The sequence below is a fragment of the Cibotium barometz genome, chromosome 39 (assembly GCF_041138505.1).
Source record: "Cibotium barometz isolate CiBa-2024 chromosome 39, ASM4113850v1, whole genome shotgun sequence".
NCBI classification, from domain to species: Eukaryota; Viridiplantae; Streptophyta; class Polypodiopsida; order Cyatheales; family Cibotiaceae; genus Cibotium; species Cibotium barometz.
In genome coordinates, this window is record NC_141084.1 from 17,995,643 (window position 1) to 18,067,731 (window position 72,089).

Below are 72,089 nucleotides of genomic sequence, written 5' to 3' on the forward strand. Positions count from 1 at the left end.
CCTTTGAAGGGTCCTGGTTGAGTTCTCTGAAGAGCCTTGCGAACGTCGAGGTCAAGCTCTTCTTCATCAGTGAGAGGATCTGGCTGACGGCCATGGTTCCCTCGCCTCATGATTCTGCCAAAAATGATACATTAAATTTTTTAATTTTTAATTTTTTATTATTTTGTCCATGAGATCCTAAGACTTAAAAGATTCGAAAAATAATTTCTTAAACAAGATAAATGATCTTATTGGAGATCTATGACATATGCCCGTCGTAAGAGATTTTGCTTCATCGATTCGTCACTTAATAAAACAATCACTTATACAACAGGGAATTTTTCCATTCTTTATTTATATAAAGTTTGCAATGTGTACATAGAGCAGCTCGGCTCCAGAAGTCAGAATCTCAGTGATACTGGTGGGCTATAGACATGCCCTGATACAAATGTTTCCTTACTGCCAAGGGAGCTACTATCTTCTCCTTTTAGGAATAAAGCCACTTAGGAGTCCGTAGATATGGTAGGAAAGTCTAAAATTTTGAGGTGATGGGTGATATAAAATAACACCATGCATCACTTTCAGCGTCATCAGAATCGTGGTCAAAGAGATATTATGCCTCAGCATTGCGCGCTGGTCAAGAGGCAGGGACATACTACCTTGCAAACCACTTCTGCTGCCCTCTCTCCGCTGGGTCAGGGAAATATAAATCCTCAAAATGGCCCGCGAGTCTGCTGGCTCGGCTCGTTTGAGTTGTATAGTAGCGGAAGAGATGAGATGCTCGAAGAAGGCAAAAGCAGTCATATCTTCTTGTGATTGGGTGAGGTCGAGAACACCAAATAAGTGTGGAACTTCCATCTATAAAACCAAATTCTTTGATTAAAATTCTTCATTAATGAAGTTAAAGGAATGAAAATACAATACGTAAATGCTCTTTCTGAGTTTTTATTATCAATTCTTGATAAGAATTCATTTGTCCTTATTAGCTTTCAACTTGGCTCTTATACCAGCTATGAGACCCCTGCCCCCTCTGCGGTGCCCCCTCCGAGGGCGTTGGCGGCGGCAGAAGCAGCGTCAACCTCTCACGAATACCATGGTCCGTACAATAACTCTCAAACTCACGAGACACATATTCTCCACCATTATCGCTGCGAAGTTTCTTGAGGCGACGACCAGTTTGAAGTTTGGCAGCCTTGTGAAATTGCTTAAAAATAGATAACGCCTCAAATTTTTGTCGAAGCAAGAAAACAATTGTATACCGTGAGTAATCATCAATAAACGTAATGAAATAACGATGTTGTGTTGTCGATGGAGGCAAAGGTCCACAAATGTCGGTATGAACAAGATCCAACAAATCATGAGAATGAACTGAATTCGAGAGAGGAAAGGGTTTACGATTGTGTTTGCCAAGAGCACAAAACTCACAAATTCCCATATGAGGATGAGCTTTAAGATCCATGCCGCGTACAAGACCTTGACAATGAAGATCAAGAAGCTTTGAGAAATAAGCATGAACAAAGCGATGATGCCATATCTTGCAATCATGATCACCTGGAGCAGTGACAACATTTGCTACAGCATCATTAAGAGAGAGCTCAAACAAATTGCCATTACGAGAAGCAGTTGCAATAATCTGTCCATCTTTCTCAATGCGGCATTTGGTGTGGTCGAATCCAACAACAAACCAAGATCAACAAGTCTTGCAACTGAAAGAAGATTACGTTGAAGTTCTGGGACATGTAAAACCCCTCGTAAAACTCGAGTTGAAGAAGATAAGGTGCCAAGATATAAATCTCCAATGCCCTTGACTTGGCAAGTTGTATCATCAGCAAGATAAACAACACACTTAACAGGTAAAGAATGATAGTTATGTAGCCACTTAGATTCATATGTCATATTTCCTGTAGCACCAGAATCAATAATGAAAAGTGAACCATCACGTACATGAAGTATTCTGTCTGGGGGAACTGAACATAAAACACAACTTGTTTCAGGCAGAACATTATCATGATGCTCGGCTGCATATGCTCGATTTCGATCTACATCAAATCGACGCTTAAAGCACATGGAAGAGGGATGATCAGATTTTCCACAATAATCACAAGAAGAAGAATCTCTAGATAAACGTGGTTTTTTTGTGGTAATGTTGTGTTCTTCATCATATTGGCGTGCCCACCAACAGTCATCTTCAGTATGATCATTCCTATTGTTGCAGTAAGAACAATGCTTGTTAGGAAATTTGAGACGAGAGAAACTACCACCACGACGACCACCTCTACGGTTGCCTCGTTGAAAAGGACGCCTTCGCACATAAAAGGCCCGTTCCAACTGTTGTGACTCAGGCTCCTCTTGTTGTGAAAACATAACTGCATCATGACCAACGCTACGTCGTTGTTGACGTTGAGAATACTCAATCAAAGATATGCAAGTTTGGTCAAAATCAAGACCGTCCTTGTTAGAAAGAATGGTAACAATGTTGTCATAAGACGGATCCTTTATCGTATCAAGAAGAATTGTAATAAGTTGCTTTCGTGGAACAGGATCACCCGCAGCAAGTTGATTAATAATAGATTTGAAAGAATCAATATGCCCCGTCATAGTAGTACCAACTTCATACTGTAACTTTGAAAGCAAACCTCTCAAATAAAGTGTTTCTGTAACAGACTTTTTCTAAAAATTTGCTATAAGATACTCCCATACATCATGGGAAGTAGGAAAGTCATACACATCAAGCATGAGAGAATCACTAAGAGCAGAAAGAATGTACCGATGAGCTGCTTTATCACGCCTCTGCCAATCCATATAAGTAAGACGCCATGCATCAAAAACAGGGCCTTCTGTGATAAGAACGTTGTCAGAATCCGGAATAGTAGGCTGAGACGGACATAGAGAATCGCTAATAACAACATCTGAGAGCTCATCGCCTTCAAGAATTAACAGCATCTTTGCTTTCCAACCGAGAAATCCTTGGCCTTGAAAAGAAGGAATAGAACGTTGGCCAGAAGGAAAACCATTGACGAGAACAGTCATAGCCATATCTATCTGTGAGAAGACGTATAAGATAAAATCACAAAATTTGCACACCATAGACAAGGACGACCGCAAGAGATAAGAGACATCAATAAGAAAAGAGTTCTCAAAATAGAGAGACGTGGGACGCAAGATTCATTGATAGACGCTTGATGAAAAAGCAAGATTGGTCGTTTTGCTAAAAATAGCAAAATAATAAGAGACGCTTGACTAAAAAGCTAGATTTGGCGGTTTGCTAAAGACGCTTGACGAAGAAGCTAGATTTGGCGGTTTGCTAAAGACGCTTGACGAAGACGAAACCTGTGTGCTCACAAAGACGCTTGACGAAGAGGAAACCTGTGTGCTCACAAAGACGCTTGACGAAGACAAAACTTGTGTGCTCACACAAAGAACCTGTTTGCTTATTCAAAGAACCTGTTTTGCTGTTACAGATGCAGTTTGCCTGAACTGTCACCAGCACAATCCACTAATCTCATAGTGATTTACTGAGGTCATTAACATCATTGCAGTTAAGAACATCATCACAGGGACTCGTCCCATTCATCCTCATTGCGGTTTCGCTCAGCTTATTACATTTCAACCAAATTTCAGGGATCATTTTTTTTCAATCAGAATCCAAATCAACTCATCAGATCTCAACCAGAATTAAAATCATATCAACCACATTCGAATTCATCATCTGGATAGCATTAATGCTTATAATTTCAAGTCTTAGATTTACTCATATATACTGCTAGTAAAGAGCTGCAGTTATACCCTCGGTATATACAAGTAGTCATGGTTCTTGGAACTATAAGGTAAATACCATCATGTCTAGGCCTCAAGCAAGTCAGGGATTCCATACGATTGCGGTACTTCCATCTAAAGACCCAATTACCAATTTACGAATTTCAGTTTGAATATCAAATTGTATGAATTTTATCATACAATTACAACCTTTTAGTGCTTCTTGATAAATTTTTGACATATTTGGCTTCTCGGTTGATCCTCATTAGCCAAATAGCTCTGATACCAACTGTAAGATCCCCGTCCCCACCGCACAATGGATTCTAGGTGCTAGCAGCGGAAGTAGCACATCTTGTGCGGGGCAGGATCCTACACTCGGAGCCTCGCCCGGATATCCGGACAGGTAACTGAAACCTCGGTTCTTCCAAAACCGAACTTAGAAAAACTTTCCTTGCCCAAAAAGCACAGGAGATTCCTCCAGGATAAAGTTTTACTCTAACGTAGTCAGGGTCATTATATTGACCAAACTGATCCAACCGAACCTAAAAACACTTGGTCAGATCAAGGAAGAAACTTGCACTTGGATCATAGAGATCAACGCTTTTTTTCCCATCAAAAGGCATAGCCGTGGCCATTGAGATAGGTTTGGCATTCTTGACTAAAGTATCCAATGGCTCGTTCATTCCCTGAATGAACCTAACCATCAGCTGCTCTTCATCCAATTGAGGGGAATATTTAGGGAGAAGGGCAAAAGCCTAATGGTACTCTTCAATTGTCCGGTTTTCTTGCTTTAGTTCCAAGAACTCATTCATCTTAGTTTCAAGAAAGCTTGGGGGACAAAACCTCTTTCTGAGGTAAGCCTTGAGATCGATCGAGGTTAGGGTATTTCGGTCGAGACGGTTTGTCTCACAATGGTTTCTCCATGCCACTCTGCCTGTCTCCACTATCTTCAACCTTGCAAGAGCCATTTTGCTCTTCTCATTGTACCCGGTGACATCGAAGTATTCTTCCATTGATTCGATCCACTTCTCCACAGCCTCGCCCAAGTTTTCCCCTTCCCCCTTAAAAGGTCCAGGCTACAAACTATGAAGAGTTTTACGAACATCCAGGTCGAGCTCTTCTTCATCGAGTTGGGGGTTAACATTTCTACCACGACGACCTCGATCCATGTTCCTATCAATACAAAAATTCTTGTTAAGTCTCTTTATTTCAATCCGATTTTTGATTCATCTGATTTCGGGGTTCTCTAAATAGGTCGGCTCCCCACAGAATCAAGGGATAAAGATACTCATATAGAACGCATTATCAGTTAACAATTCATTCAAAATATCTCATTCATATCTTTCACACAATAATGGTCCATTGGACTGAATTTTTTCCATCTGATCAGCCCTCCATGGGGATTTCAAATTTTTTAAAATTTTAATTTATCAACCCTTAACTTGATCCACTGATCAAAAGTTAATAGTAGTAATCTGCCAGCACAATCCACTAATCTCATAGTGATTTGCTGAGGTCATTAACATCATTGCAGTTAAGAACATCATCACAGGGACTCGTCCCATTCATCCTCATTGCGCACTCCTAGTTTTTTACAATGCCGGGTAGCCATATGTGGAGTAAATGAAAGCTCAAAAAGGTGATGCAAATAAGCTCATACCGGTTAAAAATCGGCTCTAATTTGTAACTTACCTTAAGCTTTGAGTGGTCCCTATTTTCCCATATGGGCTTGTTGCCTAAAAAGCATCAAAACTAAAAAATTAAACTATTAATTTGTTAAATAATTGAAAGGCAATTTTTGACTAGCACCCTCATTTGATAATTTTGGGGAGACTTACCATTTTTTGGAAAAATATATATTATATTATATAAGGGCTATTACATCATGACCATCCTTTTATCTCTCATTTGAATACCTAGATGTTACCTTTCTATTTGAGAAGGGAAACTTTTTTCAAATGGAAGAAGGCTTCAAATCTGAGCGCGCGCGCTCTCTCTCAGTCTTAAAAGGCAAACCCTTTTCAAAGAGATTGGAAACCCTTTTCAAAGAGATGTCTTCTCATGTTTTTATTGCTGTGATGTGCGAGGTATCTTCCCCCTATATAACTTGCCGGAGGCGTCCTGTCCTTTCTAAGAGGTAGAGACGTTTTGAGATAGTGAGAGGACGATAGGATTAATGCATTACCTAGTCATGCTCGCTACTGTAAGTTATGGTTTTCCTCGTGACATATATATGTTGGAGAGTTCAAACTTCAAAGAGTTTGTTGCGTGCGGGTAGAGTTGGGCTCCATAATGGCCAGCTGTCAGCAGAAGATCAGCGATGGAGAGCCTAGACCTAGTCATTCAACTCGTTCCATGATCTGTATCTCTAGGTGGGTACTTTTACTCTATTGGGTGAGATCGATGGCGAGCCTGATGGGCGATTTTCTACTGCAAGGTTTTGATCTGCCTTTTGGACATTATGATTCTTATTACATGCGCGCTCGCGCACACATATATATATATATATATATATATTCACAGAGTGATGCATATATTCACTGAGTGATGGAGCTGATCAGGCCTTGCACTCTCTCTCATGATGTCTTCTTCGCGGATCCCAAAGTGACGCTCCTGCTCTGCTTGCCTTGCCTTCTTTTCCGCTCCCTTGTGTCACACTCCCTTTATTTAGCCCGCCGTTCGGAGCTTCGCAGTATCTTTTTGCGGCTTCGTAGTCCTTCATCTCGGGATCTACCATATAAGGTTTTTCATCAAGAAGGTAAAACTGGAAAAACAAAAATTTAGCCCGATGATCAATCCGGCAAAAAAATCAATAGTCTAAGTTCACTAGCTTAGGTTAATTTGCTTACATTTGCTCACGTTGGCGCTGCTTCTGTTTGGCAAACGCCACACGGAACTGCGCCGGACTTTAAGCCCAGCCAGGAAGATATCTTTTTACCATTGAAATGGAGATTTTTAGTGGTCGTGTGGTGTGGCGCAATTATATATATAAATATAACTATAATGTATTTGTGCAGGTGAGAGCTGCAAGCAGCAAGGGGGGCAAGTCCTCGTTTGCGTGTGCGCAGCTTGGCATGCAGTGGGAGTTTTTTGGACGCTACTGTGTAGCGTGGGGCGGGAGCTTTGTATGAAGGCTGCCGAGTGCCCATTGAGATTGCCGCTGGGTAAAAATTAAAACCCTCGTTTTTTTTGTCGCTTACGAGGCGATCGTGTGACCGCCCTTCAAATCTTAAAAGCCCATGATCTCAGTCCGCCCTGGCCACCCTAGCCTGTGATGTGGCGCGACGTGATTCGCTCGATGGCCTTGCCCTCTTTGCCACGGTGGCAAATGAGGTGGTGGGCTTGACGTGGACACATGCATCGCTCAGGCATGCGTCAGCCACGCGTGAGGAAAGAGCTTCGTGGACGATCCCATGATCAAGTTCCTCTAATTCGATGCGATTTTTTTGGATATTTTTTTTCTTCCACGAATATATATATTGCAGTTGTTCAAGGAGCTGTATTTTTTTGAAAATTTTAAAATTAAATAACGCTTAATAAGCTACAAGGCGTACCTAGTACTCTCCTTTTTGTTTCTCCTTTCTACCTCTCTTTCTTGCTCCATCTGTTTGGGGGGTTTCAAAACAGTGTATTTTTTTGTGGTTTTACAGATCGAGAGAGAAGCAGTAGGGGTCTCCCCGCTGTTCTTTCCGCACCTGTAGCGCAGACAGCTACCCTCTTTTGTTGCCATTATCCAAGGCTTTTTGGCCCGCCCTAGGTTTTCTACATGCGGTAACCACTACTCCAGTACTCTGTGTGTGTCTCTGAGACAATCCTTTAAATGTAGAGAGATAAAGAGAGAGAGAGAGAGAGATAGGGACAGCTTGATCGCTTGCAGAAGAAGAAGGTGGTGATGGTGATTATGCAGCAGAGAAGAAGACATAGCCTTTGCTTTGCCTTGAGTTTTACTTCGATCTTTCTCCTCTCAACGACAGCCTACCTAATTGTGTTTCCTAGTCTCTCTCACCTGCCATCGTTTTACGGCCCTAAACTTTCCTTGCACAGAGTATCTGAGAGATGAAGCAGCTCATGGATGTCCCCATTGCGAGGCTATGTTTTGAGCCCCTAACTGCCGCCTGCAACCGCCAATGAGTCCACACAGGTAGTGTCTTTCTTGGGCAGCTTGGAGCCCGCCCGCCCGCGCGCCCACATCAGATCGAGATCCAGCAGCCACTACCCACAACGTCATCGAAAAGCTCGGCTCACCTGCGACGACTGTCCCCCATTGCCACCACGACAAGTACCCAGACCTACTACTTCCCCGTTGAGCCCTCAATCAAATTGATACGATATGCTTTAGCAGTAAAATTTCATATCTCCCTTTTTTAACCATGATGCCCATCGTTGTTTTAACGCAGGTTCTTTTGATCCAGTCCAGAGCTGCCGCTGCAGTACCATTTTGGCATACCTTTCCTTAGTTTAAACTAAGGTCCATCAATTTAATTATTCCGGCCGCCGCATACCATATCTTCCCGATCGTACTATAGTAACAGCAGGGACCGTTGACTGCAATTGAGATCCGCGACTCACGAGTCACGGCACACTTTTGATCTCCCGTCCGACACTGTCACCACACGGTATAACGCTACCTGCTAAATTTTGATCTTCTCTCTATCGAAGACTAGGTGCCCTTCGTACGTCTGTTACAATCTAGCTGTATTTCGTAGCACAACTACGGCACATTAATTAAGCATTATCTCCGTATTATCGTGGAAGGATTTAGGTGTTTGTAGATTAGGACATATTAATGCTGCTTGTCTCCGTATAATCATACGGGAAAGAATTAGGGTTTGTGAGATGTGCTATGGGAACTTGGAAGATAGCACGTTGAGCAAGCGAGTGCAGTGTGCACGTACTGTTGTTTTACGTCGTTGGGAAACTTAAAGGAAGATTTTGATGAATGCACACGCGGAGTGCATTGCTTGTGCAAGGATTCTCCATGTGTGGGGGGCATGGGGCTGCGTGTGTGTGGGGAGAGATGACTGGGTCTGAGTACTGACGTCTGGTATGATATATCGGAATTTGAAGTTGAAGTCGTGCGAGACGTGCAAAAAAGTAAACCTTAATTTTAAGCTCATGTTTGACTCGTGGCCCTCTATTGCAAATATATATATATATATATATATATATATATATATATATATATATATACACTCATCTCTTCTTTCCATAGTCTGCGGTACCTAAACCATAGGTAGGATGAAGATGGTCTGTGAAGACGGTTGATGCTTGATAATAATTAGAAAATGGAAATCAAAGGTTTGGTTATGAGATCAGGATAATGATGTGTATACATTCACACATTGCTTTGGATTAATTGATGATTGATATGTGAACTTGGCTACATAGCAGGTCATGATGGCTTCTTCTTCCGGCTCTCCTTGTGCTGCCTGCAAGTTCCTGAGGAGAAAATGTACGGCTGAGTGTGTTTTTGCCCCTTACTTCCCTCCAGACCAGCCCCACAAGTTTGCCAATGTGCACAAGATCTTCGGTGCCAGCAACATCACCAAGCTTCTCAATGAATTGCCGCCTCACCAGCGCGAAGATGCGGTGAACTCCCTTGCCTATGAGGCGGATGCCCGAGTTAAGGACCCCGTGTACGGCTGTGTGGGAGCCATCTCAGTGCTCCAGAGACAGATTGCCCAATTACAGCAAGAGCTAGCCATTGCCCATTCCGACCTTGCCAGGATCGGCAGTGGTGGCACTGGAGCTGGATTGATTGCAGGGCCATCCACCATGCACCATCAAACACATGCAGGCTAGTTTTCCCTACAAACCTCCCCCCATTCAACATCACCAATTTTAAATACACATGGTCATCTTTACTTCTAATTAGTTAATTATATCTGATGCAGTCACATAGGTTGTATTTCTGTACTGATATCATATTGAATCTTCTGGTATAGGATGCACTTCAGGAAGTATTTTGAAGTAAAGACCTGAAATGCTTGTTATCTTTTAAAGTTTTTTGTAAAATAATTCTTTGACATTCGTTTATTTGTTGAGATCAATTCAAATTCCAACCAGGTATGGTTAGTATGATGGATCTCTCAAGAGAAAATATTTACCTCCTCAGATCCATTGCACTGATAAAAGAAACTAGAGAGACAACTTTCTATTTTCAAATTAAAAAGGCAGAAAGAGTCTCACTGTCAAAAAGAAGATATCTACTGTGTTTTTGGTTTTCAGAAGTACTAATATTGAAGCATGTCATTGATGGCATTGATGCAGGCCCATCTTCAGCATTAGGAATCGGAATGGGAATCACCCTACCACCTTCAATGCAGCCTTCTGGGAGGGGTCAGATGCTCTCCGCCAGGGAGCAGTTTTTCTCTGCAAGGGAACAGCAATCAAGGCTTGCAAGAGATACCCAGTTCTTGGAACTCCAGAGAGAGAGCCAGATGACTCGAGAGCAGTTGATAGAGCAACTCACAAGAGCGGGAGGGGGGTCTTTGGAAGCAGGACTCGCAGCATTTGGAATGGGCGGATTTAATATTCATCATGGTGCCCTTGGGCCTGGAAGTAATTACCCCAGATCCGCAAGCGAAGGTGGAAGCGGTAGTAGTGGAGGGGGTGCCACATGAGCCATGTATCTCAAACTTGAATGCCATTCCCTAGCCATTTCTGGTGATTAAAATCCCTCAAACCTACATTATTGGTCACCTAATAGTATAAGCTAAGGGTTGCCTATTGTTCCAGTGATGAGAGTTGTATTTCTCTTCCAAGTAATCAGGCTCCCATGTTCTCCGCTTGTCTTGAAATGGGTTGGTTTTGAATATTTCAGGGTTAAAAAAGCATTAGAATGCTCACATGAAACCCCAATGCAGAGTTTTGGGTTGCATCACCTCCAAGTATAGGTACATCACTCACCTGAGTTGTAATCTGCTTTCGGAGAACTCCGAAAAAAGCAAAGCAGCAGGAGTTTTGTAATCAGTACATTTTTGGGGTTGTTTTCAGGAGAAGGATCAGGCCCTCCTCTCTCAATGTTGACGGCCGTCATGCCCGTCAAATACCAGCAAAATTTGAGGACTGGCCGTCCTTATGATTAAAAAATTTGCAAACTACAATGTATTTCCATCAAAATGAAAGGCGATGGCGCACCCATCAAAAAAAGCAACCTTGCGAGTCCATGCCATCAACAAAACCTTTCATGAAGATTTTTTAGCCCATGCTTCTGAACTTTGAAACCCACGTAATTCATGACGGTCTTAACGTTTGGTAGAAAAGCTCACGTTAATCAATGCTAAAGTTGAGCCGGTGTAAAATGTGGAATCCATGAAGTGCACAGTGTCGGGAGGTTACATCTAGTTGGATTAACTTGCGGTTATGCAATGGATTGTACTGTATGTTTTACTACATATTTGTTAATTAATGATGCGTTCTACGTATTTGTTTAATGATATATCTGCTTACCTGCTACATTATCAGTTGAGGTTGATAATACAGAAGTAAATGAGAGGACGTGAAGGCTATGAGAAGTGAATAACAGCGGCAATCGTGAAGGTGGGTGAAGGGGTTGCTATGGTCTTTGATTCGGTTGCACCTAAACAAAGGGGCCTACGCAGGTGGTTGACTGGCTAATGCGCTGATGTCGCGAGGCTTAGAAAAAGTCTTTTTCTAACCACCCTTAATATTCTTCTAGCCTTCGTTCTCATCAACCCAAGGATCGGCATGGCTTAACTTTTTATGGCTTAACATTAAAAAGCACTCCTTTGTTTACAAGGCTATACGCATTGTTAACGAGACGTTGATTTAGAAAAGGAGTGCTTTTTAACGTTTACGTCATTGACTATGTCTAAGGAGTGCTTTTTAACGTTTACATCATTGACTATGTCTTGCCTAGGAAAAAGCAGTGCTTTGTGTAGGGAAAAAGAGGTTTCTTTGTTTACACATCGTTGACCATGTCTTGGCTAGAAAAAAGGATCCGTTTATGTACAATGTGTAGCAAAAAAGAGTGATCTATGTTTTGCATGCAATTTATATCATGTGGGAGATCACTTTATGTGTACCTAAGTTGAATGCACACACCATCTTGGTCGGATTGAGGTGTTTGTGCAAGGAAAAAGAGGTTTTTTGTTTACACCATGTCTTCGCTAGGAAAAAGGATCCGTTCGTGTACAATGTGTAGGAAAAACGAGTGATCTATGTTTTGCATGCAATTTATGTCATGTGAGAGATCACTTAATGTGTACCTAAAGTTTGAATGGACACACCATCTTGGTCCGATTGAGGTTGGAGAGAGATGTTCATACAATCATGGTTGATTGTGCTTATGCGTGTGGAGATGTGGGCTCTTCTTTTGGTGCATATGCTTTTTTTTTAGAGGCAAAGAATCCTCTTCTTCGAGCTTTTCTTGGGGGTTTTTAGTCTTGCATATTGAGATTTTCTTTGGGGTTTTATATGAAAGAAACTTTGTAAGGAAAGATTCCTAAGTCGACGTGTTTGCTTTGTGCCCACTTGGGTAAGGGCTCTCAAGCCAACTACCTTTACAGCATGTAGTAGCTTATGCAAGACTATGTAGACTATGTAAGAGGCAAAGAGTCCTTTTCTTCGAGCTTTTCTTGGGGGTTTTAGTCTTGCATATTGAGATTTTCTTTGGGGTTTTATATGAAAGAAACTTTGTAAGGAAAGATTCCTAAGTCGACATGTTTGCTTTGTGCCCACTTGGGTAAGGGCTCTCAAGCCAACTACCTTTACAGCATGGCATCCTTGTGTGTGTGTGTTGGTATGAGGTCCATGTAGTAGCTTATGCAAGACTATGTAAGATATACATAGAGCTATGCATAGCTTCATGTACAAGGACCATGCATTAGCTTATGCAAGACTCTATGTAAGCTATACATAGAGCTATGCATAGCTTCATGTACGAGGTAGGGGCTTATGCATGTAGCTCTATGTATAGATCTTCAAGCTTATGCATACAATCTATGTAAGTAGCTTTATGCATTATCTCAAAGCTTATGCATAGAGCTATGCATAATTTCTTGCAAGAGTTACAACTTTATGGAAAATCTTTTTTATATAAGAGCATAGCATTATGCTTGCAAGATGCATGGCTCCATGCATGCGTAAGAGACCACTTGTATATTTTATAATGTTGAGATTTTCCTTTCACTACAACATAATGGAGGTATAGCCACATCTATAGTAGTCGGGCAACATAGTGCATAAGAATGCAATGCATGCATAAGAGACCACTTTAATATTTTATAATGTTGAGATTTTCTTTCACTACAACATAATGGAGGTATAGCCACATCTATGGTAGTTGGGCAACATAGTGTTATTTTTATAGGGTTTGAAAATTGCCGCTCGACTATTGGCTTTCCTTTTGGTCCGCCTACAAATTGGGTTTGTAGTTGGGCTAGGAGCTGCGCTACGCTACAGTAGGCCTACAGTAGGCCTGTAACAAAAAATAGGGAGATCTCGTTGATTGCACTGCAGAAACTGTAGTGAAAGTATGGAGAGTGCCTTGTTTTTTAATCTTGTGCATGTGCAAGTGTGCAAGTGAAGGTGAAGACACAACAAATTTGCACAAAATTGAGGCCAATGAATAAAGATTTTAAAGATAACTATTTTGCACAAGGTTGAGGTGAAAATACAGATTTTATTACTTAATAGTTGGCAAAGTATATCTCAGATTGTAGCAAAAAAGAGTAATAAATCATAGGCAAAGTAAGAAGACAAGAACATAATGAGGTGCGTAAGCACCAAGTGTAGGGAGTCGGGATTGCATCAAGATCCTCATATGAACGAGCCGTTCTCTACTTCATCATCTTCGTCTTCCTCATCGTTGTCAGGAAGTATCTCATCCTTCCTAGAATTGCTAATTGCTTCATTGAGTTGCTCTTCAGTGATGACTCTGCCCTTAATATTTTTGTAGTCCTGGTTCTCAACCCAAGGAGGGGTTGGCCTAATTATTATGGCTTAACATTTAAAAGCACTCCTTTTTTTACAAGGCTATGCACATTGTTAAAGAGACGTTGATTTAGAAAAGAAGTGTTTTTTAGTGTTAACACATTATTGACTATGTCTTGGCTAGGAAAAAGAAGTGGTTTGTGTAGGAAAGAATATATTTTTTGTTTACATCATTGACCATGTCTTTTCGCTAGGAAAAAGGATTTGTTTGTGTGGGAAAAAAGAGTAATCTATGTTTTGCATGCAAGTTATATGTGGGAAATCACTTAATGTGTACCTAAAGTTGAATGCACACCATCATGGTTGCATTAAGGTTGGAGAGATATGCACATATAGTAATGCTTGATTGTGCTTGAGTGTGGAGATGTGGGCTCTTCTTTTGGTGCATATGCTTTTTAGAGGCAAGAGACTTCTTTTCTTGTTCAAACTTTTCTTGGGGGTTTTAGTCTTACTTATTGAGATTTTCTTGGGGGTTTAACGGGAAAGAAATTTTCTATGGAAAGATTCATAAGTCGACATGTGTTTGTTTCGTGCCAACATTCACCCTGGGTAAGGGCTCTCATGCTAATTGCCTTTACAACATGGCATCCTTGTGTGTGTTGGGATGAGGTCCATGCATTATCTTATGCAAGACTCTATGTATGCTATACATAGAGCTATGCATAGCTTCATGTAAGAGGTAAGAGCTCATGCATAGAGCTCTATGTATAGATCTTCGAGCTTATGCATAGAGCATATAGCATAGAGCTTATGCATACAATCTTCAAAATTATGCATAGAGCCATGCATAATTTCTTGCAAGAGCTACAAGCTTATGCATATCTGTATAAAAAATCCTTTTCATATCGGAGCGTAGCATTATACTTGCAAGATGCATATCTCTATGAAAAATCCTTTTCACATCTCTATGCATATCTCTATGAAAAATCCTTTTCATATAGGAGCGTAGCATTATACTTGCAAGATGCATAAGAACTCCATGCATGCATAAGAGACCACTTTTATATATTATAATGTTGATATTTTCCTTTCACTACAACATAACGGAGGTATAGCCACATCTATAGTAGTTGGGCAACATAGTGTTATTTTCATAGGGTTTGAAAATTGCCACCCGACTATACTGGCTTGTTTATTGGCTCGCTGGGTTTGTAGCTAGTCTAGGACCCCAGCCAATAGGCTATGGTATGCCTATAACAAAAAAATAGGGGGATCTCCTTGATTGCATTGTAGAAACTGTAGTGCAAGTAAGGAGAGTCTAGTGTTTTTTTTGCTTTTGCATGTGCAAGTGAAGGTGAAGACAACAAATTTGCACAAGATTGATGTCAAAGAATAGAGAAATTAAAGATATCTATTTTTCACAAGATTGAGGCCAAAATATAGATTTTATTACTAAATCGTTGGCAAAGTACATCTCGGATTATAGCACCCATAAGGTGGTGGGGAAATAGTCTTCTTTGCATTTACAATGTTCCTTGACTCCGTCGAATCCAAGATCTCTTATTTTGGAGGAAATTCATTATCTTCGTTCGAAGCTAATCCTCAGAGAACCTCTCATCAATAGAGTTGGGGAATCTCTTATTTAGGCATATGTGGACATAGTGAAAGACTTGAGTGGCGGATTGTTGTTCCCACCTCTTAAAGAAAGACTTATAGTTGGAATTCAAGAGAGTCTTGAAGTGCGTTATGAATGCATTCATGAAAACTCCACCATTACTCCTTAAAATGTATTACATGTGGTCCTCTGGATTTAGGTATGTGGAGGGAGGTGAATTGGCCCTCTCACTTCAAGATGTAAATCAAAATATTTAGGGGTTTGAACATGAGTAGTGCAGGTAGAGGTTTGAAGAGCTTAATACATATGCATAAGGTTTATAAAAATGGCTTTATGCATAGGTATTAAAGCCATAAACATAAAGCTTATGCATTAAGTCACATGTATAAATCTTTATGGCTTTATTATGCATAAAGCTTTATGTATTTAAAGAAAAACGTATATGCATTAAAAAAAATGTTTGTAAGCACCTAGGGTACACCAAAAAAAAGTAAACGAAAGACAAGTGCTCTTACCTTACGATTGAGAAGTGGAGTTCTCATTCAGAAGTTCAGGTTAAGGTTGAGTGTCAATCTATAAGTATAAGCCTTACGTTAAAAAAAACATATATTAGTAAACTTAATGCTTATCTTTTATGCAGATGCATAAGCATAAAGCTTGTGCATAAGCTTATGCATAAAGCCATATGGATAAAGCTTGATGCATAAGCATAAGCATAGAGAATCTCATAACACATATGCATAGAAAATAAAGTTTTGTGCATTAGAAAAGAGAGAGTGAGAGCATCGGACTTACAAGTAATAGCTTGTTGAGAGAGAATCTACATTAAATGAATAGTACAAGCACCAATTAGTAGAGTAGAACGCATTTGAATAGTATAAGAACCCATTAGTATAGTAGAAAGCATAGAGCCTAAAGCTCACACATAAAGATATGCAGCATAGAAGATGAGCTCACCTTATGAGGAGGAGAAACTTTCTCACCTTATGTGGAGGAGAGGGGTGCTCTGTTGAGAAATGTGCTGCCAAAGAGTACAAGGAAAAGATAGGGAGTGAGTTGAGCAAGCCAAATAAGAACAAAGTCCAGCAACAAGCCAAATGAATAAAGAGAATTACATTGATGTACAAGTCCAAGGGTGTACCTTCTCATATAAAAGAGAGCCATTTCAAGCAATGAAGTATATCACTTTCACTTATCTCAAGTCTCTTTATTATGTATCCATGCTAATTCATCTTAGTGTCTAATTGTACTTGAGTGCATCTGAATTATCACACTCATCATCATGAATTCACTTAGGTATCACCCATCTTAGATTAGTCATGTTAATTGTGTTGTCACATTAGAATAGGATTAACATGTTAATTATGTTGTTATTAGAATCAGATTAACATCTCATTAGAAAGTTGATTGTCATTAGGAGAGCTTGATCCTTGTTTCTCAACATTGTATCAGAGCTTCGGTCTAGCTCTCCTAGTTTAGGTTTAACTTATTAGCAAGTTATTAGTATGTTTGATTAGAACTTCATTAGTGATTAAGGTTTAATTAGAGATCCCTTATTCTCATTCATTGTCCTGTAGTCTTCTTCTCCAAGCAAGTAGGAGCTCTGCATAATGCAAAGTAGCAACCAAAATTATGTGGTAGCAAGAAACTCAAGAAGAAAATAGTAGAGGCAACATCATTCAGCGTAAGACGCCAAAGAGGTAGAGTCAAACAACAACCCTTTTTCGTCATCGAAGCAAGCAGTTAGCAACTGCGTTTGCTTTAGTTGCCATTTTGGGCACAGCACCGATTGGTCCTCGTCTCAGATGGCCATAGCTGATGTGGCGGGCCTAACACCAAGCAAGGACTCGAAGGTGTTTGCCAACAGGGAGGAGATGGAGATTAAGAAGCTGGCAAAGAGGTTAGATAAATATGCGCCAGATAGCGCGTTGGTGCTGAGGGTAGATAAATATGTGCTAGATAGCGCGCCGGTGCTAGCCATCAACGCCACCATCGAGAAAACGAAGAGGAGGGGTTTGATTTCTAAAGGAGGCCCGGGCTGCTTTGTGGAACCGACGGTTGCCCCACCTCATCGTGGACGGCGACCAATCCCACTAGGCATCCTTTTTCCTCTATGTCGCCGACTGGATCGAATGGGTTGGCTGTAGCTAGGATGCCTCATTGAGAATAATAGCAGAGGCATTATATGTAGCAGCCGCGAGCTGACAAGGACATTGAGAAGCAGCAGCAAAAATCATCGAAGATAAGGCTTCTTATCTTAAAAAAAACGATAAACAAATACAAATTCTTAAGGTTTAATAAAACTTATAGCATGCTTGCATAAAATACATCTTCATCAAAGTGTGCATTGACATATAAGTCCCTGACTCAAAGGGCTCATCATCGAAAAAATTATCACCAAATATTGTGACCAACGGGGGAGCACTATTGCATGAGTAAAAATCTTTGTAAAAGAAGCCAAATGAGCACACTAGCATGTGTGAAAATGAAGAGTAAAAACCTTGTAAAAATGCTAAACCAAATGAGTATGCAAGCATAGGTGTGTACAATCAAAGACCAAAGAGTTGATAAGAAGAAGAAGACGTGGAGTCAAGGTAGACATCAACATGAGCAACAAAGGAGCTACTAGCCCCACTACCCAATTCTCAAACAAAAAATTGTTGTTAAAATTTCTACTTCCTATAAAAAATGCTTGTAAATGCCCTATGGCACTATGACATAGCCAAGGTAGAAGAAATAGCCAAAATTTGTAACCCTACTCCTAGAAGAGATCTCTAGATCTCAAAGATAGGTCAAGTCTTTATCAAGGAGGGAGGGATTTCGCTCTTAGAGATAACCTCTAGGCCTCAAAGATAGGTCAAGTCACCATCAAGGGGAGAAAGTGCTAAAGTAGCACATGGGCCAAAGTTGCTCATAGCACATAGGGGAATGTAAAAAGTTAAAAGTCAAAAAACATTTTGCAACCGACATTCAACCACCTTAAGTAGCCCAAATATTTGGCACCAAGGGGGGGTTGTTGAGAAATGTGGTGCCAAAGAGCAGAAGGAAAAGATAGGGAGTGAGTTGATAAGCCAAACAAGAATAAAGTCCAGAAAGAAACCATATGAGTAAAGGAAATTATCCCACATTGATGTACAAGCCCAAGGGTATACATCCTCATATAAAAAAGAGCTATTTAAAGTAATGAATTATATCACTTGCACTTATCTCAAGTCTCTTTATGTATCCAAGCTAATTCATCTTGGTGTCTAATTGTACTTGAGTATATCTTAATTAGCACACACTCATTATCATCATGAGTTCACTTAGGTGTCTAATTGTACTTGAGTGTATCTTAATTAGCACACACTCATTATCATCATGAGTTCACTTAGGTATTACCCACCTTAGATTAGTCATGTTAATTATATTATCATTAGAAGAGAATTGGTATCTCATTAGAAAGTTGATTGTCATTAGGAGAGCTTGATCTCTATTTCTCAACATGCTTTACCGCTAACATCCTGCCATAATAAAAAAACACAAATATTAAATGAGATACAACAAACATTACAAAAGAATGAGAGTCTAGTAGCAAAAATAGTAGTGCTTTTATAACAACAAGAGCACGGAGATGTTGGGCCTATTTCACTACTAGAAACACGACTATTTTTACTACAGCAGTGCAAAATTTCATTGCTCAGTCTAATCCAATAACCTATTAAAAAAAAGCTGGGATAGACTGGGGAGTCATCACAGGACTCCCTAGCCTGCCTCGGCTTTTTTGTTTATGATACACATAAAGTTAACTTTCTTCAATACATCAAATTCAAGTCATACTCATCATCATTGATATATATAATGCAAAACTTTACAAATACAAAAAAATAGACAAATGTAATTTATACTTGGCAAATGTCACAATACTTGGTAAAAGTACATAAGTGTATAAGTCCAATGTGTAAGATTCCTCCCCAGCCTCTCAAGATGTCCAGCATCTTCCCCTGTAATCAAATCCCTTTTCAGAAATATAAAAGATCTTGTTTCTACCAGTTTTGGCCTAGAGAGAGAAAATCTTCTAGAGAGTGGTAACTCAGTTTTTAAATATTTTTGGATAGAAAAATATCTCATCTTATTAAAATAAGTTCCCCTGAAACAGAAGTTCAAAAAGATTTTCAAAAGGTACATTAGAAATTAAGTATAATCTGTTTAAGAGGCATTATCTTGGGGGTGAAGATTTTTTTGAAATTTTAAATTAAGGTTCCTATAGACCAATAAGATTCATCCAAATGTAGGGAGGAGATAAATAGAAGAATAAAAGAAAAATCTCCCAAAAATGAGTAAATACTCACATAAGATGAAGAGTTGACTAAGGACAAGGTTAATAGTTAAAAAAGAGAGATATTTAGGTGAAATGATGCATTTTTGACACCTCTGCATGGGGGAATTCCCCTCATGAAGGAGGCACCTATTTCACATGCTTGAATGAGTTTTAAACTCCGAAATAATGGGATATTTTTTATCTCTCCTCTCTCCTGTTTCAACTAGATCTAAAAATGGTCAAAAATTGACCAAACTGATCTGGAAAATTCTAGAATCAGTTGGCTTGGTTAGAAGCTCACTTTTTCCTACAAATAGAAGCCCTCCCCTTTGTTGAAACTCAATAGTGTTTTTGCACTGTTACGCTGTCTCTCCCAAGTGCCAAAGACTATGAATTTTACCCATAATTCACTAGTTTTTGACCCTCTTCCAAAAAGATCGGTGGCCACTCTTGTCTCAAACAAGAGATGAACCCTCAAACCATCAAGCCAAAGGAAATCTCCCAAAGTCATTAGTAAGTTGGCGATTCTTCTCTTTCCACTTATTTTATGATTTTTATGGTTTTAAATGGTTTTTATGCTTTATGTCTTCTCTAAAATTGCAAATAATGTTATGCCTCATTACAAAAAGGCATTTCCCTCTCTTCACTAGTAAATCCAACCATTCTTTATCCTAGGTGAATGTTAAATAATTAAAGTCAAGTTTTTTATAATGTTTGTCTTAAATAAGTACAAAAATGTTTACTTTAGAATAATTTCAATACTCTTGGTGCACTTTTAATTAATTTTAGAGACTTATAAATTGAAAAATGGTCAGCCATACAAAGGAGGTTATGGCAAAATTTTTAGAAATTAGTGAAATAAATTTCATCTTTTATTATTCTAAAAGAGTAATCCTTATGGTTTCTATATTCTAAAGTATCATTTTCATGCATAGAAGATGCATTTTGATTATTTGTATAAAAGAAAATTAGTATTATTATAAAAGTATTACTTTCATTATATTTGATTTTTATGCATAAAAGTATGCATAAAAATTATTTTTTAGTTCAGGAGAAATGTACTCAAATTACCCACTGAATCTGAAACTAAGTTAAGACTTTTGATTTTTATCTGAGGATCAAGTTGACAGAATTCGAGGAATCCTGTTTGGAATTCAGACTTGGATCTAGAAGTATTGAGATACGGATTTAAGATTATTCATGGTTTTCAAACAAAAATCAAAACTGAAAACTTGCATAGAAACCCTGTTTTCTTAAAGGACTGTCTTACGCCAGAATGCTGGAGGGAGCATTTGGTATATATGTTTATCTAAGGGAAGTTTGGTTGCAACAGCTGGTGGGGAGTGTTCGAGGGACAGCTCACGCGGCAAAGCTTGCCGAGGTCTTGACCAGCCTCGGTATGGTTAAAATGGTGCGTTTCCGGTACGATGGGTGAGGGCCGACGAAGCGGTCCCTGAGTGAAGTGCCAGGATACCAAGGGGGGATCCTGGACTCGGGTTCTAACCAAGCGATGCACGGGCTCGCGGTGCCGAGGACACCCATACGTATGTCGAGGAATATATTGTATGACAGACCAATGTTATTGTAATCTATCACTGGATCTCGTTGTTGACTCGCTGGTCTCAAACAGAGAGTCCAGAGTGATACTGTTTTGTGAGAAACAAAGACTCAATGGAAATTTTGAAGTATGACCAGTAAATTGTTTGTCAATGGATTGTTTTTATTAAAGTTTTAAAGAGGAGTGTGTGCGTATCTGTTTTCTAAAGCTAAAGCTAAGAAAGGCATTTCAATTATGGGTGGGTGAGTACTTGTTTGGTTCCACCGATTCCAGTGGTAGGGTGGTGGCTAATCCATGGGCCGGATGGGGTTAGGCTAGAATCAGTGGAGTTTTAATAATCAAACTGAAAAATCTTAGGATTACGCTAGGTATCGAGTAGGTAGTTAATTCCGTGATAAAATTCTCAATTGAGTGGATCAACGGCTGTGCCTGATCTTGATTAGGAAAAAAGCGTTGAAATCACTCAAAATGATCAAATTATATGAGTGATAGTGACCACCAGCCTAGTCTCGTGCCTAGACATTCGTGGGCGAGGCCCTGAGTGAGAGACCCTGCCCTGCGCATGAGGGGGCTGCTTCCGCTGTCAGCTGCCGGGAGTCCGGTGCGCGGAGGGGGCAGAGGGATCTCACACAGCTGGTATCAGAGCCGAAATTGCCTAAATTTTTTTTGAAATCTGGGAAAGAAATGTTTTTCACTTGTTAATACTATATGAATGAGCTTCAAAAATTGAAAACTTATAAATTGAATTGGAAATTTATAGATGGACACCCCGAACCTATCTGGAATTCGTGGACTCTCTCAGAGTTAGGATATGATAGCTTTTGCGTTTGATCACCTCGTCAACTCTGTGCGACCCGTATGAGCAGAGTCTCGCTCGCCATTTTGAGAGTCTTTAATTTCCTTATCCTCTTGAGCGACATCGATATATGTGGTTCAATGGAGGACGGTGCATTAATGTCAGTACCAGTCAACGTCGGAGACTCATGCAAAATATTTCCTTGGCCATGATTCTGATAAGACTAGGGCTTGTTCAGCATGTTCAGCTCTTTGATCATTCACCCAGGAACTTCAGAACTTCATGCCGATTTTTTAGACTTCTTAGCCGCTTTATCCCTAGAAATAGAATTACAGCATCTCTTTGTCTAATGAATCGTGTATACCATGGTATGTCTTCTTCTCAGTTTCGCTTCTTTATGCGATATGTCTTCTTCTCAGTTTCGCTTCTTTACGACTGAGGCGATGATTCTGGAGCCGAGCTGCTCTATGTACATATTGTAACTTTTATATAAATAGAGAAATGTTTTCCGGAGAAAAAAATTTCATGTTGAATAAATGATTGGATGATCTGATAAAGAAAATCTGTTATCAGACATATGTCATAGATCTCCAATAAGATCATTGGCTTGTTTAAGAAATTGTTTTCCGAACCTCTTAAGTCTTAGGATCTCGTGGATAATATCAAAATAAAAATTTAATAATATATAAAATTTTGGCAGAATCATGAGACGAGGAAACCGTGGCCGTCAGCCAGACCCTGTCTCTAAAGATGACGAGCTTGACCCTGATGTTCGCAAGGCTCTTCGTAGGACTCAGCCAAGACCCTTCAAAGGAGAAGGGGAGAACCTGGGCGAGGCTATGGAGAAATGGGTGGAAGCCATGGAAGAGTATTTTGACGTCACAGGCTACAATGAGCAGAGCAAAATGGCTCTTGCCCAGCTGAAAATAGTGGAAACAGCCAGGGTGGCATGGAGGAACCACTGTGACACCAACCGTCTGGACAGATATACTCAATCCTGGAATGATCTAAAAACCTATCTAAGTAAGAGATTTTGTCCTCCTGGATTTTTGGAAACCAAAATGAACGAATTTTTAGAGCTAAAGCAGGAGAGCAGAACCATCGAGGAATATCACCAAGCCTTTGCTCTTCTACTCAAATATTCACCACCTCTAGATGAAGAGCAACTCATGGCGAGGTTCATTTGGGGAATGAACGAACCTTTGGAGACACACTGGTCAAAAATGCCAAGCCAGTGTCCATGGCTAAAGCAGTAAGAATGGCAAAGGATTTTGCCAAAGCCTTTGTAGTAAAGGTCCTGCCAAAGCCTGCACCCTCTAGTTTTAAAAGATTCTAAGCCCAAGGAAGTACTTCAAACTTTCCACCCCCAAAGAGGCAGCAAGGCCTGAATCAGAATCAGGATGCAGGAAGATTCCGAAGTGAAGGAAGACCCTTCCCCTAGAATACTTTCTCAAGATAATTAGATGCATATAGAATCTTTATAATTAAATAAGGGTTCTCTTTAATCTTCTGTTAATTTTTTGTAAAAATTAGAAAAAATGAATAGGTAGATAATTTGTGAGAGGAAATTCTACCACTTCATATTCACTAAGATGGTAATGAGAAAATTCAATTAAACTATTGAAATCGGAGATCGAGATAAATGATTATTTTATTCCTTTTAAGAAATCCATGTTTTAGAAATCTGTAAGCAAATATTCGTCGAACGAAACTTAGAAAAAGAGAAATTGAAATAGTTCCTTTCAAGAAAGATAGTTTAGGAAGAACCTTTTGAGACCCAAACTCAGATTCAGACTATTGACCCCAAGACCTAATTCCTTCGTCAAATTCAACCAATGACGATGTGCCCAGTTCAGGAGAAATGTACTCAAATTACCCACCGAATCTGAAACTAAGTTAAGACTTTTGATTTTGATCTGAGGATCAAGTTGACAGAATTCGAGGAATCCTGTTTGAAATTTAGACCTGGATCTAGAAGTATTGAGATACGGATTTAAGATTATTCATGGTTTTCAAACAAAAATCAAAATTAAAAACTTGCATAGAAACCCTGTTTTCTTAAAGGACTATCTTACGCCAGAATGCTGGAGGGAGCATTTGGTATATATGTTTATCTAAGGGAAGTTCGGTTGCAACAGCTGGCGGGGAGTGTTCGAGGGACAGCTCACGCGGCAAAGCCTACCGAGTTCTTGACCAGCCTTGGTATGGTTAAAATGGTGCGCTTCCCGTACGATGGGCGAGGACCGACGAAGCGGTCCGTGAGTGAAGTGCCAGGCGATGCACGGGCTCGCGGTGCCGAGGACACCCATACGTATGTCGAGGAAGATATTGTATGACAGACCAATGTTGTTGTAATCTATCACTGGATCTTGTTGTTGACTCGCTGGTCTCAACGGAGAGTCCAGAGTGATACTGTTTTGTGAGAAACAAAGGCTCAATGGAAATTTTCAAGTATGACATGTATAACCAGTAAATTGTTTGTCAATGGATTGTTTTTATTAAAGTTTTAAAGAGGAGTGTGTGCGTATCTGTTTTCTAAAGCTAAAGTTAAGAAAGGCATTTCAATTATGGGTGAGTGAGTACTTGTTTGGTTCCACCGATTCCAGTGGTAGGGTGGTGGCTAACCCATGGGTCGGATGGGGTTAGGTTGGAATTAGTGGAGTTTTAATAATCAAACTGAAAAATCTTAGGATTACGCTAGGTATTGAGTAGGTAGTTAATTCCCTGATAAAATTCTCAATTGAGTGGATCAACGGCTGTGCCTGATCTTGATTAGGAAAAAAGCGTTGAAATCACTCAAAATGATCAAATTATATCAGTGATAGTTCCTTCTACCTGTTTATTCAGGTGGAGGATAGTTTAGAATTGACCTCGTTAGAAAAATTCGATTAAGAAAAATCAAAAAGGTGGAATCGTCCCCGCTTTTCGAGCATGGAAAATTTTCCCGGTTTTCGTTTTCGGAGTGACCACCAGCCTAGTCTCATGCCCGGACATTCGTGGGCGAGGCCCCGAGTGAGAAACCCTGCCCCGCGCATGAGGGGGCTGCTATCGCTGTCAGCTCTGCCGGGAGTCCGGTGCGCGGAGGGGACAGAGGGATCTAACAAATGAGCTCATATAGAAAATAAAGCATAATGAAAATCTATGGAGTTGGGGGCTACATTGAGGTGTCTACATCTCATGCATTTCGATTATTATTGTCCCTTGAAGCTCCACACTCTTCTCTCACATTTCCATTACTTCTTGCTTGCACATTTCCACCACCATTTCTAGTACCATAGTTTGTAGTAACATGATTCTAAAACACAATAAAACTAACACAAGTGAAAATCAAATTTGAAAAAACAAAGAGGTTATGGTTTTAGGAATGTACTTACTTGCCATGCTTACTTAGCATGGCTTCTAGAAATAACAAACCATCCTTCTTCTTGTACCCTTTCAATCCTTCTTCTTGTACCCTTTCAAAGAGAGCTTCCAAACCTCCTTGTAATGCAAAACCATATTCATCTTGCGTAGGGAGGTGGTGCATTGCTTTAATCTATAGGCATACAAACAAATGAACATTGATTTTATGTTTTTATTTAAGGTAACCTTCTTTTCTTAAAATATAAGATACAGTTTGAGGCAATATACTTATAACGATTATTGGGATATCTACTCTTCCTTCACTTGTAACATCGCAGTGCAAGTTATTTGCCGTCTATTCATGCATAAACATAAACAAGATGGTAAAACTCTTATGCATGCATAAAGCATATATATGGGCATGCCTTAGAAGCTACCGACATGCATTGGTAGCTACCGGCATGCCTAAGTAGCACCTAGCATGTAGCACCTAGCATGTATTGGAAGCTTCTAGTGCATGCCGGTAGCACTCGACATGCCTTAGGAGCTACCGGTGCATGCCAGTAGCTACTGCCATGCCTAGGTAACTATCAACATGCCTTGAAAGCTATCTCCATGCCTAGGTAGCTATCGGCATGTCTTGAAAGCTACTAGCATGGTTAGGTTAGCTACTGACATGTCTTGGAAGATACCGACATGTCTTGGAAGCTACCAACGTGCCTAGGTAGCTACTCATCATGCCTTGAAAGCTACCAGTATGCTTAGGTAGCTACTCGACATGATTTGGAAGCTATCGGCATGCTTAGGTGTATCGGCAGATATGCCTTGGAAGCTACCAGTATCCTAGGTAGCACCCAACATGCATTGGAAGCTATCGGCATGTCTAAGTAGCACTTGGGCATGCATTGGAAGCTCCTATTGCATGCCGTGTTGAGAATCATAGATTAAGATCTCCTAATTACAAGACATCTAACTAATCATTAACTAATCTTACACTAATAACATGCCGTGTTGAGAATCATAGATCAAGATCTCCTAATTACAAGACATCTAACTAATCATTAACTAATAACAACACTAATCTAAGGTGGATAGAAATGAAGAAAACTCATCCGCCGATGAGTGTGTGCTCATGATTAAGATGCACTCAAGTACAATTCGACACCAAGATGAATTAGTTTAGATACATAAAGAGACCTGAGATAAGTGTAAGTGATATATTTTCATTGCTTTGAAATGTTTTCCTTTTATATGACAAGAGTACAACTTGGCTTTTCTCTAACATGTGGGATAATTCTCTAGCTCTCATGTCATCTCAAATCTCAGTTCATTCCCCCTTGATGGTGACTTGAACTATCTTTGAGGCCTAGAGGTCATCTCTAAGAGCGAGGTCCCCCCTTGATACAGACTTGAACTATCTTTGATGTCTAGAGGTCACTTCTAAGAGTAGGGTTACAAACTTTGGCTATTTATTCTAGCTTGGCTATATCATCGGTGCCAGCAGGCAGGACATACAATGTTTTTAGAGAATATTTTTGGAGCTAGAGACATTTTTCCATTTATGGTTTGCACACATACGCTCGCATACTCATGTGGTTGGTGCGTTTTTACACAGGTTACATCTTTCACACAAACTGGCTGTGTGCTCATTTGGCCGCTTTTACATTTAAGATTTAGTTGGAGAAATACTCCCCCTTGATACAAGTTTTTTGTCAATGATAATCTAGTGCCAATGCAGATGTCCAGAAAGGACATCATGCCATAGTCAATGTTTACTGCACCGTTGTTGGCTCTTTGGGCCCACTTGAACATTGGTTTGATTGCTATTTTGTGAAGGTTTTTGAAAATGCTTTATTTTGATGATGTAGACGATGATGTAAACTCAGTTTGATTATGCTCAATTTGAGGATATTCCAAGTTTGATAATGCTCAATTAGAGGATATTCCAACACTGGCACAATGTTTTGGATCCAATGTGTTAGTGTGTTTGAGTTAGGCATGTGAACAACCCTTATTATATGGCTAAGATTTAAAAACCTTATCTAGAATTTTCAACCACAAGGAAAACAAATGCCTCTTCTTGTAGGTCGTTATCACGGGCGTCTCATTGATGAGATTTGAAGAGGTCACCTCGCTTGTTGATGCGTGCAGTGCTTGCCTATGGACTCTGGAGCTGCTGAGTACTTGATTGGAGCCACGTGATTGGAGCTCGTGGTGGCTGCTGATGATGGGCCGCCAGCCTACTCTGTAGGTCAAGGCCAATGTTGGCCACCAGCTATTTCTGGAGTAGAGACGATGGAGGACAAAAATGATGCAAAAGAGAAAGGCATACTGCAAGCAGTAGATTACGGGGGAAATAGAGCAAGGCATCAACTTATGAAGAACATTTCAAACGCCTGTATAAGAAAATGGTGATTCTTATGACAAGAAAAATGCTGATGCAGTAGGCTAATAAAAAGAATGCCCAGAGCTGGGACTTGACTCTCAGAATAGCAAGAGGAAGTTTTCTTCAGCAGAATCGAATACTGAAGTGAATGTTGTGATGAGTGATGGTGCGCTTAACCCAGCTGCACTCACTCACTGCCCCGCTACGCCTCTCTTCTCACCCTAGCTGTTGCCCCGCCAATAGTTGTTTCCTTATTGTTTCCTCTTTAGTGCTGCTTTAATGTTTCTTGCTTAATTAGACGATTATTACATCCATGTAGAAGGGTTTTGCTGGTGACACTTGTGTGTTGCTGTGTGAGGGTACAGGTGCTAATGCCTATCTCTATACGTAATAGTTATATTGCTACCAAGGGAACAAGTGGCCCTAACGAAAAAGAGAGAACACCTAATTATAATGGCAAGATAAGATAACCTTAATTCCCTATACTTCATAACCTATGCTAAGCTAGCTAATGGAGAGCCTCACCATGGCTTTGATACCATGTTGAGAATCGTGGATCACGCCCTCCTAATTACGAGGAGACATCTATTTAGTCATTAACTAATATTACACTAATGACAACACTAATCTCAGGTGGAAAGAAATGAGAAAAACTCATCATGAGTGTGTGCTAATTAAGATTCACTCAACTACAATTAGACACCAAGATGAATTAGCTTGGATACATAAAGAGACATGAGATAAGTGCAAGTGATATATTTTCTTGCTTGAAATGTCCTCCTTTTATATGAGGAGAGTACAACTTGGCTTTTCTCTTACATGTAGGATAATTCTCCAGCTCTCATGTCACCTCAAATATCAACATGCCGTAGCACCCGACATACATTGGAAGCTATCGGCATGCCTAGGCACCACCAAGCATGCATCGGAAGCTCCTAGTGCATGCCAGTAGCACCCAACATGCATTAGGAGCTATTGGTACATGTCTTGGAAGCTCCTAGTGTATGTTGGTAGCATCTAACATGCATTGGATTCTATAGGCATGCATTGGATGCTACAAGCATGCCTAGGTAGCACCAGACATACATTAGAAGCTACTAGCATGGCTAGGTAGCACCCACATGCATGTTGGAAGCACCAAGCATACATTCAAAGCTATTGACATGCCTAGGTAGCACCCAACATGGAATCTTGTAGTGCATGCCGACAAGCACACCCGACAAGTATTAGGAGCTACCGATGCATGTCTTGGAAGCTACCGACATGCCTTGGAAGCTCCTAGTACATGCCTTGGAAGCTCCTAGTACATGCCAATAGCACTCGACATGTATTGGAAGCTATTGGCATGCATTGTAAGCTTTCGACATGCCTAGGTAGCATCAGGCGGCATGCATTAGAAGCTCCTAGTGCATGCCGGTAGTACCTCACATGCATTGGAAGCTACCAGCATGCTTAGGCAGCAGTGGATATGCACCCGATATGCATTGAAAGCTTCTATTACATGGTGATTTCTACCCGCATCCATGCATTGGAAGCTATCGCGGCATGCATTGGAAGATAATGCCTGGGTAGTGCCCGTTATGCATTGGAAGCTCCTAGTGCATATTGGTAGCACTCGGCATGCATTAGGAACTATTGGCATGCCTTGGTGGCTATCGGCATGCCTAGGTAGCACCCGGCATGCATTAGGAGCTACCTATGCATATTGGTAGCTACCTGAGTATATCGGTAGCTACTAGCATGCATTAGGCGCTACCAGTGTATATCGGCATCTACTATTGGCATGCCTAGGTAACTACTAGATCGGCCAACCTTGGAAGCTACCTAGGCATGTCGATAGCACCCGGGTAATGCATATGGTTAATGCATAAGTCTCATTTATGAGGCTTACGTATAAGCCTTTTACATAAACCTTATTCATAAGCTACATAGATGAGGCTTATGCATATGGCTAATGTATAGGCCTCATGCATGAGGCCCCATTTATATGACTTATGCATATGGATAATGCATAAGTCTCATGCATGAGGCTTAATTTAGCCTCATATAAATGTAAATTCATGAGGCATATGGCCACCTCTTAAGAGATACATAGCTCTCTAAAGGCTATGCATAGAGGCTTATGGCTAATGCATAAGACTCATACATAAGTTTTATACATGAGGCTTATGCATGAAGCTTTGTGCACAAGTCTCATTCATGTGTCTTATTCATAAGTCTCATGCATAAACCTTATGTAGTATAAGCCTCATGCATGAGGCTTATGCATATGGCCTTATGTGTATAGCTAATGTATACGTCTCATGCATGAGGTTTATGCACTAGCCTCATGCATAAGCTTTATGCCCTAGCCTCATGTATGAGGCTTATGCATATAGCTAATCTATAAGTCTCATGCATGAGGCTAATGCACTAGCCTCATGCATAAGCTTTATGTCCTAGCCTCATGTATGAGGCTAAAGCATATGTCCACCTCTAGAGAAGCATAGCTCTCAAAAGGCTATCCATAGAGGGAAAAAAAATGACAAACCCTAATCTTAAAAGCTTAAAAACTTACAAACCCTATAACATGTAAAAGCATAAGAGAGGAAACATAAAAGAAAGAGATCTCTTATCTTATAAGGCTTGTATGTGTCGATAACCTACAAAATCAAACCAAAATTTTAAAAAATAGTAATCCTAATCCTAGTCCTAATAGAAAGCACATATAAAACCCTAATCTTAATAGAAATCTTAATGAAAGCTTTTGCATAACATAGAAAACTTATTGAATCTTCTTTTTCCTTCTCATTGAAACTTAATCGTAACCCTAGATTCTACATATAAACCCTAATAAAGAGCTTTGATAGAGAGCTCTCCATCAAAACTATTTATTAGGCTATTTAATAAGAATTTAGGATTAGGGTTAAGATTTAATGAGAAGGGAAAAAAAAGAAAAGAAAAATTTAAAAAGAGAGGAAAGAGAAGGGAAATATTCACAAGAAATATTACATAGAAAGCTTGCTTGCATAGGAAATAAAGGAAAAGAGAAGACATACCTTGCTTGAGCTTGAGGAGGATAGGGTGGGAGAGGTAGAGGTGATAGATTAGACATGAACCTGTAAATAATCCAAAGTATCAAGTCTAGTACATTCAAAAGATAAAATCGATGCGACGACCACAAAAGAAGCGAGGTTACTTTTTGTAGGCCACGCTGCTGAGTAGTGTTTTGTTTTTTACAATGTAGCAGCATTTTTTCGCTGCTCTAGAAACACTGTCGAGCAGTGAAAAATCACATTTCTAGCAGCAAAAAAATGTTGTTGAGTAAGAAAATATTTTTCACTGCTCAACAGTGTTAAAAGCCTCGACATTTTCCGTTCGAAAATGGTGCCAAAACGGTGTTGTTCCCCCGATGTGTTGTAGTGACACTACTACGAGATGACCCATTTTCGATGCCTGGTATCGACGATTTTTGCATCATTAAAATACCATCGATATACATGTCGAAATAACCATTTGAAAGACAAGGGTTGAAATAAGCGCCGAAAACAAGGTGGGAATAAGCGTTGAAAAGGGCATCCAAATCTTTTTTTTTTGGACTTCTTAAAAAAATTAAGTGTGCAAAAAAAGAAAACATTGACAAAAACCAAGTATTTCTTAGTAAGTAAGATGTTATAGTTCATCATCGGCTCTCTCATCCTCAACTAGATCCATGGCTTCGAATACACCTATTTCCAGAAATACCTCTCCATTTGCATCTTTGTCAATAGGTGTAGACTCCGTATCATCCTTTTCTATTTCAGGCATTAGAGGTGGTTGTGTTGAAGTTGTTCTTCTATTTCTTCTTTAAATTCTGGATTAGTTGTTGTGTTTGCTTCTGGTCCAAGTGCTAGTAATTGTTGAATTACTATACCTTTATTTGATCCTTCTTCTAGTTGTTCAATTGGATCAATATCTATTTCTTGTGCTTCTTGAGTGGGTTCCTCAACCTCTACTTCATCCGAAATTTTCATATCTTCAAACATTTGTTTACTGCATGGATTAATGTGGATTACAAACAACCATCTATGATCCCTTCGGTCCACCTTTAAGACGACCTGCTCACAATGCTCTGGTAGCAAAAATGTGTCCCTTCTATTTGTCCATAACTTTGTGGATTCTACTTGAACAAATCCGCTCTTATCTCTATGCATGGTTGCTTGTGATCCTTGAGTCACTATCTTGAACGACTTCACATCAAAAATGAACATAGAAAACTTTCTGAACCCAACCTTGATAATGTGTTGTATCGTTCTGTAAGAATCAAGTATATACCAACTTCACTACTTAGATCACTTGCACGTGAATGATTTTCTTGCATGAAATTTTCTTTGACATTGCAATAAAATGTTGTTCTCTTCTTATCTATTCGCTCCACTCGAAAGTGACAAACCGTGTGACCAAAGTGCACCAAATTTTCAATACTGCAAGAAAAAGAAGATCATGAAATTATATCAAGAACAAAAACTTATACAAGACTATGTCTTACGGTTTCTTGTGTACATATAAAAACTCACTTACATGGTAATCACAACCATGTGCAAGCTCCTCCTCCTCGTCGCTTATAACCTCACCACTCTATTTTTCTTGTTGTATGGTTTGCTGAAGCCATCTACTAGAAGGAAATTCTAGACGTTGATCAATTGAATCTGGGTATGGTAATGCTCTAGTTGTTTAACTCAAGAGCACATTGCTCACTCCCTTTGCTAGACGATGTAAGTTTTCCCAAATCCCACTACATAAAGCCATAATCCATAATACACAAGACACACTATGTGTTGTGTCCACACACATCTAACCCTAGCTAATGTCCACACACTATGACTAGCTGGACGTGGTCATTTATGTCTCACACATGATGCTACCTAACATGCCAGCACATAACACAGCTGGCACACGCTGACATCGAGCTTGAATCTCAACAGGATCAACCGAGAAACCAAAAATGTTAAAAATTTATGAAGTAGCAGTAAAAGGTTGTAATTATGTGATGAAATTCATACAAATTGATATTTAGAATGAAGATTCATAAATAGGTAATTGGGTCTTCAACAGGAAGTACCACGATTGTATGGAATCCCTGACTTGCTTGAGGCCTAGACATGATGGTATTTACCTTAAAATTCCAAGGACCGTGACTACCCATATATACCGAGGGTATAACTACAGCTCTTTACTGGCAGTATATACGAGTAAATCTAAGACCTTAAAATTATAAGAAAAAATACTATCCAGATGATAAATTCGAATGTGGTTGATATGATTTTAAAATTTTGGTTGAGAACTGATGAGTTGAATTGGATTCTAATTGAAAAAAATGATGATTCCTGAATTTTGGTTGAAAAGCGATAAGCTAAGCAAAACCACAATGAGGATGAATGGGACGAGTCCCTGTGATGATGTTCGTAACTCGAATGACGATAATGACTTCAGCAAATCACTATGAGATTAGTGGATTGTGCTGATAGATTGCTACTGTTAACACGACCCAGTGGAACAAGTTAAGGGATGTCAAATTAAAAACCTGTATAATTGAAATTCCCATGGAGGAATGATCAGATGGAAATTTCGGTCTAATGGACCATTATTGTGTTAAGGATATGAATGATATGATTTGAATGAATTGTTATCTGATGATGAGTTTTATATAAGGAATCTTTATCCCAAGATTCTACCAGACTATAAGGAACCCCAGAATCAGTTGGATCTTAAGGAAAAGAGTTATCCTCTAGTTTGCGAGATGATGACATCTCGCGTTTTTTAAGTGGGGTAGGATGTAAGATTCCTCCCTCTAGATTTTGAGGTGTGCAGGTGTAAGAATCTCCCCTTCTGATCTTATATTTTTTCCCTCTCTGAAATAAAAGAAAGATCCTGTTTTACCCTATTTTGGCCTGGAGAGAGAAAATGTCTAGAGAGAGGTAACTCAAAATTGAGATATTTTTGGATATAAAAATCCTCCTAGTGTAAAAAATGGTTTCCCCTGAAATAGAAATTCAAAAAGAACTTTCCAATGTGCAATTGGAATTAATTGAAAATAGGTATAAGGACCTTAGCCTGAGGGTTCAGATTTTCAAAAATTTTTGGATTATGGTGCAATTATGGTTCCTATGGACCAATAAGATTAATCCAAATGTAGGGAGGAGATAAATTGAAGAATAAAAGACCCCCCCCTCCCAAAAAATGAGTAAATGCTCTCATACGATGAAGAGTGGACTAAGGACCAAAGAGAAGAATTAAAAAACTGAATTTTGACACCTCAGTGTGGGGATCTCCCCTCATGAAGTAGGCTCCTTTTTCTTATCACTACCCCCAATTTTTAATCAAATAAAATGAGATATTTTTATCTCTCCTCTTTCCTATTTCAAAACTAGATCCAAAAAGTAAGCTGAACTGACCCAAAAATGGTCAAAATTTGACCAAACTGATCTGGAAAATTTTGGAATCAGTTTGCTTGGTTAGAGGCTCACTTTTTCCTATAAATAGAAGCCCCCCTGTAAAAGCTTAATGGTGTTTATGCACTGTTACTCTGCTCCTGTCGTTCCTGAGCCATCTACATAGAATTTTTTAATAATTCAATTGTTTTTAGCCTAATCCTCTCCAAAGTGAATTAGTGGCCACTCTTGCTTCAAACAAGAGTAGAACCCTCAATCCCTCAAGCCAAAGGAGAGCTTACAAGCTCCATGTAAGCTAAATTTCGTACTTATTTAATGAAGAATCTAAGGTTTTCTTAATTTTTATGTTTTGCAGATGTTGAATTAAATTCAACTGCTATACCTTTGATAAAAAGGCCACCCCCCTTCTCCTCTTTACATTCCATCCTTTCTCAATCCTAGAAAGATTAACTAAAGGATTAATTAAACTCTTCTTATTGTTTACTCTCTTGAATTTAGAAAATTGTGTAGATTAGAGTTCTATAAATCTAATTTGGGTTAATTTCAGTTAAATAAAGAATGATAAAAATGAGAAATGGTCAGCCATACAAAGGAGGTTATGGCAAAAATTTTCCAGAATTTTGTGGAAAAGAAAGTTTATTTTTATGAGTAATTTCCACCATTTTTGCATCTAAAAGAAATATTCTAATTACTCCATGTACATATTCACCTATGAATATGCATGGATATCACTGATATTAATTATTAAAATTGATTTTTCTGCATAGAAAGTTGCATAAAGAATTTTTTTATTACAAAAGTGTTGATCTCATTAAATTTTATTTTTATGCATAGAAAGATGCATAAAGGAATTTTTTTAATTACAAAAGTGTTATTCTCATTAAATTTGATTTTATGCATAGACAGATGTATAAAGAAATTTCTTTATTACAAAAGTATTATTCTCATTAAATTTGATTTTTATGCATACAAAGATGCATAAAGGAAATTTTTTTATTACAAAAGTGTTATTCTCATTAAAATCGATTTTTATGCATAAAAAGATGCATAAAGGAAGTTTTTTAATTACAAAAGTGTTATTCTCATTAAAATTGATTTTTATGCATAGAAAGATGCATAAAGGAATTTTTTTAATTACAAAAGTGTTCTTTTCATTAAATTTGATTTTTATGCATAGAACGATGCATAAAGAAATTTTTTTCATTACAAAAGTGTTATTCTCATTGAATTTGATTTTTATACATAGAAAGATGCATAAAGGAATTTTTTCATTACAAAAGTGTTATTCTCATTAAATTTGATTTTTATGCATAGAAAGATGTATAAATGAATTTTTTTATTACAAAAGTGTTATTCTTATTAAATTTGATTTTATGCATAAAAGGATTTTTTTTATAAAAGAGTTATTCCCATTGAAGTTGATTTTTATGTAGATGCATAAAGAATTTTTATATCAAAATCAGAATTCTCTTAAATTCTATGTTTAAATTCCATGAGTATTTGATAAATGAATAATTAAATACTCTAAGAGAGAAATTTCTATCGTTTTATATTCACACGGATTGTAAAAAGAGAATTCAGGAAATCTATCGAGATCGAGATATTTAGATAAATGATTAATCTATTCCTCATTGGAATTTGTAACTATTTTAGAAATCAGTTAAGTGAATATTCAAAGAAAGAAATTTAGTAAAATAGTAACTGAATTATCAAACCTTTACGAGAAAGATAGATCAGGAAAAATCTTATCCGACTCGAACCTTGAATTAGACTATGACCAAGACCAAACTCTTTCATTAGTTTTGAGGAAAGAAGGTGTGACCAGTTTAGAAAAATACACTCAAAACTCGGCCAAATCTAAAACTAAGTTTGAGACCCTTCGAATTGATCTTTGGATCAAGAATATAGAACTAGAGGAATTCTGGTATGAAATTCAAAATTCCGATCAAGAAGTTTTAGGGATACTGATTCAAGAAATACTCCTTGTATTCAAAAGAAAATCAATCTGAAAACTTAGATAGAATAGATGTAATGGGATGCGATGTGAATCAGATAGATGTGAATGAATGGATGGATGTAAATGTGATGTGAATAGATGTGATGAGATGTGATGTGAATAGATGTGATAAAATGTGATGTGAATCAGATAGATGTGAATGAATGGATGGATGTGAATGAATGGATGGATGTGGATGTGGATGTGAAGAATGGATATGGATGTGTATGCGAAGAATGGATATGGATGTGTATGTGAAGAATGGATGTGAATGTGTATGTGAAGAATGGATGTGGATGTGTATGCGAAGAATGGATGTGAATGTGTATGTGAAGAATGGATATGGATGTATGTGAAAGAATGGATGTGAATGTGTATGTGAAGAATGGATATGGATGTATGTGAAGAATGGATGTGAATGTGTATGTGAAGAATGGATATGGATGTATGTGAAAGAATGGATGTGAATGTGTATGTGAATGTTTATGTGAAGAATGGATATGGATGTGTATGTGAAGAATGGATGTGAATGTGTATATGAAGAATGGATATGGATGTGTATGTGAAGAATGGATGTGAATGTGTATGTGAAGAGTGGATGTGCATGTGTATGTAAAGAGTGGATGTGAATGTGTATGTGAAGAATGGATGTGGATGAGTATGTGAAATAATGGATGTGGATGTATGTGAAAGAATGGATGTGGATGTGTATGTGAAAGAATGGATGTGGATGTATGTGAAAGAATGGATGTGGATGTGTATGTGAAAGAATGTGATGTGACATGAATATATGCGGATGTGAAGTGATAGATATGAATGTATGGATAGATGTGAGTAGTCGTACATGTGAACAATTGGATGGATGTAGATGAATGAGATGAGATGTGAGTATGAATGAAATATGATGTGGATAGAAGAAGTGATGTGATATAATGTGGATAGAATGCATGTGATGGGATGGTTATGAGAATGAATGTGGTGGATTTGAATAAATGTGATGGGATGGGATGTAAATGGATGTGATGTAAATGAATGTGATGGACGTGAATAGATGTGATGTGATGTGAATCGAGATGTGAATGAATGAGATGTGATGTTATGTGAATCGGGATGTGAGTGAATGAGATGTGATGTTATGTGAATCGGGATGTGAGTGAATGAGATGTGATGTAGATTGGGATAGATGTGATATGTGATGTGAATGAATATGATGTGATGAGATGTGGATATGGGTAGATGCGAGTGATGAGATCTGATGCGGATAAATGAGAAAAGATGTGATGAGAATGGGAATACATATGAAATAAATGAGGATTGATGTGGAACAATGTGGAAAGATGAGAGTTTGTTATAGAAACTGTATTTATGACATGTTTTTTAAATGACTGTTTTATGTTAAAAATACCGGGGAAGCATTTTGATCATCTTGTGAATGATGTCGTGGAGACCTATCTGATAAAGTTGCAACAGTTGACGGAGAGTCAACGGAGGACGTCTCGCGTAGCAAGATCGGCCAAGGTCTTGACCAACCTCGGTTTGATTTAAATGGTGAGCTTCTGGTACGGTGGATGAGGGACCAAGGAAGCGGCCTATGAGTGAAGCGCTAGGTGACCTGCGAAGGATCCTAGAGGGTGCTGACCATACGGTGCTCGGGCTCTCGGTTGCCGAAGATACCCACACGTACGTCATGGAAGATATTGGAACAAGGAGAAGGGTAGTTTTTTGAATTTGGGCATGGATCTGGTTGATTGATCTTGTTAGTTCTCAATGGATGAGTCCATGGCTCTTTTATATGGATCTGTTGGGTGATCTTGTTGCTCTTCAACGGAGATTCCATTTTGATTTTTATAAGTGAATATATTGCCGGGTACTATGAGCTAGGAACTATTGAAAAGGCCCCTGAGTGGACAGGTGGTGAGCGTTCTAGTTGCCAATAATGCCATAAGTACACCGATGAAGGAAAAATTAGAAATTAGGATTCAATCGGATATTTTGGAAGATTATGATCAATGATACTATAGTTTCATTAAAAGATTGTTTTAAAGACAACTGAATCTGTGAGAAAGGCAATTTCATATTGGGTGTGTAAGTGGTGTGACTAGTTTTAAGTTTGCATGAATATCCGTCTAGGGGGCCTGGGAACTCTTTTTCCCTATACCCGGGACAAAACCTAACCAAATTCTTAAATGGATCCCATCACTACAGTGGTTGGGTGGTTGGCTAGGGTGGTTGGCTAACCCATGGGATTGGATGGGGTTAGGCTGGACTAATGGATCCCTAAAATGATACTCAATTCTGTTATGGTATGATAGATGAAGTAAATCCCGGATAAAAATCGTTCTATGGAAAAGAATCAATGGCTGTGCCTCTCAATGAGGAAAAAAGCATTGGTCTCTATAATCCAAGTGCAAGTCTTTTCCTTGATCTCACTATGATACTTGCGGGTTTGGTCAGATCAGTTCAATTAGTTAAGGCTCTTGACTACGTTAGAGAAAAAATATCCTTGAGGAGCGAGGGAAGTTTTTCCACGTTCGGTTTTGGAAGAACCGAGGGATTAGTGTCTTGTCCGGATATCCGTGGGGCGAGGCCCCGAGTGAGGGACCCTGCCCCGCGCAAGAAGTGCTACTTCCGCTGCTAGCTCCTCAAAATTTGTTGCGTGGAGGGGACAGGGATCTTTCAGCATATAGCTAGCATAACAAAGGAAGTATTTAGTTCTCGAAAGCCAAAATCCTATACCGTATCCAAAGACACAAATAGAAGCACACTTCTCTATCAGCATGACCTTATGTGTATTGTAAGGGATAAAGGAATAGCCCGAATATCTAGATAGTGCCTTGAGTGTGAGAAGTGGAATTTCATCATCACTAGAATATTTAATGTGAGAAGTGGAATTTCATCATCACTAGAATATTTAATGTGGATGACAATAAATATTTCTTTGTCAATAGATGGGATGTAGTGTGCAAGAGCAGCATCTTGGCCACCTCTTGCACGGGCAACACCTCCACATCCAAGGAAACCATGGACATCATGAAGCTCAATCTGCAATAAACAAAGAATAATCTTTCACATAAATTCAGTCAATACCAAAACATAAATCCACTCAAGAACATATAAATTACCTTCTGGTTCTCATCCTCTTCCAACTTCGATGCATCCCAAAGGTTGATGGTGCCTTCTTCATTTCCTTGATCAAAGGTGGGCAAGGGCTCTCTTCCTATTTCAATTATTCCTAACTCCTCTTGAATACTTTGAAATTCTAGCTCTTTGGGAAGAGAAGATTCAGTTTCCTTAGCTTTTTCAAAGCACAATGACACAGCTCTAGGGGCTTCAATGAAGTTCTCTGTCACTCCAGTGTCCAATTTCAAAACTCCTCTTTATGTTCATTTTCCACATCCAGTAAACCCCTGGTAGCTTCACAACCATTTGCTATAATTGCAAGGAAATAATCCTCCCTTAAATTATAAAGCTTTTCTATGTGGGAGAGAAGAATAAAATTCTTGCCAAGAAAGGAGGGCAGCCTAGGGAGGATGAAGTTTGATTTCAAGTGTTCTCCATGCACAAATGATCCGCATCTACCCATATCCACATCTCATCACATCATATTTATTCACACATCACATATCACATCTATCCCAATTCACATCTATCGCAATGAACACATATCATATCTATCCCAATTCACATCACATCTCATTCACTCACATCCCGATTCACATGACATCACATCTCATTCATTCACATCCTGATTCACATCACATCCCGATTCTCATTCACATCCCGATTCACATCACATCACATCTATTCACGTCCATCACATTCATTTACATCACATCTATTCACGTCCATCACATTCATTTACATCCATCACATCACATTCATTCAAATCCACCACATTCATTCTCATAACCATCCCATCACATGCATTCTATCCACATTATATCACATCACTTCTATCCACATCATATCTCATTCATACACATCTCATCTCATTCATCCACATTCATCCAATCGTTCACTTGTACGACTACTCACATCTATCTATACATCCATATTTATCACTTCACATCCGCATATATTCATGTCACATCACATTCTTTTACATACACATCCACATCCATTCTTTCACATACATCCACATCCATTCTTTCACATACTCATCCACATCCATTCTTCACATACACATCCATATCCATTCTTCACATACACATTCACATACACATTCACATCCATTCTTTCACATACATCCACATCCATTCTTCACATACACATCCACATCCATTCTTCACGTACACATTCATATTATTTTTTTAATATGCATAAAATAATAAATTTTTACTATGAAAGAGTTACTTTCATCAAAATGGATTTTTACGCATAAAAGAATACTTTTTTTAATTATGAAAGTGTTACTTTTATCAAAATATATTTTTATGCATAAAAGAATAATTTTTTTATTATGTTACTTTCATCAAAATAGATTTTTATGCATAAAAGAATAATTTTTATTATGAAAGTGTTACTTTCATCAAAATAGATTTTAAGCATAAAAGAATATTTTTTTATTATGAAAGTGTTACTTTCATCAAAATGGATTTTTATGCATAAAAGAATATATTTTTTATTATAAAAGTGTTATTTTCATCATTATTGACTTTTATGCATAAAAGTATGCATGAAAGAATATTTTTTTATTATAAAAGTGTTATTTTCATCATTATTGATTTTTATGCATAAAAGTATGCATGAAAGAATATTTTTTTATTATAAAAGTGTTATTTTCATCATTATTGATTTTTATGCATAAAAGTGTGCTTGAGAGATTATTTTTATTATTATTATAAAAGTGTTATTTTCATCATTATTGATTTTTATGCATAAAAGTATGCATGAAAGAATATTGTTTTATTATAAAAGTGTTATTTTCATCATTATTAATTTTTATGCATAAAAGTATGCATGAAAGATTATTATTTTTATTATAAAATTATTACTTTCATCATTATTGATTTTTATGCATAAAGGGATGCATAAAAGAATATTTTTTAATCATAAAAGTGTTACTTTTATCCTTATTGATTTGTATGCATAAAAGTATGCATAAAAGAATATTTTTTTAATTATAAAAATGTTACTTTTATCATTGTAGATTTTTATACATAAAATAATGCATAAAAGATTTTTTTTAAGTGTTACTTTTATCGTTATTGATTAAAAGGATGCATAAAAGAATTTTTTTTATTATAAAAGAGTTACTTTCATTATTATTGATTTTTATGCATAAAAGGATGCATAAAAGAAATTTTTCTATTGTGAAAGTGTTACTTTCACTAATATCGATTTTTATGCAAAAAACAAATGATGCATAAAAGAATTTTTATATCAAGATAAGAGTTCTCTTAATCCTATGACTAACTCCCATGAATATTGGTAAATGATTATTTTAAATTTAGTAAAGTAGTAATTTGAAATATTACCATTTGATAAAGACAGTTTAAGAAGAACCGTTCCAGACTCAAAACCTGAATCAGACTTTGACCAAGACGTAATTCCTTCGTCAGTTTCAAGAAATGATGATGTGACCAGTTCCTGAATCTATACTCAAATCACCCACCGAATTTGAAACTAAGTTGAGACCTTTGATTTTGATCTAAGGATTAAGAATTCAAAATTCGAGGAATTCTGCTTGAGAATCCAGTCCTGTGATCTAGATGTTTTGGATACGGAGTTAAGATATACTCATTGTATTCAAAAGAAAATCAAAAATGAAAACTTGCATAGAAACCCTGTTTTCTTAAAAGACTGTCTTATGCCAGAATGCTGGAGGGAGCATTTGGTATATGTGTTTTCTAAGGGAAGTTCGGTTGCTGGCGGGGAGTGTTCAAGGGACAGCTCACGCGGCAAGCCTGCCCAGGTCGTCTTGACCAGCCTCGGTATGGTCAAAATGGTGCACTTCCGCCGGTACGATGGACAAGGGCCGACGAAGCAGTCCCTGAGTGAAGTGCCAGGACACCTAAGGAGGATCCTAGAGGGTTCTAACCAGGAGATGCACGGGCTCGCGGTGTCGAGGACATCCATGCGTATGTCGAGGAAGATATTATATGATGGACCAATGTTTATTATAATCTGTTTTACTGGATCTCGTTGTTGACCCGCTGGTCTCAACAACGGAGAGTCCAGAGTGATACTGTTTTGTGAGAAACAAGGACTCAATGGAAATTTTGAGTTATCACATGTGTAACATGTAATTGTTTGTCAATGGATTGTTTATAAGTTAAAGTTTAAAGAGGAGTGTGTGCGTATCTGTTTTCTAAAGTAAAAGTTAAGAAAGGCATTCAATTATGGGTGGGTGAGTACTTGTTTGGTTCTACTATTCCAGTGGTTGGGCGGTGGCTAACCCATGGGTCGGATGGGGTTAGGCTGGAATCAGTAGAGTTTCAATAATAAAATTTACTAATAGGAATACGCTTAGAACTCAAGTAGTTAATTAGATTCCTGAAGACTTCTCTAAAGAATAAGTCAACGGCTGTGCCTGATTCAATCACGAAAAAAGCGTTGATTCCTTCAAGCTAAGTCTGTAATAGTTTCCCTTCTATCTGGTTTATTCAGATGAAGGTTAGTTAGTACCTTGACCCCGTTAGAAAAATTCGTTAATAAAATAAAAATGGTGGAATCGTCCCCGCTTCCCGGGCATGGAAAATTTTCCCGGTTTCGGTTTTCGGAAGGACCACCAGCTTAGTCTCGTGCCCGGACATTCGAGGGCGAGGCCCCAAGTGAGAAACCGTGCCCCGTGCAAGAGAGATCTACTTACGCTCTGCTACCATCTGGTGCGCAGAGGGGGCAGCGGGATCTCACAGTTGGTATCAGAGCGCTGTTGTAAAATTTACGTAACACCAGCAGAAATTGGTTGAAAATTTAAAAAATAATGTTTTTTGCTTGTTAATATTATGTTGAATAAATTTCAAAAAAATTAAAACTTATAAATTGAATTGGAAATTATGGATGGAAGTTCCATACTTATCCGGTATTCCCGACCTCACCCAGTCACAAGACATGACCGCGTTCACCTTTGAGCATCTCATCTCTTCCGCTTCGACTCGAACAAGCCGAGTAAGACTCGCAAGCCATTCAAGGATTTATATTTTCCTGACCCAGCGGAGAGACGACAGCATAAGTGGTTTGCAGGGCAGTATGTCCATGCCTCTTGTGACCGGCGTGCAATGCTGTGGGCAGAACCTCTCATTGGCAATGATTCTGTTAAAGCTGAAAATGGTGCATGGTGTCATTCTATATCATTCGACACCTCGAAATTTTAGACTTTCATGTCAAGTCTACAGACTCCTTAGTTGCTTTATTCCTAAGTGGAAGATAATAGCTCCCTTGTTAGTAAGTGGACATTTATATCAAGGCATGGCTATGGCCCCCATATGCGTCTCTCGAGGAGATTTTGAATTCTGGAGCCAAGATGCTCTATGTACATATTGTAACGTATATATAAATAAAGAAATGTTTTCTGGAGAAAAATTCCCTATTGTATAAGTGATTGTTTATGGATGATCTGAGAAAGAAAAATCTGTTATCGAACATATGTCATAGATCTCCAATAAGATCATTGTCTTGTTTAAGAAATTATTTTTCGAACCTCTTAAGTCTTAGAATCTCGTGGATGATATAAAAAAAAATTAATAATATATAAATTTTGACAGAATCATGAGATGAGGAAACCGTGGCCGTTAGCCACACCCTCTCTGAAGATGACGAGCTTGACCTTGATGTTTGCAAGGCTCTTCATAGGACTCAGCCAGGACCCTTCATCAAAGGAGAAGGGGAGAACCTAGGCGAGGCTGTGGAGAAATGGGTGGAAGCCATGGAAGAATATTTTGATATCATAGGCTACAATGAGCGGAGCAAAATGGCTCTTGCTAGGCTGAAAATAGTGGAAACAGCCCGGGTAGCATGGAGGAACCACTGTGACACCAACCGTCTGGACAGAAATACTTAGTCCTGGACCGACCTAAAAACCTATTTGAGAAAGAGATTTTGTCCCCCTGGATTTTTGGAAACCAAAATGAACGAATTCTTAGAGCTAAAGAGGGGAGAAAAACCATCAAGGAATATCACCAGGCCTTCGCTCTTCTACTCAAATATTCATCACCTCTAGATGAAGAGCAACTCATGGCCAGGTTCATTTGGGGAATGAATGAACCCTTGGACACATTGGTCAAAAATGCCAAGCCAATGTCCATGGGGCTGAAGCTGTCAGAATGGCGAAGGACTTTGCCAAAGCCTTCATTGTAAAAATCCTGCCAAAGCCAGATCCCTCATCCTTCAAGAGATTTCAAACACCAGGAAGTTCTTCCAACTTTTCGCCTCCAAAGAGACACCAAGGTCCTAACCAGAATGTGGAAACGGGAAGCTTTCAAAATGAAGGAAGACCTTTCCCCCGAAGTACATTCTCCGGAACTCTGGCTCTCTTCAAAATGCAAAGAGAAGATCTTCAAAGCAAGAACAGATGCTTCGGATGTCAAGGTCTTGGGCACCAGCTCAAGGATTGCCCATCTCCTTCTTTGGGCCAAGGAAGCCAGGGTCCCAGAGTTCCAAGACAGACTCCTTCTTATCAGTCCACCAATCAAGGTCCCCGCGCACCGCAATCAGGGAAATCTGAGGAGAACTCTAGCTCAGCCATCTACCCCTGTCCAGAGTAGCCTCAGAACTCCTTCCCAGAACTGGGGCAACCAAAGAGAAAGAGTTTCGCCTCAGCCTGCACAGCAGCTAGAGCAGTCACAATAGTAGAAGTAGTGGAAGAAGAAAGAGGCCAGATTTATGCAGCAATTGAAAATCAAGGGCCAAATCGTCAATTTTCCGTCATCAATACTCCAGCTGAGTATTAGGGTAAGCCTTTTAAGCTTTTGATTGATTCAAGTAGTACTCATTCTTTCATTTCCCCTGGATGCTTGCGTAAACTAGTCTTAGATCAGAAATCAAGGAAACCTATGCAAGTTGAATTGGCAAGTGGGAAGATTCTTTTCACTCACCTTTGGGAGTTTTTGATGGGATCCTTGGAATAATGGATTGGCTCCACAAAAATCAAGCTGACTGTCATAATGGAACCATTTCCTTCCATGACCTTCATGGAAACAAAGTTCAAGGAACCGGAATTTCAGAATCCCCAAGTCTGCAGCAGTTAGTAAAGGCTTCTAAGTTACTAAAAGGACTTAGAAAGAAGCAGTGCATTTATCTTATCAAAAAGAATCCGGTAGAATCAAAGTTAAAAGCTAAAGTACCAGAATAGTTAAGTGATTATGATGATTTATTCCCAGTAGAGCTAATAGAGATGCCTCCAATTCGGGATGTAGATCATGAGATAGAATTAACCCCCGGAGCCCAGCCAGTAGCCCTGCGCACGTACAAAATGCCAATTCCTGAAGCCATCGAACTCAAAGAACAGCTTAGACAGCTGTTGGAATAAGGGTTTGTAAGACGACCCAGTGTTTCACCTTGGGGTGCGCCAGTTCTCTTTTAGAAAAAGAAAGATGGAACGCTAAGACTCTGTGTGGACTACAGAGGTCTAAATTAGCTGACAGTTAAGAATAAGTATCCTATCCCCAGAATTGATGAGCTTCTGGACAGGCTAAGTGGAGCCCAAATCTTCACAAAGATAGATCTCAAATCAGGGTATTATCAGATCAGGATTAATGAGCAAGATATCCCGAAGACAGTCATCAATACTCGGTAGTATGGGCATTATGAATTCACTGTCATGCCGTTTGGATTGACAAATGCCCCAGCTACATTAAATCGCTTAATGCAAGACATTCTCAGAGAATACTTGGATGTTTTGTTCTTGTTTTCTTTGATGATATTCTGATTTACTCAAAGAATGCAGCTGACCATGAAGCTCATGTCAGAAAAGTTCTTGAGATTCTAAGGAAGCACCAACTCTTCGCAAAAAAGAGCAAATGCACTTTCTCTGCCGACCATGTTGAATACTTGGTCTTTCTGGTATCAAAGGATGGGATTTCTCCAGATTCCGCAAAAGTCCAAGCAGTCATAGATTGACCTGAACCAAAGACAGTGAAAGAAGTCAGAGGATTCTTGGGATTTAGAATTTTTATACCAAAGTATGCTCTCATAGCTTCCCCCCTGACTAATCTTCTCAAGAAGAATATCCCGTTCCAATGGTCTGCCAGGTGCCAGAGTGCTTTTGATAAGCTAAAGACCGCCTTGGTAACCAATCCCGTTCTGAAGCTGCCAGATTTCTCTCTACCCTTTGAAGTAGTAATAACTGATGCCAGTGGTTTTGCCCTGGGAGGTGCACTCATGCAAGAAGGTCATGCAGTGGCCTATGAATCCCGAGAACTCAGAACGCATGATGAGAGGAATTATGTTGTCCACGACTTGGAACTACTTTCAGTAGTATATGCTCTGAAATTGTGGAGACATTACCTAGTGGGTCAAAGATTCACTTTGATGAGACTAATCATCAGAGCAAGTGGATCTTCACTCAGAAGGATCTCAACATGCACCAAAGAAGGTGGATGTAGACCCTGTAGGAATTTGATTTTGAAATCAAGTACCACCCATGCAAAGAAAATGTGGTAGCAGAGGCCCTCAGCAGAAAAGCTTCCTTGCTTGCAAATACTGTAGTGTCAAATCCCTTTATTATTGAAGCAAGAGAGAAGATCATGCAGGATAGATTCTTTGGCCCTATTGCTACCCTACTTATGCAGGAAAGCAAAACTCCACAGGAGTTTAACCGAGTTCAAGGGATGATGGAATTATGTATTATAATCGCAAGCTATGCATTCCCAATAATGAGGGAACTAAGAGTGAAATTCTGAAGGAAGCCCATAACAGTCTTATTGCAGGACATCCAGGTTTCATCAAAACCTACATGTCTGTGAAGAAAAGCTTCTTTTGGCCTAGTCTAAAAAGGGATGTGCTTAATCATGTACGTCAATGTCTGACCTATCAAAAAGTCAAGGCCGAGAGAGTAAAAATGCCTGGGAAGTTACATCCTTTAGACATCCCCCACATGAAGTGGAAATGTATCAGTATGGATTTTATTACTGGATTACCTTCAGTGCAATCAAGTTACAACTCCATCTTCGTGGTAGTTGATAGATTAACCAAAGTTACCTATTTGGTTCCAGTAAAAGAAACCTACACTATAGTGGATGTGGCCAGAGTGTTTCTCAAAGAAATCTTTAGATTGCATGGCCTACCCAGAAGAATAGTAAGTGATCGAGACCCCAAATTCACGTCAAGATTCTGGGCTGCATTTTTTGAAGTAGTAGGAACTTTCTTGGATCTCAGCACAGCTTACCACCCTGAGACCGATGGTCAAACAGAAAGAGTAAACCAAATAATCGAAGATATACTTCGGTCATGCTATGGTAGGGAACCCAAGAAGTGTCTAAGCTATCTGCACCTAGTCGAGTTCGCCGTACAATGCTTCTTATCACAGAAGTATTGGGATGAGCCCTTTCAAAGCTTTGTATGGACAAGATTGCTTAACTCCATTAACTTGGTCCAACCCATTGATTAGGGTCGAGATGCCCAGACAGATGCTTAATGACATGGAGCAGTAGATGCAAGCAATTCGTAAAGATATAAAAGCTGCACAAGATAGACAGAAGCAGTATGCAGATAAGAAGAGGACATACAAAGAATTCGAAGAAGCAAATATGGTCTTCATTCGAGTACGCCCCAAAAAGAAGTTCTCTATCTCTTGGGAAGTACAAGAAGTTATCTCCTAGATATTGTGGGCCATATCTGATTACAAAGAAAGTAGGTGACTTAGCCTACGAGCTTCTTTTGCCTCCTTATCTCAAAGTACATAATGTATTTCATGTCAGCCTTCTTAAAAAGTATATACCAAGCCTGAATCATGTGCTTGATGATGAAATCTTAACTTCTTCAACCCAAGGGCAGATGGAACTCCAACCTGAAGAAATCCTTGATGTTCGAGAAAAGATTCTCAGGAACAGAATTCTGAGAGAATTATTAGTCAAACGGAAGTTCTATCCTTTTGAAGATGCCACCTGGGAGAAAGAAGCCGATCTGTTGTTGCGAGATTACTCCTAGTTTGCGAGATGAGGATATCTCACATTTTTCAAGTGTGGGAGAGAATGTAAGATTCCTCCCCAGCCTCTCAAGATGTCCAGCATCTTCCCCTGTAATCAATTCCCTCTTCAGAAATATAAAAGATCTTGTTTCTACTTGTTTTGGCCTAGAGAGAGAAAATATTCTAGAGAGAGAATATTCAAATTTTGAATATTTTTGGGTGAAAAAATATCTCTTCTTATTAAAATAGGTTCCCCCAAAACAAAAGTTCAAAAAGATTTTCAGAAGGTGCATTAGAAATTAAGTATAATTTATTCAAGAGGCCTTATCCTAGGGGTCCAAATTTTTGAAAAATTTTAAATTAAGGTTTTGAAGGGCAAATCAAATTCATCCAAATTTATGAAGAAGATAAATAGAAGAAAGAAAGAAAATCACCCCCAAAAATAAGTAAATACTCACATAAGATGAAGAGTGACCTAAGGACCGAAGGAAAAGCTTTAAAAAATGGATTTTTAACACCTCACAATGGGGATTCCCCCCTCATGAATGAGACGCCTACTTCACATGTGCAATTGAGTTTTAAATCTTCAAAAATTGAGATATTTCATCTCTCCTAATTCAAGTCTAGTCTCAAAAGGTTAGCTCAACTCACCTAAAAATGGTCAAAAATTGACCAAACTGATTTGAGACTGATTTGGAAAATTCTAGAATCAGTTTGTTTGGTTAGGAGCTCAATATTTCCTATAAATAGAAGCCTCCCCCTTTGTTGAAAAATAATAGTGTTTATGCACTGTTACTCTACTCCTCCCAAGCCAAGAACTGTGAATTTATTTATAATTCACTAGTTTTTTAACGTTTTCCTCTTCCAAAGATTGGTGGCCACTCTTGTTACAAACAAGAGTAGAACCCTCAAACCATCAAGCCAAAGGAAAGCTCCAAGAAATTATGTAAGTAGAGATCTTGTAATTTTCTTTATTGATTTTTATGCTTTTCTAATTTTTATGATTGTTTGAAGTGATAAATGGATGCTATGCCTTGATCGAAAGGCTTTTCCCCTCTCTCTTCTTAGAATCAACCCTTCTTTATCTTAGTTAAGTGATGATAGTTGGAAATAAACTTTTTATAATGTTTTCTCTTTTATAATTGAATTTTGATTAGTCTAGATTACTTTAAATCAATTAGAGTTAATTTTTAAGACAAATTAAGTAGAAAAATTCAAAAAATGGTCAGCCATACAAAGGAGGTTATGGCAAAATTTTTGGAAATAAGTATTATCTTTTATTATGCTAAAAGAGTAATCCCTATCATTTCTATACTCTAAAAGTGTCATTTTCATGCGTAGAAGATGCATATTGATTATTATTTTTTTAATATGCATAAAAGAATAAATTTTTATTATGAAAGAGTTACTTTCATCAAAATGGATTTTTATGCATAAAAGAATATTTTTTATTATTATGAAAGTGTTACTTTCATCAAAATAGATTTTTATGCATAGAAGAATATTTTTTTTATTATGAAAGTGTTACTTTCATCAAAATAGATTTTTATGCGTAAAAGAATAATTTTTTATTATGAAAGTGTTACTTTCATCAAAATAGATTTTTTATGCATAAAAGAATAATTTAAAATAGATTTTTAAGCATAAAAGAATAATTTTTTTATTATGAAAGTGTTACTTTCATCAAAAAGGATTTTTATGCATAAAAGAATATTTTTTTAATTATAAAAGTGTTATTTTCATCATTATTGACTTTTATGCATAAAAGTATGCATGAAAGAATATTTTTTATTATAAAAGTGTTATTTTCATCATTATTGATTTTTATGCATAAAAGTATGCATGAAAGAATATTTTTTTATTATTAAAGTGTTATTTTTATCATTATTGATTTTTATACATAAGTATGCATGAAAGATTATTATTTTTATTATTATTATAAAAGTGTTATTTTCATCATTATTGATTTTTATGCATTAAAAATACATGAAAGAATATTTTTTATTATAAAAGTGTTATTTTCATCATTATTGATTTTTATGCATAAAAGTATGCATGAAAGATTTTTTTTTAATTATAAAGTGTTACTTTCATCATTATTGATTTTTTTGCATAAAGGGATGCATAAAAGAATATTTTTTAAATTTTAAAAGTGTTACTTTTATCATTATTGATTTGTATACATAAAAGTATGCATAAAAGAATATTTTTTTAATTATAAAAGTGTTACTTTTATCATTGTAGATTTTTATGCATAAAATAATGCATAAAAGAAATTTTTTTTAAAGTGTTACTTTTATCGTTATTGATTAAAAGGATGCATAAAAGAAATTTTTTTATTATAAAAGAGTTACTTTCATTATTATTGATTTTTATGCATAAAAGGATGCATAAAAGAAATTTTTCTATCGTGAAAGTGTTACTTTCACTAATATCCATTTTTAAGCAAAAAAAAATGATGCATAAAAGAATTTTTATATCAAGATAAGAGTTCTCTTAATCCTATAACTAATTCCCATGAATATTGGTAAATGATTAGTTTTAAATTTAGTAAAGTAGTAATTTGAAATATTACCATTTGATAAAGATAGTTCAAGAAGAACCGTTCCAGACTCAAAATCTGAATCAAACTTTGACCAAGACGTAATTCCTTCGTCAGTTTCAAGAAGAAATGACGATGTGACCAGTTCCTGAATCTATACTCAAATCACCCACCGAATCTGAAACTAAGTTGAGACCTTTGATTTTGATCTAAGGATTAAGAATTCAGAATTCGAGGAATTCTGCTTGAGAATCCAGTCCTGTGATCTAGAAGTTTTGGATATGGAATTAAGATATACTCATTGTATTCAAAAGAAAATCAAAAATAAAAACTTGCATTGAAACCCTGTTTTCTTACAAGACTGTCTTACGCCAGAATGCTGGAGGGAGCATTTGGTATATGTGTTTTCTAAGGGAAGTTCGGTTGCAACAGCTGGCGGGGAGTGTTCAAGGGACAGCTCACGTGGAAAAGCCTACCCAAGTCTTGACCAGCCTCAGTATGGTTAAAATGGTGCGCTTTCGGTACGATGGACGAGGGCCGATGAAGCGGTCCCTGAGTGAAGTGCCAAGACACCTAAGGAGGATCCTGGAGGGTTTTGACCAGGAGATGCACGGGCTCGCGGTGCCGAGGACATCCATGCGTATGTCGAGGAAGATATTATATGATGGACCAATGTTTATTGTAATCTGTTACTAGATCTCGTTGTTGCTGACCCGCTCGTCTCAACAGAGAGTCCAGAGTGATACTATTTTGTGAGAAACAAAGACTCAATGGAAATTTTGAGTTATGACATGTGTAACCTGTAATTGTTTGTCAATGGATTGTTTATAAGTTAAAGTTTAAAGAGGAGTGTGTGCGTATCTGTTTTCTAAAGCAAAAGTTAAGAAAGGCATTCAATTATGGGTGGGTGAGTACTTGTTTGGTTCTACTATTCCAGTGGTTGGGCGGTGGCTAACCCATGGGCCGCTAACCCATGGGCCGGATGGGGTTAGGCTGGAATCAGTAGAGTTTTAATAATAAAATTGATTAATAGGAATACGCTTAGAACTCGAGTAGTTAATTAGAATCCTGAAGACTTCTCTAAAGAATAAGTCAACGACTGTGCCTGATTCAATCAGGAAAAAAGTGTTGATTCCTTCTAGCTAAGTCTGTAATAGTTTCCCTTCTATCTCGTTTATTCAGATGAAGGTTAGTTAGTACTTGATCCCGTTAGAAAAATTTGTTAATAAAATAAAAATGGTGGAATCGTCTCCGCTTTCCGGGCATGGAAAATTTTCCCGATTTCGGTCTTCGGAAGGACCACCAGCTTAGTCTCGTGCCCGGACATTTGAGGGTGAGGTCCCGAGTGAGAACCCCTGCCCCGCACAAGAGAGATCTTCTTCTGCTGCTACCATCCAGGAATCCGCCGGTGCGCAGAGGGGGCAGCGGGATCTCACATGTGAACTTGTGTAATGTCAATGTAATTTTGCTAGTTTTTAGAGTATTCCTTCAAGATGCCACAGGTTTTGATCAAACCGAGGATTATAATGAGCTCTTGTGCTCTTTCACAAACAATGAGGCAGCATGTGCTTAAAATGATTAGGGATCCTTGTTGCAAGAAGATACGTATGGCTGTTTCCAATGAAATCATACATGAGGTTTCCCAAAGTATCAGCAGTGTTGATTTTGTTAATACATGCAATGAGGCAGGCATTAGCACGAAGGGCTAGAAAGCTCTTCATCAATTGCTAGGAGACAACCTTCGTAAGAAAGGTATCATGCACAACCTTTTCCCGCCACCAAAGAGAGTTCTTCTAGCAAAGGGAGTGAGCAATGAAGATGTAAAATGTAAGATTGGGGATTATTACCACATCAACAATACACTTTCCATTGCAGCATGGGGAAAGAAGAAGACTGCGGATGGTAATGTTTCATTCAAATTCAGTGAGTTTAACAACTTTTTTGTTGAAATGCCAAAGCTACAAAAGGCAATGATATTGTTATATGGGTTACCTTCTAAATTTAAGTAGGTTTCGTAACCTTGCACGCTAGGTATGTGCTCATTTATAGGGAATGACAACATTTTGTTTGATTTTCATGTTTATAGGTTCCACTGTCTCCTTCATATACTGAAGTTAGACGAGTGCCAAATTGTGAAGGGAAGAAGGCTAGAGAGAATGAGTGTCACACTCATGAACCACACTATGGGAGGCAACCTTTAAGTCTCCATCTGCTACCACTATTGTTGCTGTAAGATCCCCGTCCCCACCGCGCAACGGATTCTAGGTGCTAGCAGCGGAAGTAGCACATCTTGCGTGGGGCACGGTCCTACACTCGGGGCCTCACCCACCACGGATATCCGGACAGGTAACTAATTCCTTGGTTCTTCCAAAACCGAACTTAGAAAAACTTCCCTTGCCCGGAAAGCATAGGCGATTCCTCCAGGATAAAATTTTACTCTAACGTAGTCAGGGTCATTACTGACCAAACTGATCCAACCGAACCTAAAGTCACTTGGTCAGATCAAGGAAGAAACTTGCACTTGGATCATAGAGATCAACGCTTTTTTCCCCATCGAGAGGCATAGCCGTTGATTCCTTTTTCCATAGAACAATTACTATCCGAGATTTACTTCATCTAGCGTACTACAATAGAAATTGAGTCTCATTTTATGGATCCATCAGTCCAGCCTAACCCCATCCAGTCCCATGGATTAGCCAACCGCCCGACCACTGTAGTGATGGGATCCAATTTAGAATTTGGTTAGGTTTTGTCCCGAGTACCAGGGAAAAGAGTTTCCAGGCCCCCTAGTCAGATTTTCAAGCAAATTCAACTCCAGTCACACCACTTGCACACCCAATATGAAATCGCCTTTTCCCCAGATTCAAATGTATTTAAATCAGTCCTTTAATGAAATCATAGTGTTAGTGATCATAAACTTCCAAGTATCCAGTTGAATCTTAATTTCCAATCATTCCTTTATCGGTGTACTTATGGAATCATTGGCAACCAGAACGCTCACCACCTGTTCACTTAGGGGCTTTTTCGATAGTTCCTAGCTCATAGTAACCGGCAATATATTCACATAACAAAATGGAATCTCCGTGGGAGATCAGCAAGATCAACCAACAAATCCATATAAAAGAGCCATGGACTCATCCGTTGAGGACCAGCAAGTCAATCAACCAGATCCATGCCCGGTTTCAGAAAACAACTAATGAAATTGGTAATGACGCATGACTTCATGGTCCTCGAAATCAAGGGGGACTCCAAAAACGCAATTGAATTTGCACCATAGGCTGCCGGTGCTTTGCAATGTTCCTATCAAACGGCAACGCCCTTGTGTGGTCTGGTTGTGGGATGGAGGGGTCATTATGTGGCCTGTCGCTTATCAGCATGGAAAACTGAGCCCTACTGATGCTACATGCAAAAACAAAATTGTCAATCTAGGCGGCGGCAAGGTTATGCAAATCCCTGACTTCTAGCTTTCGGGCTAAGAGGGCATCCTCATCAGGTTAGATGGGAAACTCGATAGAGAATAAGTATCGTGCGAGTTTGGAAGCAATGATTGTGTCCACCATGAGGAGTTAAGTGCTTGTGTGCTCTCAAAGTGCTTGTACAAAATGAACAAAAAGAGAGAGGGTGCTTATTTATAGTGGCCAACATAATCATTACACGAAACCGTAGTTTTTAGAGATACGTCACGCATCAAAAAAATGGTTCATACAAATTGATATTCAGAATGAAGATTCATAAAATTGAAAGTGGGTCTTCAAATGAAGTACCGCAATTGTATGGAAATCCCTGACTTGCTTGAGGCCTAGTCATGATGGTATTTACCTTATAATTCCAAGGACCGTGACTACCCGTATTACCGAGGGTATAACAACAGCTCTTTCCTCGCAGTGGGATCATCACAATATGTTCACATGTCTAGCTTTGCCCTATCCTCATCTAAAAAGAAGAGCATGACAGGCAGGTGGGATTCCTATTCAGAAGATAAGAGGATAAAGATATGTCTTGAACACTGCCCTCTTCACAAGAAAAAGTTCAAAGAGTACTACTTTGGATTTGTGGCTTATCTTTTTCTTCATGCAGACAAAGAGGACTACACAAAGGAGAAGGGTCAAAAGGTTGCACAAGCTTTATTTGTCATAGAGATTGAATATGATGTGATGAATTTATGGACCTAGTTTCTGGTGACACGGTGAGGAGAAGCTTCTAAGCATAGGTTTTGATGTGGAATATTTTAAGGCATCCACTGTTATTAATGCTGATTTGAGATCTATCTTTGTGAAGATCTGGGCTTATCTTAGCCTGTCCAAGGCTCATCAATTCTGGGGATAGGATACTTATTCTTAACTGTCTGATTGAGACCTTTGTAATCCACATAGAGTCTTAGCGTTCCATCTTTCTTTTTCTGAAAGAGAACTGGCGCTCCCTGAGGTGAAACACTGGGTCTTATAAACCCTTGTTCTAACAGCTCCCTAAGCTGTTCCTTGAGTTCAATGGCTTCAAGGACTGGCATCCTGTACGTGCACTGGGCTACTTGGCTGAGCTCCAAGGGTCAATTCTATCACATGATCTACTTCTTAAACTGGAGGCATCTCTGTTAACTTTGTTGGGAATAAATCATCATATTCACTTAACCATATTGGTTCTTTAACTTTTAACTTTGTGTCTACTGGATTCATTTTGACAACGTAAATGAGCTACTTCTTTCTAAGTCCTTTCAGTAACTTAGAAGCTTTTACTAATTGCAGACTTGGGGATCCTTAAATTTCAATTCCTTGAACTTTGTTTCCGTGAAGGTCACGAAAGGAAATGGTTCCATTATGAAAGTGAATGTCAACTTGATTTTTGTGGAGCCAATCCATTCCAAGGATCCCATCAAAAACTCCCAAAGGTAGGACTCTGAACTGATAGTCAGTTATATTCCCATCTAGATTGAACTGAATACGATCTATCTCATAGTGAGTGAAAAGGATCTTCCCACTGGCCAATTCAACTTGCATGGGTTTTCCTGATTTTTGATCTAAGACTAGCTTACGCAAGCATCCAGGGGAAATAAATGAATTGAGTACTGCTTTAATCAATCAAAAGTTTGAATGACTTACCCTTATACTCAGCTGGAGTATGGATGACTAAGAATTGACGATTTGGCTCTTTGTGTTTTCAATTGCAGCATAAATCTGGCCTCTTTCCTCTTCCACTACTTCTGCTATTGTAACCCCTCTGGCTGCAGACTGGGGCAGAACTCTTTCTCTTTGGTTACCCCAATTCTAGGAGGGAGTTCTAAGATTACTCTGTACACAGAGGCAGATGGCTGAGGGGATTGCCCTGATTTTGACAAGATGGGACTGATAGTAGGAAGGGCCTAGTCTCTGCATTCTAGGTCCTTGACTTCCCTGCCCTCTTGACATGGCGGCAGGAGTCGGGCAATATTGAAGCTGGTGTCCAAAACCCTAACATCTAAAACATCTGTTTTCACTTCTAAGATCCTCCTTCTGAGTCCTTGAAAAAGGTGGGGCTCCTGAAAAAGTGTTCTAAGGGAAGGGCCTTCCTTCACTTTTGAATCTACCAGCATCTTGATTCTGACTTGGGCCTTGCTACCTCTTTGGGGGTGGAAAGTTTGAAGCACTTCCCGGGGTTTGGAACCTTTTAAAGCTTGAGGGTGTAGGCCTTTGTGGGACCTTGACAACAAATGCCTTGACAAAGTCCTTTGCCATTCTGACAGCTTCCGCCATTGAGACTGGCTTGGCATTTTTCATTAAAGTATCCAATGGTTCATTCATTCCTCGAATGAATCTGGCCATCAATTGCTCTCTTCATCCAAAAGTGGAGAATACTTGAGGAGAAGGGCAAATGCCTGATGGTACTCTTGAATTGTCCGGCTATCCTACTTCATTCCAAGTTTGGAGGACAGAACCTTTTCTGAGGTATGCTTTAAGATCTGACCAGGTCTGGGTATTTTCAACAAAACAATTTGTCTAAAATGGTTCCTCCATGCGACCCTGGCCGTTTCCACAATCTTTAATCTGGCGAGAGCCATCTTGCTCCTCTCATTGTAACCGGTTACATCAAAGTACTCTTCCATGGCCTCAATCCATTTTTCCAATGTTTCTCCTAACTGTTCCCCTTCACCCTTAAATGGACCAGGTTGGGATCGATGCAAGGCTTTACGAACGTCTGGATCTAACTCATCGGTAAGAGGATCCAGTTGCCTAGTACGGGTCGTGTGCCTCATGATTCTGACAAAATGAGATTTTTGTCAACTCAAATTTGGCATCAGATTTATGATTATATATTTTTTAAGATTTATTTCTTAAACAATTATTATTTCATCATAATTCTTAAAAATAAGATTCACTCTGATAATTTTACTAACCAAAATTCACAACCCCCACGAAAACAATTTGGAATCTTTTGCAAAATGTCATTTATAATCAAAAGTTTTTGATATATACATAGAGCATCTCAGCTCCAAAAGTCACTGCCTCAATCGCGTACGCATAAAAAGGCAATATTGTGATGGAGACATGCTATGATATACATAATCCATCACACTGATAAGGGTGCCGTAATTCTACTTCTAGGAATAAAGCGACTCAGAAGTCAAAAAATTCGGCAAGAATTTATAAAATTCCAGGGCGAATGATTAAAGAGTTGGACATAATGAACAACTCCTAGCCCTATCAAGATCATGGCTAGAGAGATATTGTGCCCAAGTCTTTGAAGCTGATTGGTATTGACATTAATACATCGCCCTCGAGAGAACCACATGTGATGACGTCGCTCTACAGGTTCAGGGAAGTATAGATCCTCAAGTGACGAGCGAGCCTCACTCTGCTTTCTCGGTTTGTAGCAGAGTTGATGAGATGATCGAAGGCAAGGCGATCATATCCTAACTCTAGGAAAGTCCAAGAATGCTAGAGACAGATTTGGGGTACCATCTAGAAATCCAATTCAATTATTTATGAATTCATTTCAAACATAATCTTAGCAAGTGAAAATATTTTTTAATAGATTTACATTAAAATTTTAGGCAATTTCTGCTGCTATTTCATATGTTTACAATAGCGCTCTGATACCAACTGTGTGAGGTCCCACTGCCCCCCTCTGCGTACCGGATTCCCAGTTGGTAGCAGCAGAAGTAGCTTCCTCACGGGGAAGAGTTTCCCACTCGGGGCCTCACCCTAGAATGTCCGGGCACGAGACTAATCTGGTGGTCATTCCGAAACTGAAACCGAGAAAATTTCCCTTGCCCGAAAAATGGGGACGATTCCACCTTTTTGAATTTCTTAACGAATTTTCTAATGAGGTCAAGAGACTAAACTAATCTTCATCAGATTAAACCAGATAGAAGGAAACTATTACAGATAGAAGGAAACTATCTGGTTTAATCTTCATCAAATTAAACCAGATAGAAGGAAACTATTACAGACTTAACTTGAAGAAATCAACGTTTTTTTTCTAATTGAATCAGGCACAGTCCTGTTTTGAGAAGTCTTCAGGCTTTTATTTAACTACTCGAGTTCTAAGCATATTCCTATTAATCAGTTCTACTATTAAAACTCTACTGATTCTAGCCTAACCCCATCTGGCCCATGGGTTAGCCACTGCCCAACCACTAGAATTGGTAGAACTTGACAAGTACTCACCCACCCACCCATAATTGAATGCCTTTCTTAACTTTTGTTTTAGAATACACATATGCACACACTCCTCCTTAAACTTTAACTTATAAAACAATCCATTGACAAACAATTATTGGTTATAGATGTCATAACTCAAAATTTTCATCCAATCCTTGTTTCCACAACAAAAAATGTATCACTCTGGGACTCTGCGTTGAGACCAGCTGGTCAGCAAAAGACGAGATCAATTAACAGATTACAATAAACATTGGTCCATCATACAATATCTTCCATGACATACGCTTGGGTGTCCTCGCCACTGCAAGCCCATGCATCGCCTGGTCAGAACCCTCCAGGATCCTCCTTAGGTGTCTAGGCACTTCACTCAGGGACCGCTTCGTTGGCCCTCGTCCATCATATCGGAAGCACACCATTTTAACCATACTGAGGCTGGTCAAGACCTGGGCAGGACTTGCCGCATGAGCTGTCCTTTGAACACTCCCCATCAGCTGTTGCAACCGAACTTCCCTTAAAAAAACACATATACCAAATGATTCCTCCAGCATTTTGGTGTAAGACAATCCTTTAAGAAAACATGGCTTCTATGCAAGTTCCCAGTTTTGATTTTCTTTTAAATACAATGAGTATATCTTAAATCCGCATCCCCAAAACTTCTTGATCGTAGGTCTGAATTCCAAAATAGAATTCCTGGAATTCTGTAACCTTGATCCTCAGATCAATTCAAAGGGTCTCAACTTAGTTTTGGATTTGGTGGGAGATTTGAGTGAATTTTCCTAAACTGGTCACATCCTCTTTCCTTGAAGCTGACGAAAGAGTTTGGTCTTGGTCATAGTCTGATTCACGTTTCTAGTCTGTTAAGGTTCTTCCTGAACTATCTTTCTCAAAAAGGGGTGATATTTCAATTACTATTTTACTGAATTTCATTCATTGAATATTCACTTAACTGATTTCTAAACTAATCACGAATTCTAATGAGGAATAAATTAATCATTTATCACAAATTTTGACTTTGATAGATTTTTTAAATTTTCTCATTACAATCCGAGTGAATATAAATGATAGAAATTTATTTCTTAGAGTATTTACTTATTTATTTATCAAATACTCATAGAAATTAAACATAGAATTAAAGAGAACTCTAATTTTGATATAAAAATTCATTATGCATCTATTTATGCATAAAATCCAACTTCAATGGACCTTTATATAAAAGAAAATCCTTTTATGCATCTATTTATGCATAAAATCAATTTAACAAGAACAACACTTTTAAAATTAAAAAAAGAATTTTGGTTATGCATCCTTCCATGCATAGAAATTGAATTTAATGAAAATAACACTTTCATAATAAAAAAATATCCAATATGCATCTGTCTATGCATAGAAATTGAATCTTATGAAAATAACACTTTTATAATAAAAATATCCAATATGCATCTTTCTATGCATAGAAATCGAATCTAATGAAAATAATACTTTTATAATTAAAAAAAATATCCAATATGCATCTTTCTATGCATAGAAATTGAAAAAAAAACACTTTTATAATAAAAAAATATCCAATATGCATCTTTCTATGCATAGAACTTAAATCTAATGAAAATAAAACTTTTATAATAAAAAAATATCCAATATGCATCTTTCTATGCATAGAAATTGAATCTAATGAAAATAACACTTTTATAATTAAAAAAAATATCCAATATGCATCTTTCTATGCATAGAAATTAAATCTAATGAAATTAATACTTTTATATAAAAAAATATCCAATATGCATCTTTATATGCATAGAATTTAAATCTAATGAAAATAACACTTTTATAATAAGAAAATATCCAATATGCATCTTTCTATGCATAGAATTTAAATCTAATGAAAATAACACTTTTATATAAAAGAAAATCCTTTTATGCATTTATTCATGCATAAAATAGGAATAACACTTTTAAAATAAAAAGAATTTCTTTTAGAATGCACAAACACTGGGGACTACTCTTTTTGAATAACATAAAGATAAAACTTATGTCCACAATATTTAAGAAAATTTTGCCATAACCTCCTTTGTATGGTTGACCATTTCTTAATTTTTACATTCTAAATTTACTTTAAAATTTATCCCAAGATGAAATAAAGCACTCTAATCTAATCAATTTTCACTTCTAAAGATCAATTTTCACTTCTAAAGAGTAATCAATAGGAAAAGTTTAACTAATCTTATTTGTTTCTCATTTTAGGATAAAGAAAGGCTGAAATTCTTAATGAAGAGAAGGGGGAAGCCTTTTCATTAAGGCTTAACATCCATATTTACATTAAAAAAAAGCAAAGAATTCAAAAAGCCATAGATTAGAATTAAAAGAAAGTAGAATTATTAACTTACATGGAGTTTTGTGAGCTTTTCTTTGGCTTGAGGGATTGGGGGTTCTACTCTTGTTTGGATCAAGAGTGGCCACTAATTCTTTGTAGAGGAATTAGTCAAAAACAAGTGAATTCAATGTTTTTGGCTCTGGGGAGGAGTAGAGTAACAGTGCATAAACACTATTAAGCTTTTACAAAGGGGAGGCTTCTATTTATAGGAAAACGTGAAGCTCTAACCAAGCAAACTAATTCTATAATTTTCCAGATCAGTTTGGTCAATTTTTGACCATTTTTGGGTCAGTTTAGCTTACTTTTTGGAACTAGACTTGAATTAGGAGAGAGGAGAGATAAAATATCCCATTATTTGAGAGTTTGAAACTCCTCAACACATGTGAAATAGGCGCCTCCTTCATGAGGGGGAATCCCCACTCTGATATGTCAAAAATTTATTTTTTTTGTATTTCCTTTGGTCTCTAGTCCACTCTTCATCTTATGTGAGTATTTACTCATTTTGGGGGGGGGGGGGGTTCTCTTTATTTCTTCAATTTATCTCCTCCCTACATTTGGATTAATCTAATTGGGCCCTGAGAACCTTAATCTAAAATTTTCAAAAAATCTGGACCCTTAGGCTAAGGTCTTTTTAGCAAATTATATTTTATTTCTAATGCACCTTAGGAAATTCTTTTTAAACTTTTGTTTTGGAAAAATTTATTTTAATAATAAAGGATATTTTTTCATCCAAAGATATCTAAAAATTGAGTTATCTCTCTCTAGAATATTTTCTCTCTCTCTAGGCTAAAACAGGTAGAAACAAGATCTTTTATTATTCTGAAAAGGGATTGATTACAAGGGAAGATACTGGACATCTTGAGGGGCTCGGTAGGAATCTTACAGTGTGTGTGTGTGCTTGCAAGAGCTCAAGCTCTCACATGCATCTTTTCACGGGAGAACCTTCATTATACTCCCATCCTCTTTTCCAATTGCTTACCTTTAGTGCAGGAGGAGGCCGACCCAAAAATCCCTCATGTAGCTCATGGTCCTCTAGCAAATACTTATTTTGACCCTCATACACCATCTTTCTCAAGTATCTTGAATGGTGAGCCTGTAATCTAGGCCCACCCAAAGGGCATGCATTGTATCTAGAGATTGATATATTAAATCAATTAATATTATACAAACATTATAGATATCAATATGGATAATAACAAAATAGCTTATCACTTCATTCTCCATAGCCTGGCCAATCATACATAGTCCACATTCATCCCTTTATCCAAACTTCTTTAGCATGTCATGAACATCAAATCCTTCCCACAATCTCTATAGCTCCTATATTAATTGGGCTAGGTACACATCCATGTTGGCTACCTTATACTTACCAGGCACTATCAATGAGAGAAAAAGATGCCCCTTATTTATTGCTAACCATGGTGGAAGAGTGTAGTTCACAAGACATATTAGGTGAAATATGGACTCGAGCATTTTTTTCCCTTAAGGATTTCCACACCTCCTCTCTCTAGAGAATGGTGAAATGTTTGCAAATCAAATCAAAAGTTGACAGAGATTGCACATTTGGAATCTACTCATCGAGACCTTTCCAATGATACATAGTATGATGGAAAATTTTGATTATTCAAGAAGTCCCCAAATTGGTGATGACCGCCACTTCATCACACCAATTTGAGGACTTCTTGAATATTCAAAATTGCTTATCATGCTATATATCATTGGAAAGGTCTCGAAGAGTAGATTCTAAGTTTCCAAACTCTGTCACTTTTGAGTTGATTTACAAAGATTTCACCATGAGCCCATTTTTCTAGAGAGAGGAGGTGTGGAAATCCTTAAGGGGCAAAAACGAGAGTCCATATTTTGCCTAATGAATGGGCCATGTGCTCCATGTTGAGCTTTTAAGACCAAGCAGGTTCACATCATCCATAGCTAGCCCAAGCTAAATGTTGTGAGGCTCCTTGTTAAATTTTGAACACTTCTCTTCAATGTGTCTCCATGGAGGACAATCAGTGGGCACACGTATAATATCATCTATAGATCTAGTGGTTTGATGCCAAGACATCATAGATGCTATGGATTTACACTTGAACATTGTTTAAATCCATGGAATGATAGGGAAGTACTTGAGTACTTTTGCAGGAACCCTCTCCTTGAACATTGTTTAAATCCATGGAATGATAGGGAAGTATCTTAGTACTTTTGCAGGAACCCTCTCCTTGGACATCTTTCCTATATCTGAATTATTCACACCACAGACATTGTGCAATACCTGCATGCTCGTGTCAATAGAGAGCACAATCATTTGGACAAGCATGGTAAGAATTTTAGTCCATACTAATGGATTCTAAGATGGATTTTGCATGCATACGGTCTGCCATCGGCATCTCGTTATCCTCACGCAATATTTAATCTCTCAATGACCTGTCACTATAATTAGAAAAGGTAAAATAAAGTGATAAAAATGGAAAGGGTGATAAGTACTTATGCAAAAAGTTTTGATACATGCTTCGAGTGACCTGTATCCTCAAAACCAAGTGGTTGATCCATATAAGGGTGACACAAGAGTCACAATCCAAGATGTATCCAAAGAAGATACAATCAACACCAGATCCACCCAATCGAAGGAAGAGGGAGATCAAAGGATAAATCTTAGAGGGTAGGATGAAAAAGAGCAAAGAGAGAAACCAACAACTCCTAAGGGGGTCGGTGAATACCCCAATGCGGACAAGGAAATAAGAAAGCTCGAAGATGCCAAGGCCTTAGTCGAAGAGTGCCAATGGCTTCATGAAGCCAAGATGAGGGCCAACCGGGTAAGGGATACTGTTTATCCTTGAAACGAGCCAACCTGGGATAGGGAATTAGACGTGCCAACTCTAATTCCGGAAGAAACAAAAGAGGAGTCCCAAGAAAACACACTGTCCAAAATTTCTGAGGAAAATGGGCTGGGGGAGTCCATCCATTCCTTCCCCATGGAGGAATACGAGAAACATACATGGGAAGAATCCTCTATCTCCAAAGAACCTAGAGACATAGGAAGTCTCGCGGATGTGCTGTCCACGCATGTACAAACTGTTATGCAATTCACCAACCCTATGGAAAGACATAAAAGAATGGGTAGAAGGCAAACTAAAGCCAATCGATACTATAGCAAAAAGGACCTTGAGGCATACAAGGAAAACCCGAGTCATTAAGATACCTGTTAATCAACTGGGACACTACTATGAAAGCGACAACACAAATGCTATAATCCCAATTCATCATAATGGGTATCAGGCATTGGCTATCCTGGATGGTGGTGCGGGGGTTAGCATCATCACAAAATGTTGCTAGGAAACTAGGAAAAACCTGATCTAAAAAATCAGATCTAATCGTTAAAATGGCTAACGGAACATCTACGCAAACCTGATTCATATGACATAATATTGGAGAGACCGTTCATGAGGGAATCCAAATTAGTGCATGATTGGGCCTTGGATCATGTGTATGTACATAGGGATTCACAAATCTTAAATATTGATCTGAGAACATGGAAAGCACACCCTATTGAGGGGCAATTGTTTGGTAACAATTTGGTCACAACAACAGAATAGACCACCTTTGTACAGATATGCCAGCCCTCGGTGGGAGATTCCAAGGATGAAGAGAAAATGAAAATGTATGCGTCACTTCCTCCTTCGGACTTCAGTGAAAATTGGATGCATGTGTTGGCCCACCATTGATGTGATGCAGCCCAGGGGGACCCAGTATTTGGAATGTGAAACTATCCCCACAACCTCTATCTGCATGGTTAATTGGAAGACCATTGATGAGGAATCAGAAGAGGAGACATCAAGTACACAGAAGGTACCATAGCACACCTCAGGCGGTTTGGCGAAAACAGAAATGGTATATAGCTTGGTGTCAAAAACGAAGAAAACCCATGGATGCCCAGTGGGGCTGAGGTACCTTGAGGCCACTAAGGTACACGATGAGTTCTCAAAGGAATGGGGCAAGGAGTTGAGTAAGATATCGTTGGAGGGAAGGAACAAAGAGAAAATTGTCCTTCAAGAGCCGGAAACACCCAAGCCTACAAAAGCCAGGCACTGAAAATGCAATAAACCCTTGGCAGAGGCAGAACGTGAGGCTAGAAAGATCAGGGCTAAAGCAAAAGTGAAAATGAGGACAAACCAGACTTGTTCTAAGTACCCAACCACTTCAAAACCTATATTGTTGGCGAATGAAAAATTGACAAGCTCATTGCTGTGGATTTCTTCTATAAAATCAAACATACAGATTAGTTTTCACCAATCGTGATAGTGCCAAAAAAGAATAGAAAACTTAGGGTATGTGTTGATCTTAAAAAAGTCAACGCAGCCACTAGTAGGAAAGACCATTATATAGAACATGTTTTGGAAAGAGTGGCTAGGAGAGAAGCTTACAGCTTCTTGGATGGATTCTCCGGTTACAATCACGTGTCCATAGAACCAAAGGACTAGCACAAGACAGCTTGCAATGTGGGGGATTTTATTTTTTGAGCTTTTCCATCAAATAAACTTTCCTTATACATACATACACCCAGTAAGTGAATTTTTTATATCATTTCTTAGTCATAACTACCTCATAACAATCTGGTCATATCTTCATAACTTCCTCAGAATCTTCACTCTTGTCATATCTTCCTAACTACTATACTATCTAATGATTTACAAGATGCATTCTAATATTTTATGTCCCAAAATAGAAGGGCATTTTTTAAGGCCACTAAAATAATGACTTTTTGATACTTTTCACATTTTAGTGTATTTTCATTTAAAACTTTCCTCCCAAATATATATATATATATATATTGAAAAGTTCATTTTTTAATATCATTTTCAAATCCTTATCTCATTTAATGTAATTTTTCAATGTCATTTAATGCCACCCCACTCCTTTCATTCTTATCATCTCTCCTCATGAGACTGAAATCTTGATTTTTGGAATATTAAAAATGGCTTTTTTAGAGAGATATATTATTAATATATATTTCTCTAGGATCAATCCAAATGTTAGAATAGTATTATCTAATATAAATCTCTTTTCTAATCTTCTATTAATCTTATTTTTCGATCATCTTGAATTAGACATGCCTTTAGATGATATTACGAATGGTAGAAGGCATAAAATAGACATTCACATTCCTATAAATGAAGATTATGCACTAGAAAAACATCCATATATGTTAGGAAACCATTACCTAATTCAACCATGTCCACACTAAGAAATGAGGGGAAGAAGAATGTTGATCTTTGGGTGGATGGGAATCTCTTTCCCTATTATCCTTTGACCTTGTACAGTCCACCATTTTGTGATTTGACTAGTTTTATTCGATATGTAGGTGATGGGAAAAATGGGCTCCTAGGTTATTGTCAAGACTTTCTGTTATTAGTGGTGGTCTTCATGACCAATACATACACTCAATTAATTGAAGTCTTCAATCAAGTATTGAAGATTTGAAAAAACATTCACGTGACCTGGACATGAAAAATAAGGAACAAGAAACACTCATAAATAATCAAAGAGATAAATTATCTAGGTTACAAAGAAAAATAAGGAGGTTGAAGCACGCACCAGTTTGTGCATGTGAGCGTAAACGAAAGCTTTCTAATATTCAAAATCTTTTGGTGCAAGGCGATGCAAGGAAATGGAGGGAGATGTGGCAACAAGGTATGTTTCCATGGAATGTTTGGTTTGTATTTTTTATGTATGTGTTAATTTAAAGGTTTTTCTTGATAGATTTAATGGTGGTTTTGTTATGTCCTAGGAATTTCTTAGCTGATGCATCTGGTGTGGAAGATACTATGCATGTTTTCAAAGCTTGCATGAAGAACAAAGAGATAACATCAATCATCCGTGATCCAAATTACACGAGAGTCATTGAGGTGGTTACAAAGGACGTTATGCAAGACATCAAGGGGATTATTTTAGTGCAAGGGAAGTACAAGATGCATGTGATGAAGTTGGCATCAGTCATCACAAGGGTTACGAAGGAATTTATGGAGTCATCAAAGGAGATCTTCGTACCCGAGGAATTCAATGGCACTTTCTTCCTCCTTCCTACAAAGTATTATTAGAAAATAAGGCAAGCAATGCAGATGTTAAATCAATCCTTGGTGCATATATTCATGTAGAAGGAACAATGGTTTTAGATCCTAAGTCCAAGGATAGGCTTGAAGTACAATACAACACAAACAACAACCTCTTTGTGGACCTAAAGAACCTTCAATGACATATGATCCGATTCTATAAAGTTTCACATCAAGGTTGGGTTTGAGAATTTATCGTTTAACTTATAAATTTACCTTATCAATGACATGAATTACATGTGTTGTTTGGCTTGGTTTATGTGATATGTAAAATTGGAGGGAGTTCTATCGCTTATATTGAAGTTGGATGAGGCTCAACTAGTAAAAGGGAAAAGATTAGAGTGAATGGGAGTCACATATATGAATGAAGCAATGGCATATGCAAAGGACAAGGATAAAATCCCTTCTTTCAGTGTTCAATTTGAGAAGGATAATTGATGGCTTGGAGCCTTTGAGGTTCCAAAGGTGAACACTGAGGTGTTGAATTGGATGCTTCAATGATGCCCTCAAATTCTAGAAGTCATCAAACAACAGATGAATGGGGAGGACCTTGAAGTGGATGGTGTGGGCTCCTTTTGTGTGGAATGGCATCTAGGTGGTGATTTGAAGACCATAAAATGCATGTGTAATTGCGACAATAGTGCACAATGCCTCCATCCGTATCCATTGTGCATGAAGCAGTCAATTCTCAAGCCAAAGAGCGAGGATAAGCTCTGATGGGTGGAAGGGATCTTGTCTTCCGATTTAGTAAAGGTGAGGCGATTCTTGCATCCTATGAACGATCGAGGGAGGAGCCTCTGATGGGAGCATTGGAAAGATCTTTGCAAGTGCACCACAGATCTCGACAAGGATCCAACTCTACAAAACAAGCAAAAGAAGGTGTGGGCTTACTTTGACAAGGTTGTGACAACTATGTTAAAGAGCACAACAACTCAAGAAGAGCAAAGTGTGTTCAAAATAGATGTGACAGAATTCATCAAGCTTGTTAGTGAGAGTTGGGGAGATACCTCCATTACATATTACATGGTAAGATATCCTCATCTTAATTATCGCCGTTCATTTATTACCATTGCAATTTCCTACTAAAATTCCATAAACATTTGTCTTTATAATTTCTTACTTGGATATTTTTTCATAGCACATTGTCTATGCACATGGACCATATTTTCTATAAAAATATGGATCCTTGGATATGTTCAGTACCCCAGGCATAGAAAAATCACATTACGCAGCCAAAGGAGTGTACTTCAAGAATACTCGATATGGTGGAGGGAAGACACATAGTAATTATCTTGTGGAGATGTTTAATTGGTTCTATCGCAACAATCTTGTAAGAAATGTTACTAGGGAAAAGGCTCGAATGTCAGCAAAATCACTAAAGCCGCAAGACTCAAAAGGAAGGAGGTAAACATAGAGAAGTGGAATGGAAGTTCAAGAGCAGGCCATGTTACATGGCATGCCACAAAGGCAAGACATGGCAGACGTTGGGTTGAACGTGTCTAATTTAGTGGTTTTGTAATTTTTAGCCGGTTTTAGACTATGTGAACACATTATAAATGACTTTATATAAAGGTGTAATAGTGTCAGAGTCATTCTCATTTCTATATTTTGACTTCACTTTTTGCCATGGCTTGCACAAAAAACACTGCATGTAAGCATCCACCCCATCACCTCATCGTCCTCCACCACCACCTCCACCTCATCCTCCACCACCACCTCCACCTCCACCACCACCTCCACCTCCACCTCCACCTCCCTCTCCCCCTCATCCGGACACCACTGACCCAGCAACCACCACTAACCCTCATTGAGAGACAAGGAGTGATGATCCTGATGGAGTTCCATGGGCTGATATTCCTATCCCCCCAATATGTTCCACAACTGGGGTGAAGAGCTTGTATCGAGGCATGGGTCCGTTGCCAACACAAGAAGAGGTGGCAGTAGAGCAGCGACTACGGAAGCAACAGCAATTGCTGAAGGAGCTCCATCATCCTCTCCGCATAAACGTGCACGAGACTAGAGTGCTCATGGACGTCCTCCTCAACCACCCACAAGAAACCCACCTCCTCGTGCCCCCATGAGGAAACAACGCAATGGCATGGCAACTCTAAAGGAGATTCGGAGGTTCCAGAAGAGTGTCAACCTCTTCATCCTGAGAGCTCCTTTTGCATGTCTTATCAAACAGATACTATACGATTCAAGGGGCTGAAACAAGAGGATGCAAAGTCTTTCCTTGGCTACAATCCAAGAAGCAGCGGAGTCATTTTTGGTCACCATGTTTGAAGATTCTAACCTGTGTGCAATCCATGCAAAGCAAGTCACAACAATCATGTGTAAAGACATGAAGCTGGCACACACCATTCGACGTGATAATCTCTGAATATTTTCCCTTATAATATACATGATTGGACAATGTAAAACTTCACTTAATATATTCTCTTTTTAGTGCTTCTCAAGTTGTCTACCATCAATGCCTTGATTGCATGTGTCTCTGTATCAAAAAATTTTAAATATATTTGATTTGCATATTTCATTTACAAAGGTGATTTGTATATTTCACTTGTTACTATGTATAGTTTGAAGGCTTAAAAAAGTAACAAAAAAACCCCAACCTGAACAGGGCTACTTTTGCCTAGACAGGAAGCCTGTCTGGACAAAAGTCGTCGTGTTCAGGTTAGGGGTCTTTTTCCCTTTGTAATCCTTTCTCTCAACCATATGTACTAATATTTTTTTAATATTATTTAGTTGTAAATTGCTTGGTGATAGAAAAACTTGCAATGTATGATAACTAGGTGATATTAGGCCCCAGTGTGAAAGTACCTCTTTTATGATCTTAATACTACTTTGTAAGGAAGTATATATCTTTAATTTTAAGTACCTAATTTATAATAAGGTCTATATAAATGATTATACATTAGAATTGAAGGCTAAAAAATGCAAATAGAGCCCTAACCTGAACAAGGCGACTTTTGCCCAGACAGGCAAAAGTTGCCCTATTCAGGTTGGGGCTATTTTTGTATTTGGTGGCCTCTAATTGTCATGCACAAACATTTATATGTATTCATATTCACATATACATAGGCCTTACTATCAATTAAAGCAGAGTATTGGCTAAATTAGACAAAACTATGCTCATGTAAAAACTCTCTCCTTCCATGTGTAAGAACTCTCTCATCATCATGTAAAAGAGTATCTTTTATGATCTTAATATTACTTTATAAGGCACTATATATCTTTAATTTTAAGCACCTAGTTTATAGAAAATCTTATATTATGAATCCTTATACATGACAATTGAAGGCTAAAAAAATACAAAAGGAGCCCCAACTTGAACAGGGCGACTTTTGGGCAAAAGTTGCCCTGTTAAGGTTGGGGCTAATTTTTTATTTGATGGCCTCCAATTTTCATTTACAAGCATTTACACACATTCACATACACAGAGGCCTTGCTAGAGCTGGGTGTTGGCTAAATCAGACAGAACTACACACTCGTTGTGGTCAGAGAGGACGGGGGGGACATCATGGGAAGTTGGCCCAAATTAATCATTATTGATACCACAAACTAAACATGCATGCAATCTAATGTTATCCACAATGGCTCTCTCTCTCTCTCTCTCTCTCTCTCTCTCTCTCTCTCATATCATGAAAACTTACATTATTCAAACTTTATGTAGACATTAGGTATAAAAAAACCCACTTGTATTAATAAAAAGGATTTACATTGATTATCGAACATAGTATCTACGATAAATTTTCAAGCTAACACATAATGTTCTTGAGATGCCTAGCTACAGTCTTGCACCTCTTCTTGGCTAAGTGGAAGGGTCCTCAACAATATGGCATTGACGACACAATTTAGGTCCTTCTCACCAATACTCTCCGCAAATGCAGTGTGTGCAAGCACTTTAGAAGTGTAACCCCCTTGGAAGGTAGCATACGATGTAGCCTTATTGATGAGCACTATCTTGTCAGCGTTTCTTGGAGGTGTTGACAAGCATAGGACCTTTCTAAGTAGGCTAACATGTAGAAGTGTAAGACTCCTCCTTTGGCTTTTGAGGTGTGCAGGTGTAAGAACCTCCCTTTCTGATCTTATGATTTCCTGAATCAGACAGATGTGAATGGATGGATGGATGTGATGTGAATAGAGGTGATGAGATGTGAGGTGAATAAATGTGATGAGATGTGATGTGAATCAGATAGATGTGGATGGATGGATGGATGTGATGTGAATCAGATAGATGATGTGAATAGAGGTGATGAGATGTAAGGTGAATAGATGTGATGAGATGTGATGTGAATGGACGGATGGATGTGATGTGAATAGAGGTGGATTAGATGTGAGGTGAATAGATGTGATGAGATGTGCATGGATGGATTAGATGTGAGGTGAATAGATGTGATGCGATGTAATGTGAATCAGATAGATGTGAATGGATGGATGGATGTGATGTGTGAATAGAGGTGATGAGATGTGACGTGAATCAGATAGATGTGGATGGATGGATGGATGGATTTGATGTGAAAAGAGGTGATGAGATGTGAGGTGAATATATGTAACTAGATGTGATGAGAATCCGATAAGTGTAAATGAATGGATGGGTTGTTGTGATGTGAATAGAGGTGATGAGATGTGAGGTGAGTAGATGTGATAAGATGTGATGTGAATCAAATAGATGTGAGTAAATGGATGAGATGTGATGTCATGTGAATCAGGACGTAAATGAATGATATGGGATATGAGTGGATGATATGTGATGAAAATGGATGTAAATGTAAAAGTGAAGAATGGATGTGAATGTATATGTGAAAGAATGGATGTGAACAAGTATGTGAAAGAATGGATATAGATGTGTATGTAAAAGCATGTGATGTGATAAAAAGAGATGTGATGTGTCATAAATATATGTGGATGTGAATGTGATGGATATGATTGAATGTGAATATCATGGATATGAATGAATGTGATGTGATGGGATGTGAATCGAGATAGATGTGAATGAATGAGATGTGATGTAAAATGAATGAGATGTGTTTTGAGTGAATGTGATGTGGTTTGAATGGATGAGATGTGAATGAATGTGATGTGATGAGATGTGGATATGGGTAGATGCGAGTGGTTGAATGTGATGTGATGAGATGTGGATATGGGTAGATGCGAGTGATTGAATGTGATGTGATGTGATGTGATGTGGATATGGGGGTAGATGCGAGTGGTTGAGATCTGATGCTGATAAATGAGAAAAGATGTGATGAAATGGAAAATGATGTGATGAGAATGGGAATACACATGAAATGGAAAATGATGTGATGAGAATGGGAATACACATGAAATAAATGAGA

At 38.3% G+C, this 72,089-nt stretch overlaps 1 protein-coding gene across 5 annotated transcripts; it reads left to right on the forward strand.

The window, feature by feature from the left end:
• Positions 1-6,274: 6,274 nt before the first annotated feature.
• Positions 6,275-11,171, forward strand: LOC147615813 (LOB domain-containing protein 6-like). Of its 5 annotated transcripts, XR_015262641.1 has the most exons (5): positions 7,278-8,014; positions 8,133-8,351; positions 9,127-9,532; positions 10,006-10,631; positions 10,732-11,171. XR_015262641.1 is itself a non-coding variant. In XM_086778418.1 (4 exons), the coding sequence occupies exons 3-4, from the start codon at positions 9,130-9,132 to the stop codon at positions 10,356-10,358; spliced, it is 756 nt and encodes a 251-aa protein (XP_086634544.1). In that variant the 5' UTR covers positions 6,275-6,493; positions 6,753-8,351; positions 9,127-9,129; the 3' UTR covers positions 10,359-11,171. The 5 variants fall into 5 exon arrangements, 4 of the variants coding, with proteins under 4 accessions (XP_086634544.1, XP_086634543.1, XP_086634542.1 ...); XM_086778418.1 differs by adding an exon at positions 6,275-6,493 and having other exon boundaries at positions 6,753-8,351; positions 10,006-11,171; XM_086778417.1 differs by having other exon boundaries at positions 7,274-8,014; positions 9,124-9,532; positions 10,006-11,171.
• Positions 11,172-72,089: the final 60,918 nt, after the last annotated feature.

What these genes read in the sequence shown, in the direction of transcription:
- LOC147615813 (XM_086778418.1), top strand. Translation starts at nt 9,130, where the DNA reads ATGATGGCTTCTTCTTCCGGCTCTCCTTGTGCTGCCTGCAAGTTCCTG. An exon ending in GCACCATCAAACACATGCAG is followed by an intron (nt 9,533 to 10,005) that starts GCTAGTTTTCCC and finishes GCATTGATGCAG; the next exon opens with GCCCATCTTCAGCATTAGGA.